Source organism: Elephas maximus, chromosome X (assembly GCF_024166365.1).
Source record: "Elephas maximus indicus isolate mEleMax1 chromosome X, mEleMax1 primary haplotype, whole genome shotgun sequence".
Taxonomy (NCBI): domain Eukaryota; kingdom Metazoa; phylum Chordata; class Mammalia; order Proboscidea; family Elephantidae; genus Elephas; species Elephas maximus.
Genome location: NC_064846.1, coordinates 93,451,271 through 93,523,359, shown reverse-complemented (window position 1 = coordinate 93,523,359; position 72,089 = coordinate 93,451,271). Strand labels below are relative to the sequence as shown.

General features: G+C 38.8%; 1 protein-coding gene across 2 annotated transcripts; it reads right to left on the bottom strand.

Annotated features, from left to right (window-relative positions):
• Positions 1 to 41,769: 41,769 nt before the first annotated feature.
• RLIM (ring finger protein, LIM domain interacting) lies at positions 41,770 to 68,237 on the bottom strand. Of its 2 annotated transcripts, XM_049873301.1 has the most exons (5): positions 68,035 to 68,237; positions 66,150 to 66,213; positions 51,580 to 51,771; positions 50,581 to 50,664; positions 41,770 to 48,968 (listed from the first exon to the last, which is right to left on the bottom strand). In XM_049873301.1, the coding sequence occupies exons 3-5, from the start codon at positions 51,746 to 51,748 to the stop codon at positions 47,392 to 47,394; spliced, it is 1,830 nt and encodes a 609-aa protein (XP_049729258.1). In that variant the 5' UTR covers positions 51,749 to 51,771; positions 66,150 to 66,213; positions 68,035 to 68,237; the 3' UTR covers positions 41,770 to 47,391. The 2 variants fall into 2 exon arrangements, with proteins under 2 accessions (XP_049729258.1, XP_049729257.1); XM_049873300.1 differs by lacking the exon at positions 66,150 to 66,213.
• Positions 68,238 to 72,089: the final 3,852 nt, after the last annotated feature.

Sequence of the window (72,089 nt, the reverse complement as noted above, 5' to 3'; positions counted from 1 at the left end):
CAGCAAAAGTGAAGTGGGGAGCCTAGACTTCCACCTTCGTTATCCTGTAACAAAGTGCCTTGCACCGCCCCCCGCTTTACCAGGATGATGTCATAGAAAGTCATGTAAGGAGCCAGGACCTTTATCCCACCTAGGTGAAAACATCTGCGGAACAGCAAAAAAGCACTTCTGCTCCTCCCAGTCAGGGTGTTATCAGTGGAGACCTAATAGGACTTCCAGCCTCACCAACCAGTAATGAGGGGCTCCCTTGTCACTATAGTGTCAACGTAGGCTGAGTGGGGTATCTTGGCTTCCACCTACACATGGCCCCAACAAGGCAGTATAACTCTTCCCCTGCTGGCAAGGTATCAGAGGGGGTCTGCTAAAATATAAGTTTTAAATAAGATCCAGAATTCCATAACATACTACTTAAAATGTTAAGGTTTCAATCAAAAATTACTTATCATACCAAGAATTATAAAAATATCAACTTGAATGAAAAAAGACAATCAATTGATGCCAGCGCCAAAATGATACAGATGTTAGAATTTTCTGACAAGGATTTTAAAGAAGCCATCATAAAATTAATTCAATTAGTATTTACAAGCATGTTTGAAACAACTGAAGAGTTAGAAAGTCTCATCAAATAAATAGAAGATATAAAGAGAAGCCAAATAGAAATGTTAGAACTGAAAATTACAATAACTGAAATAACATAATAATAAAACTCAGTGGAGAGGCTTCATAGCAGAATGGAGAGGATAGAGAAAGAACCAGAGAACTTGACGATAGAAAAATAGAAATTATCCAATCAAAACAACAGAGAGAAAGTAGTCTGGAAAAAAAATGGATAGAGTTCCAGAGAACTGTGAGACTGTGACAAAAGATTTAATATTTGTGTCATCAGAGTCCCAGAAGGAGAAGAGAAAGAAGGCAAGGCTAAAAATTATTCAAAGAAATAATGGCTGAAATTGTTCCAAATTGAGCAAAAGACAAACCTACAAATTCAAGCAGCTGAGTGAACCTTCAACAGGATGAACTCAGAGAAATATATGCCAAGAAATATGATAGTCAAACTTCTGAAAACTAAACACACATAAAAAAAAAATCTTAAAATCAGTGACAGTGAAATGATGCCTTAACTAGAGAGGAATTTTTTTTTTAATTTTTATTGTGCTTTAAGTGAAAGTTTAAAAACCAAATCAGTCTCTCATACAAAAACTTATATACACCTTGCTGTATACTCCTAGATACTCTCCCTCTAATGAGACAGCACATTCCTTCCCTCCACTCTCTATATTTGTGTCCATTCGGCCAGCTTCTGTCCCCCTCAGCCCTCTCATCTCCTCTCCAGACAGGAACTGCCCACATAGTCTCATGTCTCTACTTGATTCAAGAAGCTCACTCTTCACCAGTATCATTTTCTATCCCATAGTCCAGTCCAATCCCTGTCTGAAGAGTTGGCTTTGGGAACGGTTCCAGTCTTGGGCTAACAGAAGGTCTGGGGACCATGACCTCCAGGGTACTTTAGTCTCAGTGAGACCGTTGAGTCTGGTCTTTTTACAAGAATTTGAGGTCTGCATCCAACTGCTCTCCTACTCCATCAGGGGCTCTCTGTTGTGTTCCCTGTCAGTGCAGTCGTCGGTTGTAGCTGGGCACCATCTAGTTCTTCTGGTCTCAGGCTGCTGTAGTCTCTGGTTTATGTGGCCCTTTCTGTCTCTTAGGCTCATAATTACCTTGTGTCTTTAGTGTTCTTCATTCTCCTTTGCTCCTGGTGGGCTGAAACCAATTGATGCATCTTAGATGGCCACTTGCTAGCATTTAAGACTAGGGGAAAATTTTTCGAACAACAGCAGATTTCTCATCAGAAACCGTGGAGGCCAGAAGGAAGAAATAGCATAACATTTTTCAAGTGCTGAAAGAAAAGATCTGTCAACCCAGAATTGTATATAACCAGCAAAGCTGTTCTTCAGGAATGAAGGGGAAATCAAGACACTGCCAAATGAAGGAAAACTAAGATAATTTGTTTCCAGCAGATCTGGCCTAATAAACGGCTAAAAGAAGTTCTCTTAACAGAAAGGAAATGACAAAAGAAAGAACATTAGGGAAGAAGACACTGCAATGAAAAAAGTAAAAATTTGTGTAAATACATGAGATTTTCCTTATCATCTTGAGTTTTCTAAATTATGTTGTAACAGTTGAAGCAAAAATTATAACACTGATGTAGTTTTAATGTATGTAGAAGAATTATTTAAGACAAATTGAGGGCATATGGAGAAAAAAAAAGGCAGGTAAGTTTTCTACACTTAAACTAGTAAAAATCAACACCAGTAGACTCAATTAAGTTATGTGCATATAACGTAACTCTTAGATCAACCACTAAAACACAATGCAAAGAGATACACTCAGAAATGCTATGGATTTTTAAGAAAATATAATTCTAAAAAGGTAAAAATAACTCCCAGAAAGGCAGGAAAAGAAAAACACAGAAATGAAGAACAGAGGGAACACACAGAAAACAAGCAATAAAATGAAAGACTTAAGTCTTAATATATCAATAATTACATTAAATGTAAATGGCTTAAATACATCAATTACAAATATTGGCAGAGAGGATTTAAAAAAGAAAATGACCCAACTATATGTTGTCTCCAGGAAATTTACTTCAAATATATCACAATAGGTAGGTTAAAACTAATAAGATGGGAAAAAATATACCATACATATGTTGTTGTTGTTGTTAGGTGGTGTCGAGTCAGTTCCGACTCATAGCAATCCAATGCACAAAAAAACAAAACACTGCCTGGTCCTGCGCCATCCTTACAATCCTTGTCATGCTTGAGCTCATTACTGCAGCCACTGTGTCAGTCCACCTCGCTGAGGGTCTTCCTCTTTTCTGCTGACCCTGTACTTTGCCAAGCGTGATATCCTTCTCCAGGGACTGATCCCTCCTGACAACATGTCCAAAGTATGTAAGACGCAGTCTCGCCATTCTTGCTTCTAAGGAGGATTCTGGTTGTACTTCTTCTAAGACCCGCACGTGTCTGTCAGTTTGTCATACTGTGGGGGCTTGCATGTTGCTGTGATTCTGGAAGCTATGACACTGGTATTCAGATACCAGCAGGGTCACCCATGGAGGAAAGGTTTCAGCTGAGCTTCCAGACAAAGACAGACTAGGAAGAAGGACCCAGCAGGCTACTTCTGAAAAGCATTAGCAAGTGAAAACCTTATGAATAGCAGCAGAACCAGACATATACATGAAGAAAAAGAAAGCAAAAGTGGCTAAATTAATATCAAATAGAGTTCAGAGTAAAGAAAACTACCAAAAAGAAAGGAACATTGCACAATGATAAAAGCGTCAATCTTTCAGGAAGATGCAACAATCCTAAATTTGCTTCAAAAATAGTTTAAGTGAGAGTTGGGGCAAAGATGTGCAGTGGTCAGACTCTTCCAGTGAACCATCTTACAATAAAGTCCTGAAAAAACAAGTGAAACAATTGTACATATCACAAGCCCTGAACATCAAAGGCAAAGTTAGAAAACAGACTGAACAGCACTGGGAGGGAGAGACGGTTCAGAAGCGGAGAGGAATTGCTGGACCTGAATCACCGGGAACCCTCAGGCACCATTCCCAGGAGCAATTGCGGTGGGCTGGTGGTAGAGTTCAGCCACAGTTTCCTTGGGGAGAAACAGCCAGCTGCACAGCCTACTAACACCTCCGTAACTAGAAAAGAACGGTGCTGCTGGCAAAAGCTAAATACTTACGTATATTTTACCATGTCCCCAGCCGCCAAGCTGGCTTCAGTGGCTGTCGATATCCCTGGGCCTGAGAGAGGTCCTACTTCGTGCTCTGAGCCATTCTCCCAGCCTTGGAGATGGAACAAATTCACAGTTAGGGAAAAGAAAATCTGCCAGCTCCACTAAGCTAGGAAGCTCAGGACAGAAGCAGCTCCTGTCCAGGCATAAACGGTCCATGGGCTTTGAATACCTTTCCCCTCTGCATGTACCTGTGTGGGCCTATATCAGGAGAATAGGCCATTCATTGTTGGTAGACTGCAACTATTTCAGCTGTGCAGAGGAGAGGTGGGTGTTTGATGTTTGACACCATTTTGCCTATTAAACAGGGCCCTCGCCTACCCACATCAGGGGCCTAAGGACTGGTGGCTCCACTCAGGCCACCCAGCCACCTGAGACAGGGGTCCAAGAATAACTGGTACCTCCCAGTCTTTAAAACCAAAAGCATTGGATGCCCATGGTCTGTCTGCAGAACCCACCCACCTGTGCACTCCAGGGAACAGGGGTGCAATTTCCTCACAGACACTTGGGGGACGGTTGTCAACCCCTTATCTTGTTCAGAGCATGACCCCTGCTGCAACCAGATACCAGTACCTACACCAATCACCCCTGCCCCTGTAACAATGTAGGACAGAACCTTTACTGCACACTTGATGACCACCTACCTGGACACCTGAACTGAATCCATACAAGAAAAGTGAATGGACTCCTAGGCTTATATACCTGATAACTCCTCTAGCCATCTGGTGACAGGACGTTAGAGCTTCACAGGTGAAAATAATCAAGCTAGCTCATTCATGCAACCTATGCAGGCAGGTCAAAACAAAAGAAAGCAAGAAGCTAGGAGACAGTAAGCAGACATAAAATAAACTAACACAATAACTTATAGACGCCTCGGAGACAACAGTCAATATCAAATCACTTAAAGAAGCAGACCATTATCCCTTCAACAAGCTCTCAAAACAACGAATCAAGGGATCTTCTGGACGAAGGTGCATTCCTGGAACTACCAGATGCAGAATATAAAAGATTAATATACAGAACTCTTCAAGACATCAGGAACAAGATCAGGAAGGAGATCAGGCAATATGCAGTACAACCCAAGGAACACACCCATAAAGCAGTTGAAGAAATTAAAAAGGTTATTCAAGAAAATAATGGAAAATTTAATAAGCTGCAAGAATCCATAGAGAGCAATTAGAAATTCAAAAGATTAACAATAAAATTACAGAATTAGAAAACTCAATAGAAAGTCAGAGGAGCAGAATTGAACAAGTGGAAGGCAGAATGGGTGAGATTGAATTTAAAGCACTTGGAGTCAATATATTTGAAGAAAAATCAGATAAAAGAATTTTTAAAAATGAAGAAACCCTAAGAATCATGTGGGACTCTTTCAAGAGAAATAAACTACAAGTGATTAGAGTACCAGAACAGGGAGGGATAACAGAAAATACAAAGAGAATTGTTGAAGATTTGTTAGCAGAAAACTTCCCTGATATCGTGAAAGATGAGAAAATATCTATTCAAGATGCTCATCAAACTTTGCATAAGGTAAATCTTAAAAGAAAGTCACCAAGACATATTATAATCAAGCATGCCAAAACCAAAGATAAAGAGAGAATTATAAGAGCAGCTAAGGAAAGTTTTTTTTCTTTTAAGGATAAACCAAAAGTCACCTACAAAGGAGAGTCAACAAAAATAAGCTCAGACTTTTTTTTTACTCGGCAGAAACCATGCAGGAAAGAAGGCAATGGGATGACTTATATAAAGCATTCAAGGAAAAAAATTACCAGCCAAGAATCACATATTCAGCAAAATTGTCTCTCAAATATGAAGAGAAAATGAGGACATTTCCAGATAAGCAGAAGTTTAGGGAATTTTTAAAAACCAAACCAAAAGTACAAGAAATACTAAAGAGAGTTTTCTTGTTAGAAAATCAATATTATCAGATATCAACCCAGGACTAGAACACTGGACAGAGCAATCAGATATCAACCCAAATAGGGAAATCACAAAAATAAATCAAGATTAAAAAAGTGCTCAAAATACAGAAACAGTGATGCCATTACATAAAAGAAGACAACATTAAAAAAAAATAAACAGGGACCAAGAAATGTAGTCATAGAACTTTCATATGGAGAGGAAGACAAGGCGATATAAAAAAATAAAAGTTAGGTTTAAACATAGAAAAATAGGGGTAATATTAAGGTAACAACAAAGGAGATTAACAAACCTACACATCAAAAAAATTTTTTTTTTACACACATCAAAATAAAATACAAGAAAAAATACAGACTCAGCAGAAACAAAACCAACAACGAAGAAGAGGAAAAGACAATACATAAAGATAAACTACTCAGCACAAAAAATTAAGTGGAAAAAAGAAACTGTCAACAACACAAAGAAAAAGACATCAAAATGACAGCACTAAACTCATAAAAACTCATACCTACCCATAATTACACTGAATGTAAATGGACTAAATGAACCAATAAAGAGACAGAGTGGCAGAATGGATAAAAAAACACGATCTGTCTATATGCTGCCTACAAGAGACATGCTTTAGACTTAGAGACACAAACTAAAACTGAAAGGATGGAAAAAAAATATATCAAGCAAACAACAATCAAAAAAGAGCAGGAGTGGCAATATTAATTTCTGAAAAAATAGACATTAAACTTAAATCCACCACAAAGGATAAGGAAAGACACTATATAATGATTAAAGGGACAATATACAAGGAGGAGACAACAATATAAAATATTTATGCACCCAAGGACAGCGTTGTGAGATACATAAACTAACAGCATTGAAAAGTCAGATAGCTCCACAATTAGAGTGAAAGACTTCAACAAACCACTTTCAGTGAAGGACAGAACATCCAGAAGGAAGCTCAATAAAGACACGGAAGATCTAAATGCCACAATCAACCAACTTGACCTCATAGATATATACAGAACACTCCACCCAACAGCAGCCAAGCATACTTTCTTTTCCAACACACATGGAACATTCTCTGTAATAGATCACATATTAGGTCATAAAGCAAGCCTTAGCAGAACCCAAAACATCGAAATATTACAAAGCATCTTCTCTAACCATAAGGCCACAAAAGTAGAAATCAGTAACAGAAAAAGCAGGGAAAAGAAATCAAACACTTGGGAATGGAACAATACCCTCCTCAAAGATGACTGGGTTATAGAAGATATCAAGAATGGGATAGAGAAATTCATAGAATCCAAAGAGAATGAAAACACTACTAATCAGAACCTTTGGGACACAGCTAAAGCAGTGCTCAGAGGTAAATTTATATCAATAAGTGCACACATCTAAAAAGAAGAAAGGGCCAAAATCAAAGTATTATCCCTACAACTTGAACAATTAGAAAGAGAGCAACAAAAGAAACCCTCAGGCACCAGAAGAAAACAAATAATAAAAATTAGGCCAGAACTAAATGAAACAGAGACTAGAAAAAAAATTGGAAGAGTTAACAAGACCGGAAGCTGGTTCTTTGAAAAAATTAACAAAATTGATAAACCACTGGCCAAACTGACAAGAGAAAGCCAGGAGAGAAAGCAAACAACCTGAATAAGAAATGAGATGGGCGATATTACAACAGACCCAACTGAAATTAAAAGAATCATATCAGATTACTATGAAAAATTGTACTGTAACAAATTTGAAACCTAGAAAAATGGATGAATTTCTAGAAACACACTACCTAAACTAACACAAATAGAGGTAGAACAACTAAATAAACCCATAAAAAAAAAAAGAGATTGAAAAGGCAATCAAAAAACTCCCAACAAAAAAAGCCCTGGCGTGGACAGCTTCACTGCAGGGTTCTACCAAACTTTCAGAGAAGAGTTGGCATCACTATTAGTAAAGGTATTTCAGAGCATAGAAAAGGAAGGAATACTGTCTAAACCATTCTATGAAGCCAGCATAACCCTGGTACCAAAACCAGGTAAAATCACCACAAAAAAGAAAATTCTAGACCTATATCCCTCATGAACTTAGATGCAAAAATCCTCAACAAAATTCTAGCCAATAGAATTCAACAAGTGGGATTCATACCAGGTACGTGGGGATGGTTCAACATTAGAAAAACAATTAATGTAATCCACCATATGAATACAACAAACGGCAAAAACCACATGATCTTATCAATTGATGCAGAAAAGGCATTTGACAAAGTTCAGCTCCAATTCATGATAAAAACTCTCAGCAAAATAGGAACAGAAGGAAAATTCCTCAACATAATAAAAGGCATTTATACAAAGTCAATAGCCAACATCATCCTAAATGGAGAGAGCCTGAAAGCATTCCCCTTGAGAATGGGAACCAAACAAGGATGCCCTTTACCACCACTCTTATTCAACATTGTATTGGAGGTCCTAGCCATAGAGGGCATCCAAATTGGTAAGGAAGAATAAAAGTGTCTCTATTTGCAGATGACACGATCTTATAAACAGAAAACCCTAAAGAATCCTCACGAAAACTACTGAAACTAATAGAAGAGTTCATCACAGTGTCAGGATACAAGATAAACATGCAAAAATCAGTTGGATTCCTCTACAACAACAAAAATAACATCGAAAAGGAAATCACCAAATCAATACCGTTTACAGTAGCCCCCAAGAAGATAAAATACTTAGGATTAAATCTTACCAGAGATATAAAAGACCTATACAAAGAAAACTACAAGACGCTACTGCAAGAAACCAAAAGAGATGTACATAAGTGGAAAAACATACCTTGCTCATGGATAGGAAGACTTAACCTTGTAAAAATGTCTATTCTACCAAAAGCAATCTACAGATACAATACAATTCCAATCCAAACTCCAATGACATTTTTTAATGAGATGGAGAAACAAATCACCAACTTCATATGGAAGGGAATTAGGCCCCAGGTAAGTAAAGCATTAGTGAAAAAGAACAAAGTGGGAAGCCTCACACTACCTGATTTTAGAACCTATTATACCACCACAGTAGTCAAAACAGCCTGGCACTGGTACAAGAACAGATACATAGACCAATGAAACAGAATTCAGAATCTAGACATAAATCCATCTACATATGAGCAGCTGATATTTGACAAAGGCCCAAAGTCAGTTAAACGAGAAAAAGACAACCTCTTTAACAAATGGTGCTGGCATAACTGGATATCCATCTGCAAAACAATGAAACAAGACTCATACCTTACACCGTGCACAAAAATGAACTCAAAATGGACCAAAGACCTAAATATAAAATCTAAAACGATAAAGATCATGGAAGAAAAAATAGGGACAATGCTAGGAGCCCTAATACATGGCATAAACAGTATACAAAGCATTACTAACAATGCAGAAGAGAAACTAGATAACTGGGAGCTCCTAAAAATCAAACATCTATGCTCATCCAAAGACTTCATCAAAAGATTAAAAAGATCACCTACAAACTGGGAAAAAGTTTTTAGCTATGACATTTCTGATCGGTGCCTGATCTCTAAAATCTACATGATACTGCAAAAACTCAACTACGAAAAGACAAATAACCCAATTAAAAAATGGGCAAAGAATATGAGCAGACACTTCACTAAAGAGGACATTTGGGTAGCTAACAGATACACGAGGAAATGCTCACTATCATTAGCCATTAGAGAAATACAAATCAAAACTACAATGAGATTCCATTTCACTCCAACAAGTCTGACATTAATCCAAAAAACAGAAAATAATAAATGTTGGAGAGGTTGTGGAGAGACCAGAACACTTTTACATTGCTGGTGGGAATGTGAAATGGTACAACCACTTTGGAAATCGATTTGGCGCTTCCTTAAAAAGCTAGAAATGGAACTACCATATGATCCAGCAATCCCACTCCTTGAAATATATTCTAGAGAAATAAGAGCCTTTACACAAACAGATATATGCATACCCATGTTCCTTGCAGCACTGTTTACAATCCAAAAAGATGGAAGCAACCAAGGTGCCCAACAATGGATGAATGGATAAATAAATTATGGTATATTCACACAATGGAATGCTACGCATAGATAAAGAACAATGATGAACCCGTGGAACATTTCATAGCACGGAAGAATCTGGAAGGCATAATGTTAAGTGAAATTAGTTGCAAAAGTACAAATATTGTGTGAGACCACTTTTATAAGAACTCAAAAAACAGTTTAAACAAAGAAGAAATTATCCTTTGATGGTTATGAAAGTGGGCAAGGAGGGCGAGAGAGGGGTTTTCACTAATTAGTAGGTAAGGACTATTTTAGGTGAAGGGAAAGGCAACACACAATACAGCAGAGGTCAGCACAACTGGACTGAACCAAAAGCAAAGAAGTTTCCCGAATAAAGTGAATGCTTCAAAGGACAGTGTGGTAGGGGTGGGGGTTTGCGGAGTGTGGTTTCAGGGGACATCTAAGTCGATTGACATAATAAAATCTATTAAGAAAACATTCTGCATTCCACTTTGGAGAGTGGTGTCTGGAGTCTTAAAAACTAGCAAGGGGCCATCTAAGATGCATCAATTAGTCTCAACCCACCTGGAGCAAAGGAGAATGAAGAACACCAAGGGCAAAAGATAATTTTGAGCCCAAGAGACCAAAAGGGCCACATAAACCAGAGAGTAAATCAGCTTGAGACCAGAAGAACTAGATGGTGCCTGGCTACAACCAATGATTGCCCTGACAGGGAACACAACAGAGAACCTCTGATGGAGCAGTAGAGAAGTTGGATGCAGACCTCAAATTCTTGTAAAAAGACCAGACTTAATGGTCTGAGACTAGAGGGTCCCTGGGGGTCATGGTCCCCAGACCTTCTATTAGCCCAAGACTGGAACCATTCCTAAAGCCAACTCTTCAGACAGGGAGTATAGGAGAGAAAATTATACTGAAGAGTGAGCTTCTTGGATCAAGTAGACACATAAGACTATGTGGGCAGCTTTTGTCTGGAGAGGAGATAAGAGGGCCAAGGGGGTTAGAACCTGGCCAAATGGACACAGAAATAGAGAGTGGAGGGAAGTAGTGTTCTGTCTCATTAGGGGGAGAGCAACTAGGAGTATATAGCAAGGTGTATATAAATTTTTGTATGAGAGACTGATTTGATTTGTAAACCTTTACTGAAAGGACAATACAAATTTTTTAAAAATAGGGGGCCGAGGTGGCTGACTAGGTAGATGCTACCTCGGATCCCTCTTGCAACAAAGACTCGGAAAAACAAGTGAATCGATCACATACATAACAATCTATGAACCCTGAACAACAAACACAGATTTAAAGAGTTGACCTGAATGACAGAGATGGAGAACAAACAAATACGGGGAAGCAGCGACTGTTTTCGGAGCCTGGAGCCAGCGTCCCAGTCAGGTAACCTTGGCACCAGGCTTAGGACTGGGCCCAGGACAGCTGAACACAAAATCTTGTGATGGCACAAACAAGGGGCGCAGCCCTACCCCCCTGAACTGACCCCGGGAGGGGGCCCAGCCAATCCGCACGGGCAGCGTGGAGATGCGGCTGGTGGGAGAAGTCCCCGGGAGGCAGTGACTAGTTTTGGAGCCGGGAGTGCAGCGTCCCAGCCGGGGAACCTTGGCGCCGGGCTTTGGATTGGGAGCAGGGGAGCTGAACACGGCATCTACTCACGGCACAAACACGGGGCACAGCCCGACTCCCTTAAACTAACCCTGGGAGGGGGCCCAGCCGTCCGCGGAGGCATCGCAGCGACGCGGCTGGCGGGAAGAGAAGTCCCCGGGAGGCAGTGACTGGTTTTGGACCCGGGAATGCATCGTCCCCGCAGGGGAACCTTGACGCTGGGCTTTGGACTGGCAGCGGAGGATCTGACCGTGGCTTTAGCGGGCCAGACCCTCGGGGGCAATCTCCACACAGCCAGCACACATAGGCGACAGATAAAATAGTCCTCTCAAGCAAGATAAGCAACTTTGGCTACATTCCAGGGTGCTACTCTCCAGTTTTTCTGAATCCCCCCCCTTCCCCGGCGGCTTCATTAACATTGGAATTTCCTGAGCCAGAGGGAGAATGGCTCCGGCTCCGCGGCGGCTTTGCTTTTCCCTTTTTTTTTGGTCTTTTCCTAACCCATTCTTCCGGCCTGAGAGAAGCAACCACAAAAAACCCAGAGACCAAAAATCCTTCCCTAATTGGACTAAAAACACAGAACCAGCTACAGCCAAGCATATATGATCCAAATCTCGGGCTTTCATCCCTACAGGGAACAAGGTGGTGGTTATAATCCAAAGGCATTTCTGATAGGGATCTGACTGCATTTTTTTTTAGCGGATTTACTGCAAAAACAAGTTTCCCAGGTCTGATATCTCTGCTTATTCAACAGAGTCCTAACTGACCCACAACAGGGAACTGAGGGCTGAAGCTCCCCCCAGACCACCTAGCCTCTTGCCTTAGGGGTCTAAGGAGGGTGATACCTACCAATCAGTAGAGGTACTTACATTGGAGGCCTAAGGTACAGCTGCAGTGCCCTCCCACCAAGGTGCTATAGGAATAGAGACACGCCTACCTCACTGACGCATGGGGGCAGCCTGTCAGCATCCTGCCCCCCAGAGAGTGAACCCCAGCTGCTAATAGAATCTGGGGCACACAACTATCACCACTACTTCTCGAGGTGGATAGGTGTTAGGGTGCAGCACACACTTGATGACTCAAAATCAGATTCTACTCAAGAATAGTGAATAGACTCAGGCATATATATCTGGCAACAGCCCAAATCTGGCAACAGCCCAAACAAGCTGGTAATAGGTCATAAGTAAGTCAAGGGCTACAACAAACAAGACTGCACAATCTAGTAGCCCATCCACGTATATTGAAAGAAAACGAAACAAGGATAAGACTCAGTGAGCAATTATAGAATAAATCACTACTAGTTCTTTTTTTTATATCGTAGTGATGGCTCGGAGACAGCAGTCGATATCAAACCACATAAAGCAGCAGACCATGACAGCTTCTACAACCCCCCAAACAAAAGAATCAAAATCCTTCCCAAATGAAGATACAATCCTGGAATTATCAGATACAGAATATAAAAAACTAATTTACAGAATGCTTCAAGACATCAGGGATGACCTCAGAAATGAAATAAGGCAAACCGCAGAAAAAGCCAAGGAACACACTGATAAAACTGTTGAAGAACTCAAAAAGATTATTCAAGAACATAGTGGAAAAATTAATAAGTTGCAAGAATCCATAGACAGACAGCATGCAGAAATCCAAAAGATGAACAATAAATTACAGAATTAGACAACGCAAGAGGAAGTCAGAGGAGCAGATTCGAGCAATTAGAATGCAGAGTGGAAAATCTGGAGGACCAGGGAATTAACACAAACATAGATGAAAAAATATCAGATAAAAGAATTTAAAAAAAATGAAGAAACCCTAAGAATCGTGTGGGACTCTATCAAGAAGTATAACTTCCGTGTGATTGGAGTCCCAGAACAGGGAGGGGGGACAGAAAACACAGAGAAAATAGTTGAAGAACTCCTGACACAAAACTTCCCTGACATCATGAAAGACGAAAGGATATCTATCCAAGATGCTCATCGAACCCCATTTAAGATTGATCCAAAAAGAAAAACACCAAGACATATTATCATCGAACTTGCCAAAACCAAAGATAAAGAGAAAATTTTAAAAGCAGCCAGGGAGAAAAGAAAGGTATCCTTCAAGGGAGAATCAATAAGAATAAGTTCAGACTACTCAGCAGAAACCATGCAGGCAAGAAGGCAATGGGATGACATATACAGAGCACTGAAGGAGAAAAACTGCCAGCCAAGGATCATATATCCAGCAAAACTCTCTCTGAAATATGAAGGTGAAATTAAGACATTTACAGATAAACACAAGCTTAGAGAATTTGCAAAAACCAAACCGAAGCTACAAGAAATACTAAAGGAAATTGTTTGGTCAGAAAATAAATAACATCAGATAATGACACAACACAAGGTCACAGAACAGAGCATCCTGATATCAACTCAAATAGGGAAATCACAAAAACAAATTAAGATTAATTAAAAAAAAAAAGCTCAAAACAGGGAATCATTGAAGTCAATATGTAAAAGATCACAATAATCAAAAAGAGGGACTAAATACAGGTGGCATAGAACTGCCATATGGAGAGGGATACAAGGCGATATAGGACAATACAAGTTAGGTTTTTACTTAGAAAAATAGGGGTAAATATTAAGGTAACCACAAAGAGGTATAACAACTCCATAACTCAAAATAAAAGCCAAGAAAAACGTAACGACTCAACAAACATAAACTCAAATAGTATGAAAATGAGGATCTCACAATTTACAAAGAAAAACGTCTCAGCACAAAAAAGTAAGTGGAAAAATGAAATTTGTCAACAACACACATAAAAAGGCATCAAAATGACAACATTAAACACTTATTTATCTATAATTACGCTGAATGTAAATGGACTAAATGCACCAATAAAGAGACAGAGAGTCTCGGACTGGATAAAGAAACACGATCCGTCTATATGCTGCCTACAAGAGACACACCTTAGACTTAGAGACACAAACAAACTAAAACTCAAAGAATGGAAAAAAATATATCAAGCAAACAATAAGCAAAAAAGAAGAGGAGTAGCAATATTAATTTATGACAAAATAGACCTTAAACTTAAATCCACCACAAAGGATAAAGAAGGACACTACATAATGATAAAAGGGACAATTGATCAGGAAGATATAACCATATTAAATATTTACGCACCCAATGACAGGGCTGCAAGATACATAAATCAAATTTTAACAGAATTGAAAAGTGAGATAGACACCTCCACAATTATAGTAGGAGATTTCAACACACCACTTTCGGAGAAGGACATGACATCCAGTAAGAAGCTCAATAGAGACACGGAAGACCTAATTGCAACAATCAACCAACTTGACCTCATTGACTTATACAGAACTCTCCACCCAACTGCTGCAAAATATACTTTTTTTTCTAGTGCACATGGAACATTCTCTAGAATAGACCACATATTAGGTCATAAAACAAACCTTTGCAGAATCCAAAACATCGAAATATTACAAACCATCTTCTCAGACCACAAGGCAATAAAACTAGAAATTAATAACAGAAAAACTAGGGAAAAGAAATCAAATACTTGAAACTAAACAATAGCCTCCGGAAAAAAGACTGGGTTATAGAAGACATCAAGGAGGGAATAAGGAAATTCATAGAATGCAACGAGAATGAAAATACTTCCTATCAAAACCTCTGGGACGGGGGCCAAGATGGCGGACTAGGTGGACACTGCCGCGGATCCCTCTTGCAACAAAGACTCAGAAAAACAAGGGAATCGATCACATACACAACAATCTACGAACTCTGAACAACAAGCACAGACTTAGAGACGGAAAACGAACAAATACGGGCAGACAGCGACCATTTTCAGAACTAGGAGCCAGTGTACCAGGCAGGTGACCTTCGGAGCCCGATCTGGGGCAGAGCCCAGGGGGGCAGACGGCACAGACGGGGGGCCCAGACCTTCCCCCCCGTACCCATCCCGGGAGGAAGTCTAGCTGGTTGGCGCAGGTGGCTTAGTGGCGCAGCCGGAGGGAGAAGCACCCGGGAGGTAGTGACTGATATTGGAGCGGGGAGAACAGCGTCCCAGCTGGGGACCCGTCCCGCCGGGAGTTTGGCAGGAAGCGGGCGGGGCGCGAGCGGGGGTAAGGTCAGCTATATTTCCCTAAAGCGACCCCGGGGCGGGGCCCACAAGTTCATGTGGGAGGACGCCCACCCAGTGCGCGAGTGCGGCGCGGCGAACCGGAGAGAGAAATCCCCGGAAGTGACTGGTCTCAGAGCGGGGAAAACAGCATCCCAGACGGGGAGCCATTCCGCTGGGATTTGGGCGCGCGCGGGGGCGGGGCGTAAGCAGGGGGTCCAATTATATTCCCCTGAACTGACCCAGGGGGCGGGCCCACCTGGTCGTGGGGGTGACGCCCACCCAGATAGCGCGTGTGGCGCGGTGCACCGGAGGGAGAAATCCCCGGAAGTGACTGGTCTCCGACCAGGGAAAGCAGCGTCCCAGCCGGGGAGCCGTCCGGCTGGAATTTTGGCGTGCACGCGGGCGGGGCGTGAGCGCGGGGTCCAAGTATATTCTCCTGAATAGACCCTGGGGCCGGGCCCACCTGCTCGTGTGGGAGATGCCCACCCAGTACTCGCCAGCGGTGCCGTGCACCGGAGGGAGAAGTCCTCGGGAGGAAGTGACTGGTCTCCGAGCAGGGAAAGCAGTGTCCTAGCTGGGAAGCCGTCCCGCCCAGATTTTGGCGGACGGGGGCGGAGTGTGAATGCGGTGTGCAGCTCTATATTCTGTGGTGCTACACTCCCAGCTCTCTGATCCCTCCCCCACCCTCCCCAGGCGGCTCCATTAACATCTGAATACCCGGAGCCAGAGGGAGAATTCAGATAGGGATCTGAGGGCATTTTTTTTTTAGCTGATTACCTGGAAAATCTAGTTTCCCAGTGATGGCTCGGAGACAGCAGTCCATATCAAACCACATAAAGAAACAGACCATGACAGCTTCTCCAACCCCCCAAACAAAAGAATCAAAATCCTTCCCAAATGAAGATACAATCCTGGAATTACCAGATACAGAATATAAAAAACTAATTTACAGAATGCTTAAAGATATCACAAATGAAATTAGGCTAACTGCAGAAAAAGCCAAGGAACACACCGATAAAACTGTTGAAGAACTCAAAAAGATTATTCAAGAACATAGTGGAAAAATTAATAAGTTGCAAGAATCCATAGAGAGACAGCATGTAGAAATCCAAAAGATGAACAATAAAATTACAGAATTTGACAACGCAATAGAAAGTCAGAGGAGCAGACTCGAGCAATTAGAATGTAGACTGGGACATCCGGAGGACCAGGGAATCAACACCAACATAGCTGAAAAAAAATCAGATAAAAGAATTTAAAAAAATGAAGAAACCCTAAGAATCATGTGGGACTCTATCAAGAAGGATAACTTGCGAGTGATTGGAGTCCCAGAACAGGGAGGGGGGACAGAAAACACAGAGAAAATAGTTGAAGAACTCCTGACACAAAACTTCCCTGACATCATGAAAGACGAAAGGATATCTATCCAAGATGCTCATCGAACCCCATTTAAGATTGATCCAAAAAGAAAAACACCAAGACATATTATCATCAAACTTGCCAAAACCAAAGACAAACAGAAAATTTTAAAAGCAGCCAGGGAGAAAAGAAAGGTATCCTTCAAGGGAGAATCAATAAGAATAAGTTCAGACTACTCAGCAGAAACCATGCAGGCAAGAAGGGAATGGGACGACATATACAGAGCACTGAACGAGAAAAACTGCCAACCAAGGATCATATATCCAGCAAAACTCTCTCTGAAATATGAAGGAGAAATTAAGATATTTACAGATAAACACAAGTATAGAGAATTTGCAAAAACTAAACCAAGACTGCAAGAAGTGCTAAAGGAGATTGTTTGGCCTGATGACCAATAATATCAGGTACCAGCACAATACGAGGTCACAAAACAGAACGTCCTGATATCAACGCAACTCAAATAGGGAAAGCACAAAAACAAACCAATTAAGACTAATTCTAAAAAATAAATAAACAAAATAATACACATAACAGGAAATCATGGAAATCAATAGATAAACGATCACAATAATCAAAAAGAGGGACTAAATATAGGCGGCATTGAACTGCCAGATGGAGAGGGATACAAGGCGAGATAGAAGGATACAAGTTAGGTTTTTACTTAGAAAAATAGGGGTAAATAAAAAGGTAACCACAAAAAGGAATATCAATTCCTTAACTCAAGAAAAAAGCCAAGAAAAACGTAACGACTCAACAAACACAAAGTTAAACATTATGAAAACGAGGATCTCACAAGCTACTAAGAAAAACGTCTCTGCACAAAAAAGCATGTGGAAAAATGAAATGGCCAACAACACACATGAAAAGGCATCAAAATGACAGCACTAAAAACTTATTTATCTATAATTACGCTGAATGTAAATGGACTAAATGCACCAATAAAGAGACAGAGAGTCACAGACTGGATAAAGAAACACAATCCATCTATATGCTGCCTACAAGAGACACACCTTAGACTTAGAGACACACACAAACTAAAACTCAAAGGATGGAAAAAAATATATCAAGAAAACAATAAGCAAAAAAGAAGAGGAGTAGCAATATTAATTTATGACAAAATAGACTTTAGACTTAAATCCGCCACAAAAGATAAAGAAGGACACTATATAATGATAAAAGGGACAATTGATCAGGAAGACATAACCATATTAAATATTTACGCACCCAATGACAGGGCTGCAAGATACATAAATCAAATTTTAACAGAATTGAAAAGTGAGATAGACACCTCCACATTTATAGTAGGAGATTTCAACACACCACTTTCGGAGAAGGACAGGACATCCAGTAAGAAGCTCAATAGAGACACAGAAGACCTACTTACAACAATCAACCAACTTGACCTCATTGACTTATACAGAACTCTCCACCCAACTGCTGCAAAATATACTTTTTTTTCTAGTGCACATGGAACATTCTCTAGAATAGACCACATATTAGGTCATAAAACAAATCTTTGCAGAATCCAAAACATCGAAATATTACAAAGCATCTTCTCAGACCACAAGGCAATGAAGCTAGAAATCAATAACAGAAAAACTAGGGAAAAGAAATCAAATACTTGGAAAATGAACAATAGCCTCCTGAAAAAAGACTGGGTTATAGAAGACATCAAGGAGGGAATAAGGAAATTCTTAGAAAGCAATGAGAATGAAAATACTTCCTATCAAAACCTCTGGGACACAGCAAAAGCAGTGCTCAGAGGCCAATTTATATCGATAAACGCACACATACAAAAAGAAGAAAGAACCAAAATCAGAGAACTGTCCCAACAACTTGAACAAATAGAAAGTGAGCAACAAAAGAACCCATCAGGCACCAGAAGAAAACAAATAATACAAATTAGAGCTGAACTAAATGAATTAGAGAACAGAAAAACAATTGAAAGAATTAACAAAGCCAAAAGCTGGTTCTTTGAAAAAATTAAAACATTCATAAACCATTGGCTAGACTGACTAAAGAAAAACAGGAAAGGAAACAAATAACCCGAATAAGAAACGAGAAGGACCACATCACAACAGAACCAAATGAAATTAAAAGAATCATTTCAGATTACTACGTAAAATTGTACTCTAACAAATTTGAAAACCTAGAAGAAATGGATAAATTCTTGGAACAATACTACCTACCTAAACTAACACATTCAGAAGTAGAACAACTAAATAGACCCATAACAAAAAAAGAGATTGAAACGGTAATCAAAAAACTTCCAACAAAAAAAAGTCCTGGCCCAGACGGCTACACTGCAGAGTTCTACCAAACCTTCAGAGAAGACTTAACACCATTACTATTGAAGGTATTTCAAAGCATAGAAAAAGACGGAATACTACCCAACTCATTCTATGAAGCTACCATCTCCCTGATACCAAAACCAGGTAAAGACATTACAAAAAAAGAAAATTTTAGACCTATATCCCTCATGAACATAGATGCAAAAATCCTCAACAAAATTCTAGGCAATAGAATCCAACAACACATCAAAAAAATAATTCACCCTGATCAAGTGGGATTTATACCAGGTATGCAAGGCTGGTTTAATATCAGAAAAACCATTAATGTAATCCATCACATAAATAAAACAAAAGACAAAAACCACATGATCTTATCAATTGATGCAGAAAAGGCATTTGACAAAGTCCAACACCCATTTATGATAAAAACTCTTACCAAAATAGGAATTGAAGGAAAATTCCTCAACATAATAAAGGGCATCTATGCAAAGCCAACAGCCAATATCACTCTAAATGGAGAGAACTTGAAAGCATTTCCCTTGAGAACGGGAACCAGACAATGATGCCCTTTATCACCGCTCTTATTCAACATTGTACTTGAAGTCCTAGCCAGGGCAATTAGGCTAGACAAAGAAATAAAAGGTATCCACATGGGTAAGGAGAAAGTAAAGCTATCACTATTTGCAGATGACATGATCGTATACATGGAAAACCCTAAGGAATCCTCCAGAAAACTACTGAAACTAATAGAAGAGTTTGGAAGTGCCTCAGGATATAAAATAAACATACAAAAATCACTTGGATTCCTCTACATCAACAAAAAGAACACCGAAGAGGAAAAAACCAAATCAATACCATTCACAGTAGCCCCCAAGAAGATAAAATACTTAGGAATAAATCTTACCAAGGATGTAAAAGACCTATACAAAGAAAACTATAAAACTCTGCTACAAGAAATTCAAAAGGACATACTTAAGTGGAAGAACATACCCTGCTCATGGATAGGAAGACTTAACAGAGTAAAAATGTCTATTCTACCAAAAACCATCTATACATATAACGCACTTCCAATCCAAATACCAATGTCATACTTTAAGGGGATAGAGAAACAAATCACTAATTTCATATGGAAGGGAAAGAACCCCCGGAGAAGCAAAACATTACTGAAAAAGAAGAAGAAAGTGGGAGGCCTCACTCTACCTGATTTCAGAACCTATTATACAGCTACAGTAGTCAAAACAGCCTGGTACTGGTACAACAACAGGCACATAGACCAATGGAACAGAATTGAGAACCCAGATATAAATCCATCCACGTATGAGCAGCTGATATTTGACAAAGGACCAGTGTCAGTCAATTGGGGAAATCATAGCCTTTTTAACAAATGGTGCTGGCATACCTGGATATCCATTTGCAAAAGAATGAAAAGGACCCATACCTCACACCATGCACAAAAACTAACTCCAAGTGGATCAAAGACCTAAACATAAAGGCTAAAACGATAAAGATCACGGAAGAAAAAATAGGATCAACCCTAGGAGCCCTAATACAGGGCATAAACAGAATACAAAACATTACCAAAAATGATGAAGAGAAACCAGATAACTGGGAGCTCCTAAAAATCAAACACCTATGCTCATCTAAAGACTTCACCAAAAGAGTAAAAAGACCACCTACAGACTGGGAAAGAATATTCAGCTATGACATCTCAGACCAGCGCCTGATCTCTAAAATCTACATGATTCTGTCAAAACTCAACCACAAAAAGACAAACAACCCAATCAAGAAGTGGGCAAAGGAGATGAACACACATTTCACTAAAGAAGATATTCAGGCAGCCAACAGATACATGAGAAAATGCTCCCGATCATTAGCCATTAGAGAAATGCAAATTAAAACTACGATGAGATTCCATCTCACACCAACTAGACTGGCATTAATCCAAAAAACACCAAATAATAAATGTTGGAGAGGCTGCGGAGAGATTGGAACTCTCATACACTGCTGGTGGGATTGTAAAATGGTACAACCACTTTGGACATCCATCTGGCGTTATCTTAAACAGTTAGAAATAGAACTACCATACAACCCAGAAATCCCACTCCTCGGAATATACCCTAGAGATACAAGAGCCTTCACACAAACAGATATATGCACACCCATGTTTATTGTAGCACTGTTTACAATAGCAAAAGGCTGGAAGCAACCAAGATGTCCGTCAACGGATGAATGGTTAAATAAATTGTGGTATATTCACACAATGGAATACTACGCATCAATAAAGAACAGTGACGAATCTGTGAAACATTTCATAACATGGAGGAATCGGGAAGGCATTATGCTGAGCGAAATTAGTCAGAGACAAAAGGACAAATATTGTATAAGACCACTATTATAAGATCTTGAGAAATAGTATAAACTGAGAAGAACACATACTTTTGTGGTTACGAGGGGGGAGGGAGGGAGGGTGGGAGAGGTTTTTTTTACTGATTAGTTAGTAGATAAGAACTACTTTAGGTGAAGGGAAGGATAATACTCAATACACAGAAGGTCAGCTCAAATGGACTGGACCAAAAGCAAAGAAGTTTCCGGGATAAACTGAATGCTTCAAAGGTCAGCAAAGCAAGGGCGGGGGTTTGGGGACTATGGCTTAAGGGGACTTCTAAGTCAATTGGCAAAATAATACTATTATGAAAACATTCTGCATCCTAGTTTGAAATGTGGCATCTGGGGTCTTAAATGCTAACAAGGGGCCATCTAAGATGCATCAATTGGTCTCAACCCACCTGGATCAAAGGAGAATGAAGAACACCAAGGTCACACGACAACTATGAGCCCAAGAGACAGAAAGGGCCACATGAACCAGAGACTTACATCATCCTGAGACCAGAAGAACTAGATGGTGTCCGGCCACAACTGATGACTGCCCTGACAGGGAGCACAACAGAGAACCCCTGAGGGAGCAGGAGATCAGTGGGATGCAGACCCCAAATTCTCATAAAAAGACCAGACTTAATGGTCTGACTGAGACTAGAGGAATCCCAGCGGTCACGGTCCCCAAACCTTCTGTTGGCCCAGGACAGAAACCATCCCCGAAGAGAACTCATCAGACATGGAAGGGACTGGACAATGGGTTGGAGAGAGATGTTGATGAAGAGTGAGTTACTTGTATCAGGTGGACACTTGAGACTGTGTTGGCATCTCCTGTCTGGAGGGGAGATGGGAGGGTAGAGAGGGTTAGAAACCGGCAAAATTGTTACGAAAGGAGAGACCAGAAGGGCTGACTCATTAGGGGGAGAGTAATTGGGAGTATGGAGTAAGGTGTATATAAGCTTATACGTGACAGACTGACTTGATTTGTAAACGTTCACTTAAAGCTCAATAAAAATTATTAAAAAAAGAATTATCCATTGTTTCAAAAAAAATTTTTTTAAATAGTTTAAGGAAAAAACTGAGCACGAAAATAGAAAAACTATAATTATAGTTGGAGATTTCAACACTGTTTCTCAACAATTGATAGAATAACTAGACAGAAAATTCAGCAAGGACAAAGAAGAACTAAATGACAGCATGAACCAACGGCATTTAATTGGCATTTAAGGAACACTCCACCCTACAACAGCAGAATATATATTATTTTCAAGCGCCCATGGAACACGTACCAAGATATCTGGCCATAAAACCAGACTCAAGAAATTTCAAATAATGAAATTGTTGTTGTTGTTGTGTGTTGTCGAGTCAATTCTGACTCATAGAACCCCTATAGAACAGAGTAGAACTCCCAGTAGGGTTTCCCAGGCTGTAGTCTTTATTGGAGCAGATCATCAGATCTTTCCTCTGTGGAGCCGCTTGTGAGTTCAAACCACTGACCTTTTTGTTAGTTGTGGAACACTTAACCACTGTGCCACCAGGGCTCCTTATATGAAATCACACATAATGTGTTTTCAAACTGTAATGGAATCGAATTAGAAATCTGAAACAGAAAGACAAATAAAATTTCTAAACAGGTGAAAATCAAACAAAACTCTTAATAATCCATCAGGCAAAGATGAAGTCTCAGAGGAAATAAAAAAATACAGGTAACTGAACTAAAATTAAAATACAGCACATCAAAGTATGTGGGACATAGCTAAAGGAGTGCTGAAAGAAAAATTATAGTATTAAATGCTTACATTAGAAATGGGGAATGGTCTCAAATCAATAATCTAAGTTCTGGGATTCTGGGAAGATGGTGGTGTGAACAGGTCTACATTCCCAACCCTCTCTACACGTGCACAAATAAATGCAATGAGAAATTTGTGCTTGGACCTGTGGGACTTTGAATCAGTGGACAGAGGACAGCAGCAAGGAGATGCAGACAGAACCAAGTCAATGACAAATCTCATACCATAGGAAAAGCATTTCTTCCACTGTCACACCCCTCCCCTTCCCAGTATAGCTGATGGTTGCCTGCCACAGATGGCTGCAGTGGCATGCAGACTGATGGCTGCAGCAGAGCCTACTTCCCCAACCAACACATGCTTGCCTGTGCAGAGAAGAACCCTGAACTCTGGCTCTGAGACAAATATTACAGATGTCCCTTCTGGTCTGTTTGGGGAATGCCTCCCCTCTACCTCCCAGGAGAGTGAAAAGACAGCTCCCACAGTACCAGTCGACCCAAAGCTTGCCTGAGCACAGGAAAGGTCACCAATCTCCAGCTCCACGATAAGCAGGCCTTCATAGAGCAGTGGTGGGAGTGACGACCACGGGTTGAGAATTGTACCCAACAGAGGGTGGTGCATTTAGTATGGGCTTTCTGACCAGTTTGAGAGCTGTGAAAGAACTGAAAGCTTGGCCTGGACAGAGAGCCCTCACAAAGCAGGGTAAGGAGAGATAACAAAATGCTGAAGGCTATGCCCACTCTGGAGGATGAATTGATCAGTGTTTGTCTCTATTCTGTTTTTTGAGCCTAGAGAATGGAAACCATGGTCTGCACTGAAAGGGAGTTACTACAGAGAGGGAGATAAAATGGTAACAAAGTATGAAGGCTCTGCCTGCTTAAGAGTATTTTGCAGGAGGTAAAAACACCTAATACTTAGGAAAATTGAAAAACACTTTGTAAAACCATAATGCCTCAGTTAACAACAACAAAAAAACAAAGTAAACAACAACGACAAAAAACCTTGCAAATGGTGTCCAATCCAAGTGAATGTGAGGAAGGTAGAGAATCATATTTATGAAGACCTAAATAATAATATTATTATTAATAATATTATTAATAATAAACAGACTGGGAGACTATAGTACAAAAATATTAAACAAGTTCAAGGAACTAAAAGAAAACACAGGCAAAGAAATAAAGGAAATCAGGAAAATGATGCACGAACAAAACAAGAATTTAAGTAAAGAGATAGACACTATAAAAAGAAACCAAACAAAACTATTGAAACTGAAAGTGGCAATAACTTAAATGAGAAACATGTTGGAAGGATTTAGCAACAGATTTGACTAGGCAGAAGAGAGAACCAGTGAATCAGAAGATAAGGCAATTGAAATTATGAAGTCTGAAGAGCAACAAAAGAGAAGACTAATGAAATTATGGGACAACATCAAGCAAACCAAAATATACATCATGAGAATTCCAGAAGGCGCAAGAGAGAGAAAGATACGGAAAGAGTATATGAAGAAACAATAGCAAAAAATTTTCAAATTCTGAGAAAGAACATGAATCTACAAATCCAAGAAGCTCAATGAACTTCAAGTAGGCTAAATCCAAAGAGATGCACATCAAGACACACTATAATCCAAAAATAAATAAATAAATAAATAAAAACGAAGAGAGAATCCTGAAAGCAGCAAGAGAAAAGCAAATAGTCACAAAGGATCCCCAATAAGATTAAATGCTAATTTATCCTTAGAAATCTTGGAGGCCAGAATGCAATGGAATGACATTTAAAGTGCTGAAAGGGAAGAACTGTCAAACAAGAATACTATATTCAGCAAAACTGTCCTTTAAGAATGAAGGCAAGATTAAAACATTCCCAGATAAACAAAAGCTGCGGGAGTCCGTAATCACTAGACCTGCCTTACAAGAAATGCAAAGGGAGTGCTGAGGATGGGAAAGAAAGGACAATACGCAATAATTTGAAGCCATATATATATTTAAAAAAAGATCGCCATTAAAAATTGCAGGGGCAAGTATAAGAGCAAGTTTTAAGGTATTTAAGGTATTTTTCTGATTTGTAATTCTAGTGGTTATGTCCTTCAAGCTTTACAATGACAAATGCATAAAAGCTAAGTATAAATGTATGTTACTAGGAACAGGATGTATAAAGATGTAATTGGCGATAACAACAACATAAAGAGGGAGGAAGAGGAACAGTATAGTTAGAGTTTTTGTATGTTACTGAAATTAAGTTGGTATCACTTTAATCCAGGTTGTTATAAATGTAAGATGTTAACTGTAATAATCATTGTGACCAGAAAGAAATTATCTAAAAAATATGTACAGAAGGAAATCAAAACGGTTCACTAGAAATTTAAAAAAATCACACACAGAAAAGTTGACAGTATTAGAAGCATTAAGGGACAAAGAAGCTATAAGACACACACAAAAGAAAACAACACAATGGAAGAAGTCCTTCCTTATCAGTAATTACTGGGAATGTAAATGGACCAAATGCTCCAATCAAAAGGCAAGAGTGGCAGGATGTATAGAAAAGCATGACCCAACTATATGTTGCCTACAAGAGATACATCTTTGTATCTTTCTTTCTGTGAAAGCATTGAAACAAAAGTGGTTCAAAGAAACAAATTGATTAAAAGTTAAAGAATGGAAAAATGTATTCCATGCCAATAATAACCAAAAGAGAGCTTGTTGTTAGGTGCTGTTAATTTGGTTCTGACTCGTAGTGGCCCACGTGACAGAGTAGAATCACCCCATAGAATTTTCTAGGCTGTAATCTTTATGAGAACAGATTGCCAGGTCTTTCTACCACACAGCCACTGGGTGGGATTGAACTGCCAGCCTTTGGTTAGCAGCTGAGTTCTTAATAACTGCACCACCAGGGCTCCTTAAAATAGAGCTAGAGTGGTGATTTTAATGTCAGACAAAATAGACTTTAAGTAAAAACATGTTATAAGAAACAAAGACAAACATTACATAATGATGAAAGGGTGAATTCATGAAGAAGATATAACAATTATAAATATATATACACCCAACAAGGAGCCCTGGTGGTGCAGTGGTTAATCATTTGACTGCTAACCGAAAGGCCTGCAGTTTGAACCCACCACCTGCTCCAGGAGAGAAAAGACCTAGCAACCTGCTTCCATAAAGTTTACAACTTAGGAAACCCTATGAGGCAGTTCTACTCTGTCCTACAGGGTTGCTATGAGTCAGGATTGACTCGACGGCAATGGCTTGGGTTTGGGGTTTATACACCTAACACCAGAGCTCGAAAATATATAAAGCAAACGTTGACGGAATTGAAGAGAGAAATAGACAACTCTACAATAATGGTTGGAGACTTCAATACACCACCTTCAATAATGGACAGAACACCTAGGAAGAAGATCAGTAAGAAAATAGAGGACCTGCATGACACTATAAAACAACTAGACTTAACAGGCATATCCAGAACATGCCACCCAACAACAGAACAATATACTTTCTTCTCCATTCGTGTGGCTTATTCTCCAGAGTATGCGACATGTTAGGTCACAAAGCAAGTCTCAACAAATTTAAAAAGATTGAAGTCATACAAAATATCCACTTTGACTACAATGGAGTGAAATTAGAAATTAATAATAGGGAGAAAACTGGAAAATACACAAATATATGGAAATTAAACAGCACACAGTTAAATAACCAATGAGTCAAGGAAGAAATCAAGAGGAAAAAAGCGAACAAACCAAAAAAAAAAAAAAAAAAAAAGAACTTCAACCTAAGCTTCATACCTTACACAAAAATAAATTCAAAATGGATCAGAGACTTAAATGTAAAATGCAAAACTATAAAAATTTTAGAAGAAAATCTTCAGAACTAGGGCTTGAAGAGGAGTTCTTAGACATGATACCAGAAACACAATCCATAAAGGAAAAAAAAATGATAGATTGGACTTCAAAAAAAGCAAAATATTTTTCTCTTCAAAAGACTCTGTAGGGAGGTGGGGCCAAGATGGCAGAGTAGTCAGATGATTCCAGTGGTTCCTATTACAACAGAGACCCGAAAAAAAAAAAGTGAATTGGTTATATATGACAATCTAAGAGCCCTGATGTTCAAAGGCAAAGTTGAGGAGTTGGTCTGAGGGGTAAGGGGAGGGGAGAGACAGTTCAGAGTTCAGAAGGAGCGAGGAGTTGCCAGACCTGACCCAGTGGGAAATGGCACCCTGCAGGTCATATTGGCTGACGAGTGCCGTGAGGCAAGCAGTGGCATCTGGGATGTGTTTTCCAAATCGGGAGAGACCGAGTGGCGGAGAGCCTGCTCAACCCTCCAGAACCAGTGAGAAGTGGCCCTCAATTGGCGAAAGATAAGTACATGTGTCTAACCTGCCACGTGGATCAAAAACACCCTGTTTCGGAAGAGCCTCTCTCCCTGCTCCCTCCCTGCTCTGCACCGAGTCCTGGGCTGGCTTCAGCGATTGCTGATTGCTGTTTCTCCTGGGCCAGAAGTAGGGCGCACCATGTGCCCTGAGCCATTCTCCCATCCTGGGAGAGGGAACAAATTAACAAACAGGAAAAAATAATATGCCAGCTCCCCTAAGCTGGGAACTCAGGGCAAGTACAGCTCCTTTGCCTAGGCACAGACATAAGGGGTCCACAGGCTTTGAATGCCTTTTATCCCTGCATAGACCTGTGTGGGCCCATTTCAGCAGCATAGGCCCGCATTAGCGCAGCACAACAGGGTATATACCTGAAGCCTAACTTCACTGTATATGTATATGGTGGAGTGGCAGGTTTGTGACATTTGACACTGCTCTGCCCATTAAGCAGGGTCCTCACCTACCCACATCAGGGGCCTGAGGACTGGTGGCTCCACCCATGCCAATTAGCCACCTGCAACAGGTGTCCAAGAATAAGTGATGTCTCCCAGTCCTTACAGCCAACAGTATTGGGCGCCCACAGTCCAGCTGCAAAACCCACCCACCTACGCATGCTAGGGAACAAGGACACACTTTTCTCCCACTCAGGGGCAGCCGTCAGTCCCCTGCCTTGCTCAGCACGTGATCCCCCCTACTGTAGCCAGATACCTGTGCCTATTCCAATCATCCCCACCTGTCTAGGACTGTACATAAGAGCCTGCACCACACTCTTGGTGACTGACTATCTGTACACCTGATCTGAATCCATACAAGAAAAGTAAATGGACTCTTGGGCTCACATACCTAGTAGAAAATATAACCACCTGGTGACAGGACATTAGAGCTTCAAAGGCACCAATAATCAAGCTATCACTTATGAGCAGCCTATTTGGGCATATCAAAACAAAACAAGAAGCTAGGACACAGTAAGCAAACATAAAATAAATAAATATAACTTATTGATGGCTCAGACACAACAGTCAATATCAAATCACATAAAGAGGCAGACCATGATGGCTTCAGCAAGCTCCCAAACAAAGAATCAAGAAATCTTCCAGAGATAGAGAACTTCCTGGAATTACTGGAGGTAGAATACAAAAGATGAATATACAGAAACTTCAAGAGATCAGGAAGGAGATCAGGCAAAATGCAGAACAAGCCAAGGAACACACTGACAAAGCATTAGAGGGACTTAAGAAGATTATAGAAGAGCACCATGACAAATTTAACAGGCTGCAAGAATCCATAGAGAGACAGCAAACAGAAATCCAGAAGATTAACAACAAAATTTCAGAATTAGACAACTGAATAGAAAATCATAGGAGCAGAATTGAGGCAATGGAAGACAGAATTAGTGAGATTGAAGATAAAGCACTTGATACCTACTTATTTGAGGAAAAATCAGATAAAAAATATTAAAAAAAATGAAGAAACCCTAAGAACTATGTGGGACTCTATGAAAAGGAATAACCTACAGGTGATTGGAGCACCAGAATTGGTGGGGGAGGGGATAACAGAAAATACAGAGAGAATTGTTGAAGATTTTTTTGGCAGAAAATTTCCCTGATATCATGAAAGATAAGATATTTCTCCAAGATGCTCATCGAACCCCACACATGGTAGATCCCAAAAGAAAGTCACCAAGACATATTATAATCAAACTTGCCAAAACCAAAGATAAAGAGAGAATTTTAAGAGTGGCTAGGGATAAACGAAAAGTCATCTACAAAGGACAGTCTGTAAGACTAAGCTCAGGCTACTCAGCAGAAACCATGCAGGCAAGAAGACAATGGGATGACATATATAAAGCCTGGAAGAAAAAAAAAAAAAAGCTGCCAACCAAGAATTATATATCCAGCAAAACTGTCTCTTAAATATGATGGCAAAATTAGGAAATTTCCAGATAAACAGAAGTTTAGAGAATTTGTAAAAACCAAACTAAAATTATAAGAAATACTAAAGGGAGTCCTTCGGTTAGAAAATCAATAACATCAGATAAAAACCCAAGACTAGAACACAGGACACAGCAACCAGATATCAACCCAGATAGGGAAATCACAAAAATAAATCAAAGCTAAAACACTGAAAATAGGGAAACAGGGATGTCAATATGTAAAAGATGACAACATTAAAACAAAAAAGAGGGACTATAAAATGTAGACATAGATCTCTCATATGGAGAGAAAGTCAAGATGATATAAAGAAATGTAAGATTGATTTAAACTTAGAAAAATAGGGGTAAATATTCAGGTAACCACAAATGAAACTAACAATCCTACACATCAAAATAATAAAGAAACAAAACATAAAGACTCAGCAAATACAAAATCAACAACAATGAAAAAGATGAAAAGAAATACATAAAGAAAAACAACTCAGCGCAGAAAATTAAGTGGAACAAAGAAACTGTCAACAACACACACAAAAAAGACATCAAAATGACAGCACTAAATCCATACCTATCAATAATTACACTGAATGTAAATGGACTAAATGCACCAATAAAGAGACAGAGAGTGGCAGAACGGATAAAAAAGAATCTGTAAAGAGAATGAAAAGACAAGTCACACATTGGGATAAAAGATTTGCAAACTACTGTATTTTTATGCAAATAAAGAACATCTGCATTTGCCAACCGTGCCCTCCTCTCAAGAGGTATTTTTGTGAGCTTGCTATGCTAATTTTTTTAACAGCAAGCAGCATGTAAAAAAAATGGCATAGTAGAGCTTATTTGAAAATACCTCTTGAGGGGAGGCTGTGGTTGGCAAATGAACATAGAAGGCATGTGTTATTTATGTAAAAATATGGTATATCTCTAACAAAGGACTTTATCCAGTATATATAGAAAAAATACATGAAGAGATATTTTATCAAAGAGGATATACGTATGGCAAATAAGCACATGAAAAGACGTTCAGCATCACTTGCATTGGGAAAAATGCAAACTAAGGCCATGATAAGATATCAGTACACATTTTTTGTAACAGCTAAAATAACGAATGTTGACAATAGCAAATTCTGATAAGAATGTGGTGAAACTAGATCTTTTATACATTGCTGTGGGACTGTATAATGTTACAGCCACTCTAGAAAATAGTTTGACAGTTTCATAAAAAGCAGTAAGTGGCTTTTTGGTATGAGTAAATCCCAAATGTTTCATGAGCTCTGCTTGTACTGGAGAATTGTTTGTTGTTTGTCTGGGGTTTGTGTTTAACTGGACATCCTGTGTTTTTATTTGCTTAATCTGGCAAACCCTAGTCATGGGTGAGGCAGGTATGGTGTAATGGAAACATGTGCCTAGGTCAGACAGTCTCAAGTTCAAATTTCAGCTTTCCCACTTACTGACTGCAGAGGATCACTTAATTTTTCTGGGACCATGTTTATTTATCAATGAAAATAAGTTCCATTTCTTGAAAAATAGAATAAAAAAGAGAGGGAACAATGAAAAAGGGTTTCTACTGGAAAAAGAAATGGGATGAAAGGTACAAATGTGCTGGGTTTTTTTTTTTTAAATAAGAATTCCAGAATGATTTAACACTTTAAACTACGTGAATGTATAACTTCATTTAAAAGGAAACATTAACGAATGAGCAGCTTTAAAAAAAAATTAAAAAGCAAGTTAATCATACATTTACCACATGACCCAGCAATTGCACTCCTGGGCATTTATTCCTGAGAAATGAAAACTATGTCCACATAAGACCTCTACACAATTGTTAATAGCATTATTATTTGTAATAGCCAAAATCTGGGAGCACCCAAAATGCCCTACAATAGATGAATGATTAAATAAACTGTAGTACATCCATACCATGAAACACTACTCAGCAATAAAAAGCGATGAACTACTGATACATGCAGCAACTTGGATGGATCCCAAGGGCATTAGTCTGGGTGAAAAACAGCCAATCTCAAAAGGTCACATATTGTATGTGTCTTAGTCATCTAGTACTGCCATAACAGAAATACCACAAGTGGATGGCTTTAACAAAGAGAAGTTTATTTCCTCACAATAAAGTAGGCTAAAAGTCCACATTAAGGCATCAGCTCCAAGGGAAAGCTCTTTCTATGGGCCTTCTCATCAATCTTCCCCCCCCCAACTAGGAGCTTCTCCATGCATGGACCCCGCGTCCAAAGGACGCTCTCTGCTCCCAGCACTGCTTTTCTTGGTGGTATGAGGTTCTCCTGTCTCTCTGCTAGCTTCTCTCTTTTATATCTCAAAAGAGATTGACTCAAGACAAAATCCAATCTTGTAGATTGAGTTCTACCTCACTGACACAACTGCCGCCCATCTCCTCTCATTAACATCATAGAGGCAGGATTTATAACACATAGGAAAATCACATCAGATGACAAAATGATGGACAATCGCAGAATACTGGGAATCATGGCCCAGCCAATTGATACTCGCATTTTTGGGGGGACATAATTTAATCCATGACAGTATGATTCCATTTATATAACATTCTTGGAATGACAAAATTATAGAGATGAGAACAGATTACTGATTGCCAGGGACTATGGATGGTGGGCGGGGAGAGCAGGTATGGGTGTAAATATAAAGGGGTAGCATGAGACAGATCTTTGAGTGATGGACTAGTTCTGTATCTTGATACCTGTGGTGGCTATATGAATCTACACATGTGATAAAATGGCACACACACACATTGCATTGTACCAATCAATATAAATTTCCTGGATTTGATATTATACTATAGTTATATAAGCCATTGAGGGAAACTGGGTGAACAGTATATGATAACTTTCTGTACTATCTTTCCAATGTCCTGTGAATTTATAATTATTTCAAAATAAAAGTTAAAAAATTATGACGAACACCAAGGTCACACGATAACTAAGAGCCCAAGAGACAGAAAGAGCCACATGAACCAGAGACCTACATCATCCTGAGACCAGAAGAACTAGTTGGTGCCCGGCCACAACCGATGACTGCCCTGACAGGGAGCACAACAGAGAACCCCTGAGGGAGCAGGAGATCAGTGGGATGCAGACCCCAAATTCTCACAAAAAGACCATACTTAATGGTCTGACTGAGACTAGAGGAATCCCAGCGGTCATGGTCCCCAAACCTTCAGTTGGCCCAGGACAGGAACCATTCCCAAAGACAACTCATCAGACATGAAAGGGACTGGACAGTGGGTAGGAGAGAGATGCTGATGCAAAGAGTGAGCTATTTGTATCAGGTGGACCCTTGAGACTGTGTGGGCATCTCCTGTCTGGAGGGGGGATGGGAGGATAGAGAGAGTTGGAAGCTGGCAAAATTGTCACGAGAGACTGGAAGGGCTGACTCATTAGGGGGAGAGCAAGTGGGAGTACGGAGTAAGGTGTATATAAACTTATATGTGACAGTTTGACTTGATTTGTAAACGTTCACTTGAAGCTCAATAAAAGTTAATAAATAAATAAATAAAAGTTAAAAAATGAATTAACTGGAAAAAAATTAGTCCAAGTCTCTTATTTTAGGATAGGAAAACTGAGACACAAAAAGGGCAAGTGACTGGCAACCTTTATTACTAGCATAAGATCTAAGCTTCTTCTTTGGGGTTCTCAAAACTCAGTCACTTTCACCAGTGTACTTTCCAGGGTCACTTGCCCACACTTGCTTCAGATTCTCCTGCACAAAACTTTTTCTAATTCTTCTTGCCGGTCAGATTTTCCTTGAGATTCCCTCCTCCCTACTGGCTTTCCCCCCACCTCTAGATGTCTCAACCTTTTCAGTACCCATATACTTGAATATATATGGTTAGGTAGATTTTCTAACCTCCACTCCTAACTCTTTACATTTAGCCTTAAAGTTTTCCTCAGTCGTGTTCAAGATTTCATAGAAGCTTCTTGACTATTTCATGATCTTCTCTGTTGAGAAATGGCTGACTCATTAGGTAGGCCCAGTAGTTTAAACCCCCTGCTGATCACTACATGGTGCCACCTACTGAGAAAGGAGGAGGATATTCCATGAGTCTAAAGTGCCTGTGGAATACTCAGGTTGAGATGTACAGCAAATGACCTGGGGATGGGGGGACAGGAAAAAGTGTCTAAAGCTCCAGCGAAAGTTCAGGTCTAGATATATAGATTTATGAGTCATTGGAGTATGGGAAATAGTTTAAACCATGGGGAAATTTCTTCTGTAACTGGAAGACAAACATAAAGGAAAAATACCATGGGGGTGGGTGAAGTTGCCCAGGGAAATAGTGTTAGCTACAGAAAGAAGAATGAAAGATCCAAAAGTGCTTTTTTTTTTTATCTGAGCTAATGACTCTGATGGCTGAAGGCTTGGATCATTTCAAGCATGTTGAGGAAAGTAACAGGGCTTTGTGTAGTGGATGGGGTAACCTGCGGAGGGTTTCCCTCTGGATGAATTGCCTCAGTGGTTTTATTGTAGGTTGTCTCTGACCTAGAAGTAACTTCACTCCTTTTAGAAGAATAAAGAAAAATCTCGGTTCAAATCAGACCTGAAAATGCTAATTACGGACAGGTTGCTAGATACTGTGTCTAAATCGTTGCTAAAGGATACATGAGGGCTTCTTGTTTCTAGTGAAGAGGATTTCCGAATTACAGGAGGGGAAACAGGAGAAATTCTAGGTAAGACTCTCAGAGTCCCTGGCTTCTGACAAGAGCTTTTCCTGGGCCTAAGATCTAGACTTTTCACCTTCTGGCTATAGGGCCTGTTTCCAACTGAATCAAAGATTTCTTTTTTTAGCATCAGTCAGCATGTGTGGAATCTTTGTTGAGACACATATAAGATTTAAAAGAACTGTCTTAACAGGCTTCTTTTGCCAATTGCCCTACTTCACCAGTAGATTGTGTGTGTTTGCACTTGGTATATCTATTTTCCTATCCAGCTCCTGTTGTAGCCTCTAAATTGTAGCTAGGTGCTGAGCAAAAATGGTTGCCATAGTAACACATCTTCAGCCATTGATTTGTTCCACAGGCAATTAGATGTAATTGTAGTTTATAACTCTGCCTGGCAAAGCAGGGACCTGTTATATGGGCTTATTTTTGTTTTTTTCTCAGTCACACAATGACAGGTCCCATCTTATTTCAGAGCAGCTGTGTCTATCTTCCTGTATGTCTTCCCCCCACCAACCTAGTAGGCTTCCTTGGGCATCCAAAGAACACTGGTCATCACATTCATCTTTATTGAAACTGGTATCCCAGACCAAACACTCTGTCTTTTAAAAATGTCTCAAGGTCAGATATACAAATTTTACAGCCACTGGAGTTTGGCCCAGCCACCTCCTCCCACATTGGGCAGTACTGCTTTTTACCTTATTAATGCTCAATAGAATGTCTCTCACACTGAAGTGCTAGGGAATTTATATATATGACCTCTAAGTCTCCCATCAAAGTAGGCATCATTATCCTCACTTTCCAGAAAGGATAACTGAGACTCTAGAGAGGATAAATGTCTTATCTAAGACCACATGGCTGGTAAAAAGCATATTAATCTAAGCGTGACTGGCTCTTAAACCTGTGTTTTTTCACTGCCATTTTTAAACATCTCACCTCTCCACAGACCATTTGTTGCATAGGCTCATTGCTGCTTATTACTTTAAAGGTCCTAGACCCATCTATCACCTCTTAAAGTTCCTGGGGCCATGTGTTTTTATCCAGACACAATTCTAATACTTCAGTTGGATCACTAGGTGAATAGATTGTTTTGAAGGAGCACAGATAGAGGAAGTTTGAGGGATAAAAACAACACCAGGAGCACTTTGTTATAGGATCTCAGGGGTAAGGCTAGAACCAGTAGCTCTTTCCACATCCATTGAACGAGGGCCTCTTCCAGAAACCTGCTGTTTAGCCTGAGAAGACATCTCTGCAGATGAGTCAGGCTCCATACGCACTCACCTGAAGCCCTGAAAATTCCTGAACTTTGCTAGGATGGAGGGAATGTGGGTATGAAGTCATCATGAGATCAACATCATCAAGTTAGTGGTGGCATGGCAGACAGGTGAGGTAGGACTGCAACACAGACCTACCTACCTAGACTTGAGAAGCAATTTATGCCACCATAACGAGCAGAAAAGGAGCCAATTTCCATGTAGCTTGGTCTGATTCCTATGCTGTAGCCTGCAATTGCCTTTCCTTTAGCCCCGTAGCTTCCCCTGTACCTTTGCTCCTATATCTGAAACCCAGAAGATGAACTAGGAACCTGGACTCTGAGGTTAGGGCCCCTATATCCTACATAACTCGAAACATTCAATCTAGTGTCTCCCATTTTTAGGCTGCCAATTTTCTCTCAGAATGGTTTGAGTACAGACTTACCTGGATGCAGGCAGGTGAACTGGGTTGTTGCCAATCCTAAAATGCCAGGGCATATTAGCTATCTAAAAGTGTATGTTAAACTTACTAGATTCATCTGAGTTTGTTGAATTTAGTTTACTCACCAGTAAAATCACTTACAAGGAAAGAAATAATCAAGAGGCATCCAATTTGGAGGATTTGTGTAACGAGCTCTTTAAATAATTAAAAATTCAGCCATCCCTTTGGTTCATTATGTGGGCAACCCTGCCCCCTACAGGCATTATCGAAGAAAAACAGAGCAACGCTGGTCCAGTTATCAGTTGAGGAAATTGTTCCATTTTGTTTGTGGCATTTGGTCCCATTACCTGAGGATTTTCTCAGTGATGGCAGAAAGAGATCATTCAAATCAAATTAGACCAAAATGGCACAAAGAGATGCACTGCTGTTTATATGAACCTCACAAATCGAGTTTCTTAAAACCTAAGGAAACCTGGAAAGAGAAATCAAAAGACTTAGAGTACTGCAGAGCAATCTCCAGGGTACTTGCACTCCCACTTTGAGAAGGAAAGGAAAGAGGGAAGGTAAGGGGGTGTTCTCTGCTGTGGTGCCATGTAACATGCAATGGCCCAAGTCGGATCTGCGTCCTAGCTGATTCTGCCACTTAGTAGTTATTTAAGTCAGCACACTTCACTCCCATGATTAAGACTCCAACAGCTTATCTCAGAATAAAATCCCACCTCCCTTCCATAGGCTATGAAGTTTCATGAACTAGCTTCTGCCTCATCTTTTACTGCTTTTCCCTTTCAATGTTCCCTCCCCCTTTTCCTCCCTCAAATAATAAACTGAGCTATTCCCTGGGGCTGGAAAGCTCTGCCTCCTTCTACTCATTCAGGTCTCAGCTTGTGTCACCTCCTCAGAAAGGTCTTCTCCAATCACCCTACTCCATTTCAGTCACAATCACGTCACCATTTTGTATTCTTCCCAGCATTTAATCACTGTCTGATTTTGTATTTACAAGTGTATTATCTGCCTCTCCCTACCAGAATATAAACTCCATGAAAGCAGTGCCCGTTTTCTTGTTCTCCACAGTATCCCCTGAACCTAGAACGGTGCCTAGGACGTCAATTCCAATAAATGTTTTGAAAGATCAATACTGGCAGTGGGACCTGAAGTATGTCAATCCCTGATTCTATTTCATTAATAAAATGAAAATATCCAACCACACCTGAGTGATTATGAGTCTCGATAAGAGGACAAATGTGAAGAAGCCTGGCCTGGTGGCTAATAACAAGTACTCAACACATTTTTGGATATGATCTATTCATCAATCCATAAGCATCTCTCCACTTACTCCTCTCCCTTTCAGCCCATACTGGCAGTTCATGTTAACCTTTCCATGGAACAAAAGTGTGTGTGGAGTGGTGGTGACTGGAGGGGATGAGTGCTGTAAATCACAACATGCTTTATAATGGGTCCCACAGTACCTCTTTGGAACAGTTGTGGGTAGATATTTCAGTCATCCACAAAGATGTCAGGCAGTCAGGAATCTAGCCCGCTTGAGTTTCTAGGCTCGGGTTTATAAATTGGCATGTTTGAACAGGAAATAAGGCTTAAGCCAGGCCGTTAATATATGCTGGACAGTTAACTTATAAAGTGCTCGAAATCAAATGTACCAATAGTGTGTGTGGAATGAAAGAACATCTTGGGATGAGATAGAGGGAAAGAACAAGAACGCCCTTCCCATCTTCATTCCCTTCCCCCCGGCCCCCCGGTGGTTTTGACCTCAGTCTTAAAAAAATGAAAGTTCTCAAGAAAGGGTCCAGTCAGTGCCTGTGTCTGTACAAGGGCTGCTAAATAACATCTATAGTAAAACAGGGGCCCTGGTGGTGCAGTGGTTAAGCATTTGGCTGCTAACCATAAGGTCAGCAGTTTGAATCCACCAGCCACTTCTTGGAAACCATATGGGGCAGTTCTACTCTGTCCTCTAGGGTCCCTATGAGTTGGAATTGACTTGATGGCAATGGGTTTTATTTTTTTGTTTTTTAATAGTAAAATGAAGCTTGCAATGTATTTGTTCATCAGATTAGGCTGAGTGATTTTCCTATTTAAATATGTAGGTGCTATCCACCCCAATGTGGAGAAATGGATTAACCCAGACGCTAGAGAAGATACCTTAATCAATGGGGAAAAGAGTTGCTTTTTCGTCAAAGCAATAGAGCAAAGTTTGGACCTACTGCTGAGTGAATCTCTCATTCTTAGGAACAAACCTGTACCTTTGTGTTAACAGAGCCTCAGACCCTGTTCCATTCCTTTCCTTCTCCCAGGAAAGGGCAGAGTCAAGGCAAAAAGAAATGACTTTTCCTTAATTTTTACCTTTAATCCATAGGATTAAACCCAAAATTCTGTTTTAAAAAAAAGCTGGATTATGTGGTCCTTTAGCTTCTTTCAAGCAGTCTGATTCATGTGCTAGAGATAGGTTTCAGTCACACAGTCCAGAAACCAGTATCTATCTTCTATTAAATCAGTTCTCAGATTCTTGTAAATAAAAAGCCCATAGAAAATGTTGTTATATTCACACAGAAAATACAAGTAAAGCCAAGCGAAATGAATGAGCTTTTTCCAAAACCTCAACTCCAAAAGCTCTTTCTTCACAGGGCTATTAACATTTCACTCCATGTTGCCAAACAAAACAAGAACATAATCACCCACTTTCAGCAATGGCACCAGAGATTTGGGAGTTAGGAAATACTTGCTTTCACTGGGGCCTCTGTTCTCAGGTTGTCAACTTCCCCCTTCACCCCAAGAACCTCATTTAAATATACGTATTATCACTTACCATCTAACTACAAAAAAAAGTCTGTAAGTCTAGGTGAGCTGTTTCTAATACATGCCAGGAATATTTAAATATGGCTATTTCAGATGATAAACTGCTTGGAAATTATACGTATTATTTTAACATCTACTAGGAATCAAAACTATGATTCCATGTGAAATCGTGGGTGCTCATTCTTGCAATAACAAATGTGATGATTGGTTTCTATTGGCTGCTATGTAACGCTGCAGTTGTGATGCGCTTCTCTTTTAATCACGGGATCCTCAACCATTACCAGGTCTTTTGCTAATTTTTAATAGCTAGATTTCAAGCTTTGCTAAGGAGTGTATTCTTTTAACCTCAAAAGAAGGGGAGGAGAGTTTTGTGAGGTTGGATAGACACATTTTTGTCTACAGATAGACACACCGTTTTGACACATAATTAAAAGAATGATGCTTACTTAGTTCTGGGGTAGGGTAGGTGAGCAGATACGGTGTGCCTATCCACATCAACAGGTGAACTTTTTAAACTCATTGCCACTTGCATCCTATCCACCTTAATCATTCTCTCCCATATTGTTCTAGAACTGCACTGTCCAACATGGTAGCCATTAGCCACCTGTGGCTATTGAGCAAGTCTGAATTGAGATGTACTGTATAAGCACAAAGCACATACCAGGTTTTGCAGAAAATATGAGAAAGAAAAATTATTAATAATTTTTATAAAGATTACATGTTGAAATAATAATTTGTATTTGGTTAAATAAATTAACTTCACCTGTATCTTTTTACCTTTTGTAATGTGCTGCTAGAAAACTTAAAAAGTACATGTAGCTTGCATTATATTTCTTTCTATTGATGGCACTATTCTAGAACATTTGGTGCACACATGGGATGGATTGTGACTTTAAAAATTAAGTAGATACCGCAGTCACCTACACTGTTCACTGAGAAACACAGCAACATTTCAGAGGCTCAGGTCCCCATCCTGCCAAAACCAAAAGGAAAACCCCAGACCAGCACAATGCCTAGAACGTAGTAGGAACACAATACACATCAGCTGAGGAAAAAATCAGATGAGTCTTTGTGTTCACCCCATTCTTTCACTGCTCCCCTCAAATAGTGCACTAACTCTGGTACAATTATGACATATTTGAGTGGGGTTGGGTATAGTATGCACATCTCTTTAGATTTTTGTAATATTTTACCTATTTACATGTCTCTTCACTGAAATGCCTGCTCTTCGTGGGTGGGGATATCCCTGTGCTTTAAATGTTGAATGAGGCATGATAATCTTTTCAAAGCACTCACCTGGGCAGCTGTTTACAAATTCTACACATTATTATTTCAAATGCCTTGTCTGCGATTGCCTTCAGAATGCATGGTACATTCTTCTGAATATGCTTAAGGATGGCAAATCTCCATCCATTGGGGGAAAAAAAAATTCTTGGAAACAGCGAAGATTCACTTCAAGGGTGACAAGGGGAGCACACTGAATAAAGCTATTTCTCTGAAAACAATTTTAAACAAGTTCCAAATATATTTTGTGGAATTTTTTTAAAAAGTCAGCTGCAGTGACCAGTCATTTCATATTTCAAATCAAATCGTAACTTAGGCCAACAGCAATATATGTAATAAGGAGCTGAGATGGCCATTAACATTGTTGTTAGGTGCCGTCGAGGAGTCTTCGACTCATAGTGACCTCATGTGAGAGTAGAACTGCCCCATAGAGTTTTTTAGATTGTAATCTTTACAGGAGCAGATTGACAGGTCTTTCTCCTGTGGAGCCACTGGGTGGGTTCGAGCTGCCAACTTTTTGGTTTTGCACCACCAGGGATCTGTCCATCATTAAAACCATCCCCAAGCTTATTCCAGCCTACTTCCAGAAACATCTTTGTACCTTCTGCCCTAGGGCTAATTACAAGATACACTTAATCTGCTAAGATTGAGATTCACATTATTCAGAGCACTAAGGCACTAAGGTGTATTTGGCAATGCTCTAAGAGATTTACTGAATTTACGATAATCTTTATTCCTGAGAAATTATTGGTCTTCTTTTTCCTTGGCAAGGCAGCCAAAACCAATGTGCTTATTCAGAGCACAACAAAAATAAGCTCTGGAAATACACTGCCACTTACTATGTGACCCTGGGCAAATCACCAAACACCTGTTTCGGCATCATCTGTAAAACGGTGGTAATAATGCTTACCCCTCAGTCACTGAGGATTATATAGAATGCTTAGTACAATGTCTGACAGCAATGAGTACATTTTAGCTATTTTTAATATAGCTAGTAATCCATTTGCAAGTTGCTAAGACTTAAATCAAATCTTGCATGAATTCAAAGACCTCAAGATAACCGGGCCCAAGCTTAGCTTTCATTTCATATTTTTTAATGACCATTTAAGAGTTGTTTATAATCCACCTTGATTTATTAGAGCCTCTGTTCTAGGTTTGAGTCCTTTGCACTGCTTTCCTCCCAACACACACACACCTGTGTGTTGGCTTACTTTGTCTAGAATGTAAACTTTTCAGTGGTGTTGAGGTTCAAAGAAGAGAATCATGAAAAAACACTAAAATTAAAACCCTGGGAAGATCATGAGTTGACCACATCAAAAATATTGTGAGGAACTGAGTTCTGATGCCAATGATAGAGCTACATAGGCACCAGGGGAAATGAAGCTATAACAAAATTCGCCACCTGCTTAAATAAACCCCAATACCATGGGGAAGTTTCATCTAGGTATCAAAATGTGATGGTCCACTCAGAAACAAGGACATCTGGCTTAGGGAACATGTGTATGAGGTTGGAGGTAGAGATGGAAGACAGAAGTTTCATGAGTATACATGCGTACCTGGGTTTCCATATACAGGTCAAGCAAAGGAGTGGTCAGGGCAATGGTGAGAATGCAAGAAACAGCAAAGATACACTTATTTAAAATGCATTTACATAAATCTTTTCAGAGTTCTTGTATTGGAATATGTTTTTTTTATTTTACCACTCAAAGATAAAGCCATTAAACTACACATCACAGATAAAACAGATGTCATATCACATAAGCCAGTACCTGCCCAATCTTAGTAGTGAGGGGAATCAAAGTCAAGGTTGCACCATAATTCCACTTGATTCTAAAAATCAAATCTATTTGACATTGGTTTGAAGCAACAGAACCTTTATGAGATTCCCCCTTTAAAAGAAAAGCCCAAGGAGAGATAATCAAGCACAAATGATCACTTCATGCATTTTATTGATAGTCTATATTTTAAATCTGCAGTATGACATCTTACAGAGGGAAAAAGCTTCTTCCTAAAAGATAACTATTAATAATCAAACCAGCTTTAATATGACTGACCTTTCAAGGTCTTGTTTTTGCATTAAACAAATTTTAGCAGTTATAAAGCACTGTACAAAAAAGGAAAACTGGGTACATTCTCAAAATTTAATACAGGGCTTCCCAACCGGGAGTCTGCTGGATAGATACTGGAGAAGGGTGTTATGTTCAGGTTTAAATGGAAAGAAACTGAGAAACCAGATAAAGTAAGCCAACCAAATTCATGTCACTTTGTGCTCCTTTCCGCTTTTTTGGAAGTCTCTCCCAGAGGTCAGGAAGCCCTGGTATAACAATCACTTCAGTCTTTACAGAACATACATTTATGTGCTTCATGTTCAAAGATATAAAGGCAGCCTTTGTTACTGTTCTCCCTCCAAATCACTTCAGGTTCTTATAGGCTTCAGAAAGCTTTCCAAGATTGCTGCCTAGTTATTTAGATGAATCCAAGTAAACATTTATACCAAAGTAGCTGTTCCTGGGAGAAGATAAAACAGGCACATACATACATAACCAGGCCAACCTCGTACCTACTCAACTTGATACCTGATCACATGGCCCTGCATCTTTAAAAGCAGCACCAGGGACAAATGAAGCTATCAAGAAGTAAAATCCAAACACTGGACAGTTAAAACACATACAAATCAATTGTTAAAAGAGTATTAGTAAAGGGGCACTAAATAGAGTTAAGGCTGGGCAACTGGTTCAACCATACCTTGGAACTGAAATAATCTTCAAGATGAGAAACTGATAAACCTTGACATAATTAGGCACGGTGGTATGATGGGGTTAATTTTCACTGCATGTCTTTAAGATATCACTCAACCCAAGAGACAATAAAGCAGCTGTGGGTCTTTATTAAACAAATCATAATCAAACCAAATATCTCACTGTAAAGTGCTGGAGGGTATGCCTTTTTCCTTCAGAATTGATTCACAACACCTATATAGACATGATAAGAATCATAAAACTGATACAAACTGTCCTGTTATTATCCTGAGGGTTCTAACGCCTCAGTAACAGCTCTAGTACACGCTGTAGACTTTCAGATTCAAAGTTACTTAAATCAAGTGAGATCAATCACTTTTGGGGAAGATTAGATAGTGTTTTAGAAATATTCCAGTTAAGAAAAAGAATTTTTAAAGGGCAGGCACCAAACCCACAGCTTTTTAGTTGCTTATAAAAAATCTGACTGAAAAAATAAATGAAACACTAGTTCCTTGGACCTTGCGCTTTAACTTTTCAAATGAAGCATGTTATATTGATTTACATTTTCTAATGAGTTTTTCAAAAGCACATAATTTACTAGTTAACTCAATGAATTACAACAATGTAATTGAATATTAAACATACTGAAGAATTATACTGTACTTAAAAAAAAAAGCCTGACACTTTAACATGTGCCTTATCAATTTCATTACTAAGGTATAGAATACTTCAGAAAGTAGCAATCAGCATAGTCTTATAAGACAAGAATAAAAGTGCCCTGCAAACGTGGCTTCTATGTACTTAATATTGGTAATACACTTGACAGGGAAGCCAGTAAGGTAAAACTTAAAAAAAATAATAAAATAAGGCAGATTATGAATTTTTTTCGTTCACAAAAGAACAAAGGAGAAAAAGAGGGTGGGGGGATACATCCTCCGTCTTTAAAAGTATCAACGACAACCACAAGGCGCCACCGTATTCTAGCGAGCTGTTTAAAACGGCCCTTTAAGAGGCATTTTGCAACATTCACCTCCCTATCACATGGGTATTTTGGGAAATGACTGAAAGTCATGGCTAATGCTTGACCCACTTCATGTCATGGACATTTGGGAAGCAGGTGGTTAAGTACAAAGCATGTTAAGTGATAACCCTTCATAAATATAATTTCAGACACTGACACTATAGGAGAGAATACTTGGCATTAAAAGGACGTGTTTTCCCAGGGGGAATAAAAATCAATTACTTGAGGTAACACTAATAGCTAATGAGTTTCCTAATCTTTAAGTCTGGATGAACTCCAATAATGTTTTAAAAGAAATATATATGCATATGTATATATACATACATATATATACATATATATACACACACACACATATATACATACACACATGCTAAACGTGTTTGTTAACTGTACAATTATTACCCTACACTCCAACACTAATATGAACACTTTTCTCAATCCCCACATCCAATAACACCAATGAGGTATAACTAATGTGTTCTTTTTAGAGTAAATATTCCCAAATTAACAACATGGCTCATTTTGTCGTTCCGCTACACATAAGTCTGCAGACTTTGAACCTAACTTGTTCAATTGTTTCTAGTGCTAATAAATTTCAATCTTGTCAACTGCTTGGAGTTAAACAACAAAACACTTCGAATATTTCAGACTAGTGAGTGAATTTCTAAAAATATCGGAAATATTCAAGGAAATTCAGTTTTTAGTACTTTTCCCTATGCTTTACAATGTAATTTCCTAACATTGTTTTTCTTTATTATTAAGTACTACATGAAGTTCAAACTAAGTCTGAAAGACAGAACCTTTCTATAATGAAGAAAAAGTGCAAAGGTACAAAATGAAATGTAAAGTCTTTTCCAAGAAAATGTTCCCTCAACAGGTGTTTGGACGTTGGTGGGAAAAAAGATTTCTGTTCTCCATTGTACATCTGTCACCTATAAATGGCCTTGTCTTCAATGTCCACAACCCTAGTAAGTATATATTAGCCATGGACATTGCAAAATTAAAAAAAAATTAAGTAGCAAACTCCACTAAAGTACTTGTAAGCATTCTACACAATCCAATGGAAATTAATGAGTGCTAGAGAAAAAGGTGTCCACATGCACATGTCAAATATGTGCATTCTACTGAAAGCTATAAACTTAAAATCCTATTTCCAGTGTTTATGAATAACTTCAATATGTACATTCATAACCAACATTCTGCATGAGTTACCTCTTACTTTAATACTTCACAAATGATTAATACATCTTGGGAGGTTAGGGAGGTACCTGTGGTCAATAACTTCCTTTTAGGCTTAGAATGTGCTGCAGTTGTTTATAAATTATTTAAAATGAACACCTCTTTAAAAATGGAACATTTTTTATCAAGAGGAAAATGGATTTGATTTTAGCCAATCAAGACTACCCTGCAGATCTGAGAACTGTAGATTACACCCCTAGGAAAGGAGACAAGGAGGCTCACAAATATAAAGGAACCCTGACTTTTACATGGACGATTTTTTAAAAAGATAAAATGTATTACATAAGCGCCATAAACAGTGAAATCTGCTTAATATTAAAAAAAATAAGTAAAGCTTTGTTTGGACATTATTTCCTTACAAGAGCAGTACATATCATTAGTAAACAACTACTGTATTTACAAGTTCATTTCCTTGATGCTTAGGTAGGACCAAAAGCCAGAGGAAAGAATAAGCTTTGAAAAAAATCTTTGCTGCTAAGTGATTAACATTTAAGGTAGCCAGATAACTTCTAAAGCACACTTGTTTATTTTGTAGAGTAACTGACTATCTCTGGTTAGTTAGCTCACTTTCTTAAAGGTCAAGGACGTGTTCAATCCCTCTTTGGGCCTCTTAGTTCTTTCCCAGAAAAACAAACATCTGCTCCACAGTCAGACTAATTCTAATCCCAACCAGCCTCAAAAGAGCTAAATTAGGCAAGAGTACTGAGGTTTTTCACAAATCTATTCTTACTACTAAGAAAACATTATAAAGTGCATGTCCCATGGAGAGTGAGCAGCATTCTTATCATATATGGGCAGCACAATTAAAATCTGAATTTCAAACAAACCAATCTCACTCACCTTCAACAAAGAGTGATAAAAATCCCTTCATTCTTCATCTGGTCTTTAAATATCAAGTATGCATTGGTACCTTAAATGATAAACCTCAAAAACTGCAAATTCGAAGATATACCTGTTAGCACACACATCTGTACTAACTTCAATTCTTATGCTAAAAGTGGTTTATAGTCCATTTCCTCCACTTTTTATTCCATTTTGGGGGGGGGGACAGACTTGTAAAAATATCAATTTAATTTGCACTATGTGTTACTGGTTTTTCTTAAACCAAAGCTCTGTCAAATCTGATCTTCTACTTCACCTACTTAAGTAGAATACTTTGTCAAATGACTGCTGATCTCACCTCATGAAAATTGTTCATGTATTTATTACTGTCTTCATGAAAAGTCTGAATTTTTCAGAGCAGAGTTCTTCACTCTCTCCATCTTTCATTTCCTGCCTAAATCCAAGTTAAAATACACTATTCCCATTGGTCTTTAATGCAGTTCAATCCTGCACTGTCCTTTCCTTTGCATGTCACAGTTAACTGTTCACATACATTAAATATTATTAGATATGTTCCGCTCTTGACATCTACACACTCACAAAAGCAGCTTTGTACTTTGTTTGGTGTGTTTTACTATGCTGGCTCACAAAAAGCAGTTTTCTCATTTCTAAGCATGATACTTTACAATTTTTAACGCATTAATACAACAGTGCATTGGAAAAAGTACTGAGCCTCTACAAAATAGCTTTACATTTTTAAACAAATGAATGTGATTTTTTTCACTTACACAAGCATAGGCTTTTTAATATTTCCATATGATAAATATCTCAGTTAAACTAAAAGCTCACTCTACAGTGTGCCACAAGTGATGGGCTTAGGAGACAGTTATACACTTAGAAGATCTTAACCTTAGTGTTATTTACACTGACATGTCCAATATCACCTAGAATGAAAGGTGAGCAAATGATATTCATGATATAGCTGGATTTGCATCAAACTGATAACTGGAAACAGTACAGCTTTAAGTAATTACTTATGAAATATGACTGTAACTTAGTCTAAACTGGGAATTTCCTTCGCCCCTCTCTCCTATGGCATGGGAAACTTTAAAGATCAACATGAAACAGATACGAGCCACTGCGAAGGCAGATCTTTTAACAGAACAAGGGAGAAACAAGTTTATATGATAAATTATCAGTAATAGAGATGGTACTGATTCAACTGGTACTGAAATCAGATTTGTGGGCCCTAATACATTGCTTTTTAAACATTTCCTTTTATTCTGGAACAGAAATTGGAGAAAGGACAGTAATTCACTCCGAAAGCAATGACTCAATTCAGGTTGTTAATTTACATTTAAGCACCACTCAAAAAGTGGACATAAAGCAAGTGATTCCTGTTTGCCCATCACTATACCAGCTACATAGCTGAGAGTTCGGATCTTAATTAAACAACACTTTCTCTGTTACCAGAAGCTAAGACTGCTCTGCGACATATAGGACAGGTAGAATTCTCAGATAACCAGCGATCGATGCAGTGGACATGGTATTCATGGGAACAAGGCAGTTTACGAAGTTTGTTGCCTTCTGTATATTCTGTAATGCAAACACTACATGTTTTTAATGCATCGTTTTCACCAAAACTTCTCATTGCCAAGTTGTCAATTTGTTCTTTGGTGAGTCCTCTAGGCTGGTCATCATCCTCCTCATTTAAGAGGAAGAACTGAGCCAGACTAAGGAAGGGCAATGAGCCACTTTCATCAAATGTTACCGGGGCCCTATGTCGACCCTCTCGCCTGGCGCCTGAGGAGGAGCTTCCTTCATTACTGCCTTCAAACACCTCTGAGCTAGTTTCTGAACTTTCACCACTAGAACTGGAACTAGGACTAGAACTGGAACTAGGACTAGAACCAGAACTATTACCACCAGAACCCCCTCTTCCATCCCGTGACTCTGCCCTTTCCATGTTTCGACTTGGGACTGAGCCACCAGGCTCTGAATCAGTATCACTGTACATAAAGTAGCTTAACTCACCAAAACCTGTCATTATCTGCCTTAACATGGTCTGAATGGCAACAGATGTCGTTTCACTTAAGCCAGTATTTAAAATTCTACGAATGGGAATTCTGATGGTACTGACATAGGTTCTCACACCTGCCCGCTCGGAACGTGAAAACGTACGCCTAAAACCTCCTCGTTCACTTTCATAGGTGACAGTGTTGTTTGGTGTCTGAGACCTTGACCGAGTCCTGCTAGCTATGCTATCTCTCTGCCGATATTCTCCAGGACGAACTCTTCTCACTTGAAGATCAAGGACTATGGTTGGAGGTCTCTGTCCTGATCCTGTAGATTCACTATTGCCAGTTGTATCTGAAGAACCTGCTCCTTGAGAGGCATTTCTTGTTCCAGAAGCTGCAAAAAGACCCCTGCTCAGCAACTCAGGTCCAGTTATTTGCTGTCTCAATGTCACATGGTGCCGGGTTCTAGAACTTCCCTCAGTCTCATTTACCAAAGGATGTTCAAAAGTCTGAGATGAGATATTATGATGAGATCTCCTTGAAATTTCACTCATTGGATGCAAAGGTGACCTACTTCTTTCAGCTCTCGCTCTGGTTCTCCGATGGTCTGGACTTCTGCTTCTTGCCCTTCTCTGACCTCTGGTAGGTGGGACTTCTCCTGTTAATGCTTCACTTGAATTTCGTTCTAATCTAGATGGCCTCGCAGATGTTGATTCAGATCGCAGATTTTCTACTTGCCCTTGGCTGTTGTTTTCCATATTTTCTCCACCAGACCGTCTTGCAGATGGCTCATTTTCATTCTCTGGATTTTGGTTCCCATTATTACGGTTAACATTTATCTCTAAACTGAATCTGAAATCACCACTGTTTGGATTAGTCCGGCTCACTGCTCTCCAAGATTGGTTTCCTCTCTGCCCACTTCTTGTTGTATTTCCAGTTTGTCTGACAGAGTTAAGCCAGTCTATTATAGAGTCACCATTAGATACATCATCGGAGGAGTCTCCACCTGTTTAAAAAAAGGAGGGAGAGAGGAAAAAGGAACTACCAAAATTAGGACAATCATAAAATAGTGCTGTGAAACTTCGTATTAAAAGAAAAAAAAAAAAGAAAGTATCTGAACAGATTTCATGTTTACGGATTTTTGGTAAACTACACTCCATAGATCTGCGGGTAAAGACAAGAAAGTTTCGGTTGCATTTGAAGAGCTATCAAATCCTATAGAAAATTAGAGAATCATTTTTAAAAAGGGAATATAGTGGAAGTCTATTTTCAGTATTTTATCATATAGAGAGCCTTGAATATCACTTTGGGACTGTCAGAAGACAGTATTTTTTAGTCCACTAGCAAAATACTAATGCAATCAAACAAGGTAAATGGTACTTAAGGTATACCCATTGCGGTTGAGTTCGTTCTGACCCACAGTGACCCTATAAGACAGAGTAGAACCGCACCGTAGGATTTCCAAGGAGCGGCTGGTGGATCTGACCCGCTGGCCTTTCGGTTAGCAGTTGAGCTCTTAACCACTGCGCCACCAGGGTTCACTTAAGGTATCCCGTTGCTATCAAGTCGATTCCGATTCGTAGTGACCCTACAGGACAGAGTAGAACTGCCCCACAGAGGTTCCAAGGAGTGCCTGGTGCATTCGAACTGCCAACCTTTTGATTAGCTGCCACAGCACTTAACCACTACACCACCAAGGTTTCCTCACTTAAGGTACAGTGCTAGTATTTTAGTTCAAATCACATTTTTGGTCAAATTTTGTTAGTTTACATTACTTCTTCTAGGCTTTTAAGTGTCTTTGATAATACATAAGGTTGTTTCAGCCACTGTAAAATATAAACAAGGTTTATAGGTTTAAAAGTATTTGAATACTTCTTAATGCTACCAAGACTTTAAATTGACATGAAATTGAAGATCAGACCAAATAAAGAGTCTGAACCCAGCATAGTACATATAATGGCATGTTTAGGAACCAAACTGTTATCAATCATAACCTCTTAGGTTATACAGTCAAATTCCCTAGTTCTCACTGGGAGAGAAATACCAGACCTGAGGCTGAGCAGGATTTCTCAACAGCAGGGCTCTTGTCATTTTGAGCCAGTTAATTCTTTGTTGTGAGGACTATGCTGTGCATTATAGGATGTTTAGCAGCATCCCTGGCCTCTTACCCACTAGATGCCAACAGTACCCCTCCAGTTATGTCAACCAAAAATGTCTCCAGACACTGCCAAATGTCCCCTGGGGGATAAAGTTGTAACCTGTTGATAACCACTGGGTTAGAGTATGCAGCGTTTCTTTTTGCTGCTGAGGAAGTCACATGTATACATTGAAGGAATAGTTCAGTAAGTAGGAAATTTAAGTGGGGTGGAAAACCACAAACAACAGCAACAACAAAAAAATCACATTTAAATGGGCCATTTCTCACTACGTCTCAATACAAACAACCCAAAGGTGAAGTGAAACAAAAACATATTGACATTCTCACCAAATATCAAGTAAACTGCTTTTCATGAAAAGTTACTTAATTTGCACCATATCTGAATAAATCTTTGGTGGACATTTACTACTATAAAGTTCCTTATCCATCCCATCCTCTACCCCCCAAAATGAAACTATACCTCTATTTTCGTCTGAGTTTTGTGGTGGTGGTCCCTCTTTAATTTGTTGTAGTCTTCTCAGCAACTCTTCCTCAGTACTTTCACCTGAAAGAAGTTTAAAAATGTTTGCCAAATTACGAATGAAAACCAGCAACTCTTAACCCTCTCATATAAAAACCAAGGAGTAGCAACTTGGGTAGAACTCACTTCTTTGGGAACATGATATTACAACTTATACAAGTTTCTTTTCAGTTCACAAAGTGCTTTTGCATACAATATCTAATTTTAAAAAGATGTAATTCTGGGTAGACATTGTTAACTGCATTTCAAAGTGAGGAAAATGAGACTGACTTCTCAGAAGCCACACCTGAATAAGCAGCAGAGCCAGACCTCCTCCAACTCAGGCATTCTGATTCAACTCTGGTACTGTTGGCTCAAAATGCACTCCCTCTCATAAGAGTCATGCTAAAACCTTACCTTTTAAAATTCAAGCAATCACCCAAAGGTTAGCAGAATTAAATAGAAATGAGGAGGAAAAAAAGACAGTGAGTTTTAACTGGATCAGATGGGACCTAAAGGGGTAAAAGAGAATACGAAGCACAAAGTTCTGTATAGTTGACAATTTCATCCTGGAGAATCATAATTGGGACATATTCAGGGAATCAGGAATGACATAAAATAGGGTAAGTCTGTCTAGGAAGTAAAGTTTCCGTTAGCTATTCCGCACCTGGACCCATGTCTAATAAGTAAAACAAACAACAAAATGTTCAGCTCTATTCTTTTCAATTTAATTCAATGAAAATTCATAATATAATTCATAATTTAAAAATCTCTCCAATATAGGGTAATTTGAAATATAAGTGAACAGAATTATGTAGTAAGTATAGCAGTAAATACCCTTTCATATCCCTTGTATTAAAATTGTATTTCATAATGGCTAAAGATTTTTAAAACGGCTTCAAGTATTTTTAGAAAGTCAGTAACTTGCATACATAAATCCTTAAATTACAAGAAGCATACCTGGGGTGCCTAGCAAATTGTTATCCCTCATAAGCCTATAATCTTCTTCACTCAGGTTATTTACAAATTGATAGAAAGCTTCTTCCCGATCCAATCGGTCCATCTGACTTCTGCGCTGTGCTGCAGACTGATCACCACTTCCTTTATCATTGGAATCTGAGTTTTCCATCTTATGAACAAGTGGAAAATTATCTAAAAGGAGAAAGGAGACCACCAATCTTGAAAAGAGAATAGTCAGTATGCATCGTACATAACAGTTTTAATTATGTGAAAACCCAGAATGCAGGTCAAGATATGGATTTTAAGACCACAAATGAATGAAATTTCATGACAGAAAAACTCGAAAAAGCACTGTTATACTAGGAAAAGACTAAACCACTGGTAGGCAAACTATAGCTCAGACCAAATCCAGCCCTACTTTTATTCTCTTCCAATCTAAGAATGTTTTTTCACACTTTTAAAGGGTTAAAAAAAGAGTATTTTGTGACATGTGAAAATTTTATGAAACTCAAATTTCAGCGTCCATAGTTTTATTTCAATGCAGCCACACATTTATTTACATATCATCTATGGCTACTTTTGTGCTACAATGGCAGAGTTGAGTTGTTGCAAAAGAGACTGTACGTGGCACTCTCATTGCTTTGCACTGCTGCAGTGATGTAGTTATAATTTGACAGCGCTGAGTGCCATAAGTATCACCATACTGTGACATTTATTTTATCACCAATACATACTCATCATGTCAAAAGGAAAGTGGACTTTGAATATCATACTTAAAGGTACAGTGTTATTTTGACACCACCACATGGCAAAGAATTGTGTTTATTATGCAATGACACTGCAACTGTGCTAAAGTAGTAAATATACATTGACATCACCAGACTAAGCACTCATTACAATATTCTCAACTCATAGGGCAGCTACGGTCTGAAAAATCAGGAAATTTAAATGAAATAGCTCTTTACAAAGTATTTTTTTCTAAAAATATTGACAATAAGGCTTCAACCAAATTAAATTTCTAAGCAACTTTTGTTAGCTAAGCAAGGAAAGCCATTTATCAATGGTAAGTTAAACTTTGATTGCAGGAGCTGAAAAAATGTGTCCAGAAAAAATACATTTAAGATTAGCTTTTCAGTGAGTATAGCTGCTCAAAAAGTTGAGGATGTTGGGAGCAACATCAATAACCAACTGAAAAACAAGGCAAATTATTTTGAATGGTTTTTCTTGGTTTTTGACGAGTCAATAAATGCTACCAATACTGTTTTTTTAATTCAAGGAGTTTGAAGTGACTAAGTTAGCAGTCCCCATGGAACAACTTTATGTGAGAACATTTTCAAAGAAGCTGAGAGAACACCAATTCAGTACAATCTGAAGTGGAATCTGTAAAGATGTGTTACAACTGAGATGGTGGTAAAAATGTACAGAGTGGAAAAAGACAAGTTTATAAAGACTGTGAAAATGTAAGGTGTCTGAAGCCTACGGTCATTCATTATTATATTCATCAGCAAGTACTCTGCAGAAAATATTTAATCTATCATGTTCCTGAACCAGTAACCACTCACTCTGGAGACTTAACCATCATCAGTTTTGTAAATAGCCGTCAAAATATAATCTGAATATCCTGATTTGCCCTACCACACAGCAGTTTCATGACTTATCAGTGGTAGTTTTATAGTGATTTTTTTGGTGCTCAGGGCCAAGACTGAATTTTTTTTTCCAAAAAGAACTGTCCTCAATTACTATTATTAAACACTCAATGGCTTGGGAAATTAGCTTTTGCTGCAGACTTGATGTTTCTTAATGTATTCAACCTAAAATTACAAGGCAAAATAGTGCTTATATATGCTAAACTTAGACCGCATTAAGGTAATTTCAACAATAATGTTTTAATCATAAGTAATGTCAAGCTGCTTTGTACATTTCCTGTGCTGTCAAAGAAATAAGATCTCCATTCTCACACAAATGTGCAGCAGAAACGTTTTCTGAGCTCAAGCTACAGTTACAGCAGTATTTTTTGAAACTCTATGCAGTGCAAAGGAAATTTCCATGCCTCAAAATTAATTTAACTGTGCAACTGCTGAAAGCGACAACTCTGCAATGTAATGATATGCTAAAAGGCAAATATCAAGAGAACAACCTAACAGAATTCTATAAATGCCTTCTAAGGAATGAATATGTTTGATTAAAAGCATATGCTTGTGGACTGATATTAGTCTCTGGCAACACCTATATATGTGCTAAGGTATTTTCAAAGATGAAATATGTAAAACTTCAAGTCAGCATTAATATATGAACACCGGCAAATGATTCTGATGATAAGGAACACTAACTTGGGACTCCAATTAAGTGAAATATTATCCCTCTCAAAAAAGAATGCCATTCTTCTCACTAGTTGATCTGTATTAAAAAGCAAAGTACTCAATTAATATTACAGTTTGAATTTTGTTAATAAAAACTTGGTGAAATTTGATTTCTCTCTTTTTATAGAACACTCTCAATTTTTGCCTTTCGGCTCAGAAAAAAAGCCTAAAATACTTACTATCTGGCCTTTTACGGAAAGTTTGCCAACCTTGCTTTAGGTAATACATAAAATCAGCCCAAAATTCTTAATTATCATTCACTATTTGTATGGCTTTAAGGAAATTACAATACTGGCAGGTTTCCATATATTTGCATTTAATTACACAAATAAAAAGCAATGGTAAAGAATCTAAAATAAGACTCAAAAAAATTTCATTCACTAATCCTTTCCTTTCCCACTGATTCACCTTATTTAAGTTCACATCAACATAATATAAACTTAATTCTATGGACATAAGAAAATGTGATTTATGGAAAAGAGGTAGTCTTGATTGGTGCTAGGATTTAACTCCCCACACATGCCCACACACAACACACGAAGTACCAGAATGCTCATAAGACAATACTAAAGAGAAAATAAAAACCCTCTTTCAGATACAAAAAACGAATGTGCCAAACTCCGCCTCCCTGCTAAGCCTAAACAAATTTTAGTGTAGACATGGGCACACCTAGATCCCTAGTCTATTCTCTTTACATCATCATTCTTAGAACTATTCTATCATTGTTTAAACTAATAAGATGACTATGTCAAGAAAAAGGAAGGGAGGAGACTAACATATTTGGACAAAGTTTCCTACTCTCATTAAAAAAAGGAAAGAAACCAGTTGCTGCTGAGTCAGTTCTGACTCATGGTGACCCCATGGGTGTCAGAGTAAAACTGTACTCCACAGGGTTTTCAACAACTGATTTTTCTGAAGTAGATTGCTAGGCCTTTCTTCCAAGGTACCTCTCTCTGGGTGGACATATTCCCGGCAAAACCAATCCACTTACTTTGCCCCACTCTGCCCTACAATGTACCTTGTGCTTTACTACCCTCATACTTCTGCTCATGCTGTTCCCTCAGCCCCTTCTTAGTCCCTCTCTAAAGACTCTTTAAAGTTTTAAAAAGCAAAGATGTCTTTTGTTTACCAAGCCATGGCCTTTTAATTGCCTCATATGCATTCAAAAGTTGGAAAATGAAAAAGGAAGATAGAAGAACTGATGTGTTCAAACTGTGGTGTTAGCAAAGAATATTGAATATACCATGGACTGCCAGAAAAATGAACAAATCAGTCTTAGAAGAAATACAACCAGTGTTTCTTAGAAGAGAGGATGGTAAAACCTTTGCTTCATTACTCTGAACACATCATCAGGAAAGGCCAATTGCTACAAAAGGACCTCATGTTTGGTAGACAGCCAACAAAAATGAGGGAAACTCTCAATGAAATGGATTAACACAATAGCTGCAACAATGGACTCAAACATAGCAAGGATCATGAAGATGGTGCAGGATGGGGCAAGGTTTTGTTCTGTTATACATAAGGTCACCATGAGTTGGAGCTAACTTGGCAACAACTAGCAACGTTTAACTCAACCTTCAAGGTTCAATGAAATCTCACAGCTTAAGAAGCTATTACTATCCAGATAGCACATTTTCCATCCATTTCTGCATACCGCATTTGTTTGTGGCACTATTAGTGGCACTTCTTGCCTTACATGCTCTTCTATATTTTTGAAGTGCATGTGTCTTTTCTTCCCAAGTAGCTCTCCTTAGGGAAAGACCCAGAATTATAGTCTTTTAAACTCCCTTGCACGTTATGTTTAAATGACAACCAAAATTCACTGAATGAATGAGAATATTGAGTTTATTTCCCTTAATAACCTGTCTAAAGCAGCACTGTCCAATAGAAATAAAATGCAAACTACATATGTAATTTTAATTTTTAAATAGCAACGTTAAGTTTGAAAAAAGGGTGAAGTTAATTCTAAGAATATTTTATTTACCCAACACAATCAAAATATTACCATTTTGACCTGCTACCAGTATAAATTATCAAGATGCCTTATATTCGTTTTTAATACTGTCTTCAAAATCTGATGTGTATTTTATACTTACAGCACAACTCAACTCAGATGCTACATTTTCAACCATTAATGTGAAATGAACTCCTACCAAAACAATTGTGTTTAATGGAAAAATATTTTACACTGCTTCAGTGTTCTATTAAAATTTGATAAAATCAAAAACTCAGTTCCACTAGCCACATTTCAAGTGTCCAATAGCCACACGTGGCTAGTGGCTACCATATTGGACAGAAGAGCTTTAAAGCATTTGTTTGTAAGGTAGAGAAGTCCCACACACGGAGTTCTGAAGTGTTCCCAATATACTGTTTTTGTTCTATAAACCTATTAATTATACGTTCAATTTATGTTCTTAGAAAATAAAGTAATAACGTTGGATACTCTATAAATACACACAGGACAGATAATTCTTCCCTGTGCTCACCAAGGAAGACCCACTCTTGACTTTTTGGAATTTCTGTAATTTCCTACACGTGAACTAGAGACAAAGCATTATATACTTCTATTGAAAACTCTGCCAACACTGTCATTTTAGAGATTTTTTTAATCCTGAACAGCTTCTGCCTGATGAGCTTGGAGGAAGCTCCAAAATTCCATGCAAGAGTAATTTTTATTTTGGTTTAGTTTTTTTAATTCAGAATTTTAACAATAAGACATACTCACAAAGCAACATGTGAACAAATTCAAATTACTATTACTTCCATAATATGCTCCTCTCCTTTCTCTCTACCCTCCTTTTCTATACAGCAAAGAAAATATTTTCCCTACATGATATCCCTACAACACACTTATTTGTTACTTCTAAATTGCAACTGAACTGGCAAGGCTTCATTTAGTAGAACATATGTTGTTTTTGCTAAGGTAGAGGTTTCCATTAAGGAAGTAGTTTGTTCTTGTAGTTGGTTAGGAGACAGGGAGAGAAAAATCCAATTTCCTTCCCTACTTTTGCCCCAAGGCTCCATGCTGTCTGCTGTATTCTACACAGTCCCTGGGTGGCACAATTAGAGGGTTGACTACTAACTGAAAGGTTGGTGGTTGGAATCCACCCAGAAGTACCCTGGAAGAAAGACTAGTGATCTGCTTCTGAAAGGTCACAACTTTAAAAATCCTGTGGAGCACAATTCTACTCCGTACACGTGGGGTCGCCATGATTTGTAATCAACTCAATGGCAACTATTTTTTCTTTTTTTTTTTTGGCGCGGGGAGCGGAGGTCAAGAGATTTTAGCACTGGCAAGGCACCTCCAAACTATAGGGACATTTAAGGAATGAGTTAACCAAAGAGGTCCCCTGAACTTGTGGTAATTCTATTTTGAAAACAAATAATGAATGCAAGCAACATCTTTAAAATGCCTTGTAAAATAATCTTACTCTCACAGACCTAATGAATCTAGTCTCATTTTATGCAGCCCTTCACTATCTAGGAAACCCTGGTGGCGTAGTGGTTAAGTGCTATGGCTGCTAACCAAGAGATCGGCAGTTCAAATCCTGCAGGCGCTCCTTGGAAACTCTATGGGGCAGTTCTACTCTGTCCTATAGGGTCGCTATGAGTCCCAATCGACTCAATGGCAGTGGGTTTGGCAGTGGGTTCACTATCTAAGTGGTATAAATGAAGAAATGTAATAAATCTAAACCACGAGTTCTTCTCCTGGTAGATGTAATGCTAGTATTGTAAGATAAGTGAAAATGAGTATTTTAAAGGTTAAAGCATACCAGATACCAAGGGATCACAGTCCAAATAACCTCTTTTGGTATGAAAATATTAAGGACAAAATGTTAATATTATGTATAAAATATTAGGGTCTCCAGATTCTACGCTATGATGAATAACACTGCGGTAGATTTCCAGTTTAACTATTACAAGGAAAAAAAAGACTCCCCACACACCTCTGACCTCCTTCAATGTCATTATGAAAGAAAAAAATCTTAAATCTACTTAGTTATTTTACTCTCAATTATAATATTCATGTAGCATAAGTCAGAAGTTTTGGATTATGATTAACATCAGCCACTTTTAAACTTAAATGTTTCTAAGAAAAGCCTATCAATAAAAAACAATCTAAGAGAACATATAATTGCTCTTAAATAACTCAGGCCTCTCCCTAGTTATATGCAATACTCACCATCCTATATTTATACAGACCTTTCACCTATATTTAAGCCTCACAACAATCCTATTAAGTAGGAATCCCCACCTCTACTTTACAGATGAGAAACAAGCAAAGAGAGGAAGTGATTTACCAAGTCCATGTGGCTCATAAGAGGAAAAAGCCAGTAATTAAATACAGGTCTCCTGATTCCAAATCTAGTGAACTAGCCACTAAACTACAATTGCCTCCTAATATAATATAACCCAAGACTATATACTTTAAAATACATTCCTTCAACACCAATAGGCACGTCTGAACTATTCAACCTCACTATGAGCTTTTTGGAGCCCTGGTGGCACAGTGGTTAAGAGTTCAGGCTGCTAACCAAAAGGCTGGCACTTCAAATTCACCAGCTGCTCCTTCTAAACCCTCTGGGGCAGCTCTACTTTGTCCCATAAGGTCACGATCGGTCAGAATCGACGCGACAGCAACGATTTTAACGGGTATGAGCTTTTTGTATCATGCTCACTCCTTTTACGAAAACTTCCAAAATGGCACAAACACCTTTTATAAGCAGGATGAATCCATGAGGACTTATTTTTAAATGTCAACTCAATATAAAAAAAAAATACAGTCACCCCTTGAAGAAACAATGTATTGTATTAGCCTCATTTCTCTGAGTACTACGTGCCAGTATATCCAAATCCATTCCTGAAAGCAAGCAGCCAAATTAGAAATTCTGCCCAGTTGTTTCTGGGGAAGAAAAACCAGTAAAAACACTTGAGATTTAATTATAATTAGGTAATTTAAAACACAGATTTTAATCACCTTGAGAATTTAAAAGCATTGTTAGTGATCTTCATTTCTTACAGTCACTATCATGTTAATATAAATTATGCACACTGCAAATGTTTTGACCACTGCTAAAAGCAGTATTACATTTAATTCTCCTGATCCATGTATGGAAACCCCGGTGGCATAGTGGTTAAGTGCTACAGCTGCTAACCAAAGGCTTGGCAGTTCGAATCCACCAGGCGCTCCTTGGAAACTCTATGGGGCAGTTCTACCCTGTTCTATAGGGTCACTATGAGTCAGAATCGAATGGATGGCACTGGGTTGGGTTTGGTGTTTGGTTTAATCCATGTATGTCAATCTTTTAAAAATGTAATTTTGTTATGGGATTATAGCAAGTCACTTAAAATACTATTGCTCAATATTAATGGTTCAGGCCACCTGGTGCTAAGTATAAGCATGCATATTAATTATATTTGATGGACACACTGCATCATAGACCCAATTAGGGAGGCATAAAGCATCAGCATAGACTGTTAATAAAACCGACTTTATAAAACTGAATTCTAAAACATCATATCAAATGCTTGTGTGTATCTATTTAAAAAATAAGCAAAAACTCTACTACAAAAAGACAACCCAATTAAAAAATGGGCAAAGGATATGAACAGACACTTCACTAAAGAAGACATTCAGGTAGCTAACAGGTACAGGAGGAAATGCTCACAATCATTAGCCATTGGAAAAATGCAAGTGAAAACTACAATGAGATTCCATCTTATTCCAACAAGGCTGGCATTAACCCAAAAAAAACAAAATAATAAATATTGGAGAGATTGTGGAGAGACTGGAACACTTATACACTGCTGGTGGGAATGTAAAATGGTATAACCACTTTGGAAATTGCTTTGGCGCTTCCTTAAAAAACTAGAAATACCATACGATCCAGCAATCCCACTCCTTGGAATATATCCCAGAGAAATAAGAGCCTTTATATGAACAGATATATGCACACCCATGTTCACTGCAGCACTGTTTACAACAGCAAAAAGATGGAAGCAACCAAGGTGCCCATCAACGGATGAATGGATAAATTATGGTATATTCAACACAATGGAATACTACGCATCGATAAAGAACAGTGATGAATCTGTGAAACATTTCATACTACGGAGGAATCTGGAACGCATTACGCTGAGTGAAATTAGTCAGTTGCAAAAGGATAAATAGTGTATGAGACCACTATAAGAACTCGAGAAATAGTTTAAACACAGAAGAATACATTCTTTGATGGTTACAAGAGTGGGGAGGGAGGGAAAGGGGTTTTCACTGATTAGATAGTAGATAAGAACTACTTTTTTTTTTTTTTTGCAAGTGAAGGGAAAGACCACACACAACACAGGAGAGGTCAGCACAACTGGACTAAACCAAAAGTAAAGAAGTTTCCTGAATAAACTGAACACTTTGAAGGCCAGCATGGCAGGGGTGGGGGTTTGGGGACCATGGTTTCAGGGGAACCCTAGGTCAATTGGCATAATAAAATCTAGTAAGAAAACATTCTGCATCCCACTTTGGAGAGTGGCGTCTAGCTAGCAAGCGGCCATCTAAGATGCATCAATTGGTTTCAACCCACTTTTGGCAAAGGAGAATAAAGAACATCAAAGACAATGTAATTATGAGCCCAAGAGACAGAAAGGGCCACATAAACCAGAGACTACATCGGCCTGAGACCAGAAGAACTAGATGGTGCCCGGCTACAACCGATGACTGCCCTGAGAGGGAACACAACAGAGAACCCCTAAGGGAGCAGGTGAGCAGTAGGATGCAGACCTCAAATGCTCGTAAAAAGACCAGACTTAATGGCTGCACTGAGACTAGACGGACCCCAGGGGGTCATGGTCCCCAGACCTTCTGTTAGCCCAAGACTGGAACTATTCCCAAAGCCAACTCTTCAGACAGGTATTCGACTGGACTATGGGATAGAAAATGATACCGGTGAAGAGTGAGCTTCTTGGATCAAGCAGACACATGAGACTATGTGGGAAGCTCCTGTCTGGAGGGGAGATGAGAGGGCAGAGGGGGTTAGAAGCTCTTAGAATGGACACAAAAATAGAGAGTGGAGGGAAGGAGTGTGCTGTCTCATTAGAGTGAGAGCAACTAGGAGTATACAGCAAGGTGTACATAAATTTTTATACGAGAGACTGACTTGATTTATAAACTTTCACTTAAAGCACAATAAACATTAAAAAAAGTCACATGTATTAAATACGGAAGAAATAACCTCTTTAGGCAAAAAAAAAGGGAGAAGGAGTAAAGAATCAAGGTAACATCAACCAACCACTCAAGCATCCTGTCCATTTTCAACTTTCACATATGTTCATCCAAGCTTCAAACTCAATGTTCTAAAGCAGAACATGTCAATTAAAAAAAAAAATCATAGATTCAATATAAAAATGTTACACTAAAAAGAGGACAAACACCTGTTTACAATAGAGCTTCTTTAAGAACCTCCTAAAGGAGATAAGAATTAATGTCATTCGATCCTTGTCAATAAAGCAAAGAAAACTGTTAGCTCAACAATATCGTCATCAAAATAAAAAGTACTTAATACAGTTTAAAAAAGTTAAATCACAAAGAACTGCTGAATTTGAGGTCAGCATATAAAATACTATCATATATGTAGACACCAGAAGTGTTGGATTCTTCAAATATGGAATGTTTAAAATTTTTGGCATTTGTTGCATAAAGACAAAAGTTTATTAGTGGTTACCAGGGGCTGAGGGGAAGAGAAATATAGAGTTATCACTTAAGGCGGTACTGAGTTTTTCTCTAGGGGGATGAAAAACATTTGACCATGGATAGTGGTGATGGTAGCACAATATGGTTAATGTAATTAATGTCACTTAAAAATGGATATCTTGTTATATATAATTTACCACAATAAAAAAATGACTGATGAACAACATGCATGAACTCTGAGATCATGCTAAGCGAAACAAATCAATCAGAAGAGACCACATATTTTACGATTCCATTTAAATAAAATGTCCAGAATAGGCAAATCTATGGAAAGTAGATTAGTGGTTGTTTAGGTTTGGTGTGCTGGAGGAAGCAGGAGGTGGCTGCTAAAGGGTTCAGGTTTTCTTTTGGGGATGATGAAAGTGTTCTAAAGTTGATTGTGGTGATGGTTGCACAACTCTATAAATATGCTAAAAACCACTGAATGATACAGCTTAATGGGTAAACTGTAATTACATCTCAATCTAGTTGTTACCAAAAAAAAAGATGGCATTTTCAACAAATAAAAGTTTGATAACAACCAGATAGCTTTTTAACTCCATACATGGGTTAAAAAAAAAAAAAAAAAACCACTGCCGTCGAATCGTGGAATTCAGCTCTGTGAAAAAGAAAAAACAGGAAGTATTGGGTTCTACTCTTGGCCATAACATTAAACAGCTATGTCAATTTGGGCAATTCACTCAACAACCCCTTATGCCTTAGGAGCTCCATCAATATTAGAGGATAGGATTAAATCATCTACAAGGTATCTTCCAGTTCTATTGAATCTGTGACTGTGAATAAGATATAATCCAGGTCACATTACAGTATTACATATGAAAAATAAAGTTTAAGAAACAAAATGAAAAAATAGGATGTAAACTTAGAAGATGTGATTTTCTTTTCTCACTGCCATTTCTTTCATTATGTACTATATCTCCTTTTTCCTGCCTATCTTATCTTTTTTAGAAGAAAAATATACAACATTCTTCTTTAAAAAAAAAAAAAACAGGGCAGGGTTGCTGTTACACTGCCTTTCCTTACTGTATAAGATATCTCTCACCAATCACACAGGATGCTACCAAAGCATCCACCACTGCTGATGCTATTTTAACAATAAGAGATTAGCCTCGCTTATAATTCTTCTATCTTTACCACTTAGAAGGGGACAAAAAAAAAAGGCTCAGAAATAGTCCTCAGGGGTGTAATCTCTTGGCAGGAGATCTACTTACTTACAGCTAAAAAATACTACAACCTCCAAAACAGTTAAAAACAAAGGCGTATTAAGGATGTCAACAAATGAAAAGACAGAAAACCATGCATGCCAAATGCTGCCAATTAATAGAATCAAGTTAGTATAAAAAAGGAAACCATTATGATGACATTTCATCTCACTCATGTACTTTAATTTTGACTGTGGATTTAATCTTCAATTACTCACTTCATATTCTTTTATTATTGAGCTACATCACTAAATTAGAATTATCCACTAACTCAATTTTGACTTACTTCTCTCATCATTCCCAAGAAGTACAAAAAGACTCAAAAATCCGAAAGGTTCATGTGTTTATAAAAGCAAAATACCAAACCAAACTCGCTGCCGTCGAGTTGATTCCAACTCATAGAGACCCTCTGGTACAGAGCAGAATTGCTACGTAGGGTTTTCAAGGAGTGGCTGGTGGATTTGAACTGCGGGCCTTTTGGTTAGCAGCCATAGCTTTTAACCACTGCACCACCAGGGCTCCAAAAGCAAAATGGTTAATGTAAAATCACTAATTACTAGCAATGTTAGTGTTCACCAATTACTAAACTACACTATTTTAAGGAGTAAGAGTTTTCCATAAAAAAATAGCTTCTGTAAAAAGAGTGAAGCCAATTTTAAAAAATAAAACCACTTGACCAGAAATTACTAGCAATGTGTTCACCAATTACCAAACTACACTATTTTAAGGACATAAGAGTTTCCCATCAAAAAATAACTTTCGTTAAGAGTGAAGCCAATTTGAAAAAGTAAAACCACTTGACCAAAAACACGTATCTTTGACAATGTTGTATCATTTGAGGAAAACAGTTTTGTATTTAAGTTCAACCATACTGACAGTTCTTCTTGAACCAGTGTTCCTATAAAGAAGTGTTATCATAAGTGGTCATACATCCCTGGTTTGTGCAGAACAGTAATGGTTTATACCTGTTACCCTGGAGTAATTATTAATATGACCCCCTTTCACACTCAAAAATGTCCATACGGATAATTTATAAGGTCACCTTAGTTACAAGTAACACCGAAGGGAACTTTGATCAATAAAAAATGAAAACCGTAGAAATGTGAACTACTTTCCTTCTATAGTCAAATGGAGATCAAGAGGAAAGGGACATTCTTCATTCCAGAAAAAATTTAAAATACTGTAACACAATTATTTCCTTCCCCCCACGGAAAAGTATCATGCTAACCACCAAGTACCGTTACAATGTAAAAAGTTAAGCCCAATTTTTAGTTGCAAAATTGTTGCAAGAGGTCCAAGAATCTATATAGACACCAAATGCTGTCTACACTTTACTCACACATGCATACGTAGGTACTATTATGACACAGTCACTGCAACATGGGGCTCTAACATAGCAACAATTGTAAGGGTGGCACAGGACTGGGACAGTGATTCGTTATGTCGTACACAGGGCTGCTATGAGTTGGAACTGACTCGACAGCACCTAACAACATTATGACTAATGAAATTAAAACTTGGGTCGGAGCACTAAAATATGAGAAAATATATAGCAAAAACATCAGCTACGTATCTCAGGAGGAAAACCACACATTCAAAAGTGTATTCTCAAACTGTTCAAAATTGCCAAGTCTTTTATATTAAATACCTCAACTGATGAAAGGAAAAATAAACTGCTTGTTTACCTGGGAAACTTCCACATTCAAAGAAACAATGAGGGAAAAAATGGACACAGAAGTATTATACTGCTTTCTCACACTGGTTATCAAAACTTCAAGGGATTATGTAAACTGGATAATTTTTTAAATCGATGGGTCATAAGGGTCTGGATCTTTGTGTTACACAGAAATGTTAAGGAACTGGACTTACAAAAGAAAAACATGTCCCCATCTTAGGCAATGGCTCAAAATTCTAGTACCTCATTGGTCTGGGTTTGACAGAAGACTTTTCACTTTCTAATTGTTAACCACTCTATGGTCAATCAAGGGACCAAAAGGCTAGTCAGTGATTTGCACTAATTTTCCAAACCACAAGTGCTAAGGAAAATGTAATGTACATATTATAATTCTATAAATGCAGATGTCCCATTTGACCTACTGTATTTTAAGGCCTCCCATGTTCACTAATCTGAGAGAATATCCATCCATCCAGCCTACCAAATCTAGATACCATTTGATTATTAAGCCATTTCTTAAAACCAGTTCTGATTTTAAATTAAGTTTATCAAATTATATCAAGAGTACTAATGGCTGAAAGAGGAACTGTAAAAGACAAAAAAAGGGTGGAGGGATAATTGCTAGATCGGTCTCACTTGTTTCATAAAGATTTTAAGTGTTAACAAAAGTTTTTGATGCAACATAACCTACAGATTTATTACAATCTTTGTAATTTCATTTCTATTGTATTCCCTATCTAATAAGAGAACAACCAAATCTAGAGGCATTAAAGTTTAGGGACTTCAGCATCAGACAGACCTGAGTTAAAATGTGGGGCCACCATTTACTTATTAGCTATTTAACTGAGGACAAATTACTTAACCTTTTCTGAGTCTGTTTTCTCTACAGAACCGTTAATATACTCATGTGGCTTTAAGGATTATATAATAATACATGCAAAGCACAGGGCCTAGAACATAACCATCCAATAAAAGCTAGATATGAACGCAGGCTTGGAACAATCCAGGTTTCCACCTGTTGTCCAGGCATAATTATTAATAATGTCCCTTTTGCTCTTTAAAGTGTCCTGGTTAGGGCAATAAACTATGTGGTTACCTTAACCATGATGATGATGATGAAAATAATTAGTACTAATTAGATTATACATTATGACTTTTTGTATCTTGAAGAGAAAAAAAATCAAGCACCACACAAAAATAAGATTATATTCCTGTAAGATAGTCTACTGATAATTCATTTATTCAATGAACACTTAAAACACTATTTTATTTATTCATACCCATCTCATTTCAGCAATGACTTAGGCAGCAATTTTCCTTTTGGTCTTTCTGTACTATACAAACTTCAGACATTATTTAAAAAAGGGAAAAAAAATCACAGATAAAGCAATGGTGATTTCCAGCTACACAGAACATTACCCTTTGAATTCCCAGTGAAAAGTACCCCTTCTCATCATGAAGAATGCCCAACACCAACTAACATATATCAATGAGCCCATCCAATTACAGGGCCTACAAAACATAACAATAAATATTTTTAAACATGCATTCTACACATAAATCATCAGGAGACGCAACAAAAAATAAATTACCTGACTGTTATGACATAGTATTGAAATACAATAAACTGGATTTTAGTTTTCTTCACTCTCTGCTCTAGAAAAAAAAAGAATCCATTATTCTTCCTCTTTTATAAGATACACATTTTCTTTGTAATAGACACATCCTAAAAAAAATACACATACCTATGCATTTTAGTTACAAATACACCATAACCCAACCTAATTCAATATTAGTATTGGGATATCTGGGTAGACTCAGAAGGTCAGAGGGAACCAGGAGTTAGACTTAAGATTGCCCTTAAAGGCTGAGAGTCCATATACCTTTTAACACAAGCTTGCTTAAAATATGCCTTTCCTTATCAGACCAGTAATTATTTGCAGATTCAGATAGTCACTTTCAAGGACTTACTCAGGACATTACACTAGCCTAAGGTAGGAACTAAAGTATTAAAAATAATACTTTATTTTCAGGACATCTTAGGCTAAAGAATGTTTGAAAACGTTTTCTCAATCACTGAAGAGTGTCCTAAAACCATATTTTTAAAAAGGTTTAGACTGGTCTTCCTGGGTATTTAATCTATTTTTACAATTTAGAAAACTGTCTTTTGGCGGGGGGGGGGGCTATAATTATGCTTGCCTGCTCTCAAGTCATCCAGGACAGAGGGATAATATGAGTTATTTTGTCTTTAATCATGAAGCGTCAAAGAAAGATTTGTGTAGTTCGTTTAGTATTTCTCCCTCACTTCAATCATCCAAAACCACAGCGGTTAACTCTAATTCAGGAAATGTGGGCTTCTTATTTCCAGAAAAAAAAAAAAGATATATATTATATATATATACACATACAGTGGGGCCTTGCAAACGGTGGATGACATTCTGATGTAATAACAAGCAAGGCCCTGCTAGGCCTCAGATTCCCGGGCTAACCTGTGGAATAAGTACGGTGAAACTGTCTAGGGAAGGAACGTGGCTGTCTCCTCCATCTTGAAATTAATCAGCATAAGGGAAAAAGGGACTGAGTATTCAGGAAGCAGAAGCCCAACCGGTTAATACTAGTTAGTAAGCTATGGCGTACGTGGCAGGTACCGCCCGCAGAAGACGAGACCCTTTGGCCTTTTTTTTTTTTTAATGGGGAGGGGTTGGGTTGTTGGCGGACTGAACGGAAATTAACTTAAAATAATTTGTCCCAATTCCTACCCCAACCTAGGGAAAAACAACAAACACGCAACGGCTTTTCCCTCCCTTTTGGGGGATCCTTCCAGTGATTTCAGGCAAAGGACACGCCAGGGTTTTCAATTCGAACAAGGAAGTAAGCTACATTTGCCCCAGATCCTAAGGGAAGATGTCATCGTGACCCCAGGGGGCGCTTAATGGGCAGTGTCCTACAGGAAAGCTCAACATGGGGTTTTGAAAAATGTAAATCCTGGGAAATCTAAAGATCCAAGAGTTCCCAGTATCTGAGAGCGGCCTGATTTTTTTTTTCCTTTTCCCATACCCAAGCCGGCCATGTAGAGGGCGGAGAGGTGAGGGGAAGCCTCTAGAGAAGAGAAAGGAGAAAAACCTGGGATGATAAAAGATTCTCACGCCTGAGGTCAACACTCGGAAACTGCCGGCCCCAAATTCCTAAGACTTTGGAGGGTCCCGGCTGCGGCACGCGCGGCCACCAAGAGGAAGTACTACCCACCTCCTTCCCCTTCTTCAAAGCACCCATCGACTATACCACTCAACTAAAATGGCAGCGGCGACTACGCCACGAAGCCCCCCGCAGGAACGGGCCCTGGGGTTCGGAGGCGGCACTGAGCTTCTATCACGACGCACCACTCAGGCCATTTTGAGAAAACGCGGCAGCAGTAGCTCCGCGGTCTTCCTCTTGCTCTACATCCATTTCTCACGGGATTCCCAAGTCTTCACTTACTCGGTTTTAGTGTCAGGATCCGACTCGGTCGGTTCGGCCTCCGCCGCCTAGGCTCCTTGCACCTCCCCTACCGCCGCTCTCAATCCCGCCTCCGATGAGTCGCTGGTTGAGACCCGCCTCTAGCCCAGCGCCTGCTCGGAGACGTTGCTCAGGCAGCCATTATCTTCCCCATTGTTACCAAGCAGCGACAGGAAACGACTGCCCACAACAGGAAGTGATGATGAAGCGTCCTACTCTGAGCCCCACTCCCAGCCTGTTAGCCAATCCCGGTCGATTCCTCGAAAATGCTTGGCGGGAGGAGGAGGGGGACCGCGGACGACGCGGCAAGGCAGGCCAAGGTTTGGAAAAGGAAAGCTGCTGTGACGCCCACATTGTGACAGGCCCCACCCTCCTCCGCCATTTTGAATTGTGGCTAGAAATTCGAGTCTGAGAATTGTGGGAACCTTCGCTTTCCCATTTTGGAAACTGAAGAACGTCACAATAAAGCCTTTCTGAGAGAATGAAACGTGATACTAGTCTAACCTAACATCAATTCATACAAATAGTCCAGACCAGTTCATACAGTATCTCACCTTTTATTATACATACTTATTGAGTGCCAGCTGTATGCCAAGCACTGTTGTAGGTGCTGAGGATACAGCAGAAATTAAAACCGACCAAAACCCCAGTTCTCATGGATCTTAATATTCTACTGGGGGGCAATAATAATAATAAATAACTAGATAAATAAATACAATGTTAAAAAACCAAACCCGTTGTGATCCGGTCAATTCCAACTCATAGCGACCCTACAGACAGAGAACTGGCTCAAGTGTGTCCAAGGAGCAGCTGGTGGATTCAAACTGCCTACCTTTTAGTTAGCAGCCAAGCTCCAGGGAGGAAAGAAAAAAAAAAGTGGGCAAGGGGGATAGGAGAGTGCCTGGTAGGGGCAAATAGGGGTTACAATTTAAAGAATGGTGAAGAAGTGGCCACTCCCAGAAGGTAACTCTGAAATATTCGAAAGAGGGCGGTGTTTGGAAATGGATGGGAAAATCTGATAAAGTTGGAATTTGTAAAACGACGGTTAGGGAAAGCCTTTCAGAGATAGCAATGCCTCAAGCCAGTTAGGGAACTAGCCACACAACATTCAATTACCATTTTCACAGTTCAAGGAAATCAACTTTACCCAAATTTTTAGGGTGGTGCTGCGTTTCTTTTTTCACCTTTTCCTCTTTTCCGTGTTTTCAGGTAACATTCCAGCTACACTGGCTTTTTTTACTAGACTTCCAACAAACTAAACTTGTTCACACCTCATCAATTTTACATGGGCTGGAATATTTTCCCTTCTTAACTTTGCTCCCATCATCCAGGCCTCTTGTTACCTCCCCAGAGATGCCTTCTCTAACTTCCCTATTTAAAATACTTTCCCCCATCCCCTTACCTACTACATTTTCTCTAAAGCACTTAATTTGAAAGTATATTATTTATTTGTTTACCCCTCCTTTTTGAAAGCAACAAACTTGTTTGTTATGTTCACTGTTGTATCCCCAGCAAGCTCATACTAGGCTCTTAAACATTTTTTGAGAGAATACCCACCCACTCCTCAACATGCTGGCCATTTCATCGACATGGAATTTAAATAGAGTATTTCACTGCAAGCAATTAAAACGAGATCCCTCATACCTGCTCAACTTCCCAGCAGGCTTGGTATTTTAATGTTCGACAGTATGTGTATGTGATTTAGGTGCTGTGTCTCTACTCAGTTTTTGTCTGATTTTACATAATCATGTGCTAGAATGTACATGTACTACTAGAACCTTTACCTAAAACATGTAAAATGAATTAATTCTTCAGTGGCCTGCAACTGCTATTAAGTGCGATATTGAGATTATGGCAATAACAGATAAAACACAGTTTTAAAAATATTCACTCATTCAATAAGTATTTATCAAGCACCATATTTCTTCCAGTCATTGTGTTACACACACTGTGGCTGCAACAATGGGTTCAAACATAGCAAAGATTGTGAGGATGGCCGTGTTTCATTTTGTTCTTGGAACTGACTCCAGGGCACCTAACAATGCAGTATAGCATTCCAGAGAGTGCGGGGTGAGGGAGGAGGAGCAGAGAGCTAGACAATGAACAAGTAAACAAATGAGCAAGAATAATTATAGGTAGCTTTATAGGGTCACTCTGAGTCAGAATGGACTGGACAGCAGGGGATTAGGAACCTTAGGGGGCAGTGAGTTTATGTTAATGGAGGAGGAACAATTAAAAAAAGGAGAGTGAGGATGGTTGCACAACTCCAAGAATGTAGTCAATGTCACTGAGTCTTACATGTAGAAACACTTGAATTGGTGTACATTTTGCTGTGTATACTCTCAACAATAGCAAAATAAAACTTAAAAGAAAAAAAATAATAATTACAGGTTGTAATAAGTGCTATGAAGGAAATAAAACAGGGTGATCTGAGAGAATAACTGGGGGAGACCATTTAATGTGTATGTATATAATTTTCTGAGGAAAGAAATAGTTTCAAAACAACTGTTTTGTGCCATATTTTAAGGTAATGCCCATTAGCCACTCCTTGACATATTCTTGAGGCAAATGTGGCTCTATGTCAAATATAAAATCATAGAAGAAGTAGAAGAAAACATAGTTGACTATTTCTATAATCTTGGGTTGCAGAAGGACTTTCTAAACATGGCACAAAATCCATAAAGATAAAAACTGATAAATATGACTTCATATTTATAAAAGAAAAACTTCTGGATGTCAAAACACAAGTTCAGTAAAGTTAAAAGTTAAGTGACAAACCGAGAAAAATAATTTCAACAGGACATATAACAAAGGATTAATATCCTTAGTTTATAATAAAATTAAAAGGCAAATGACAAACTCAAAAATAATTGCAACATATATGATAAGCATGATAAACACATATGGCTAATATCACTAGTCTATAAAGAATTGTAAATTGATATTTTTTAATTAATTAATTTATTTTGCTTTAAGTGAAAGTTTACCAATCAAGTCAGTCTCTCATACAAAAAGTTATACACACCTTGCTATGTACTCCTAGCTGCTCCCCCCGCAATGAGATAGCACATTCCTCCTCTTCACGCCATATTCCAGGTGTTCATTCAACCAGCTCCTGTCCCCCTCTTCCTTCTCATCTCACCTCCAGACAGGAGTTGCCCACAGAGTCTCATGTGTCTACCTGAGCCAAGAAGCTCACTCCTCACCAGTATCATTATCTATCTTATAGTCCAGTCCAATACCTATCTGAAGAGTTGCCTTCAGGAATGGTTCCAATCCCGGGCTAACAAAGGATCTGGAGACCATGACCTCCAGGGTCCCTCTAGTCTCAGTCAGACCATTAAGCCTGGTCTTTTTACGAGAATTTGGGGTCTGCATCCCACTGTTCTCCTGCTCCCTCAGGGATTCTCTGTTGTGTTCGCTGTTAGGGCAGTGATCGGTGGTAGCCAGGCACCATGTAGCTCTTCCGGTCTCAGGCTGATGTAGTCTCTGGTTTATGTGGCCCTTTCTGTTTACCATATGTCTTTGGTGTTCATCATTCTCCTTTGCTCCAGGTTGGTTGATACCAACTGATGGCTCTTAGATGGCCACTTGCTAGTGTTTAAGACCCCAGATGCCTCTCTCCAAAGTGGGATGCAGAACATTTTCTTAATATATTTTGGTATGCCAATAAATTGATTTTTTTAAGAAGATAAATGCTCCAATTTAAAAATGAGCAAAGGACATGAATGGGCAACTCAAAAAGGGAGGAAACACTTGGCTGGCAAGCATATGCAAATATGTTCAACCTCACTAGCAATCAAAAATAAAAATAAAAACATTGATTTTTTTGCATATTAGAACATCCAAGATTAAAAAGATTGATAATCCTAGGTGTTGATGAAATCCTATGAAATGGGCATACTTGTACACTAGTGGTAGAAGTACAAATTGACAAAACTTTTTCTTAGGCAATTTGGCAATGTTTATCAAGAGCCTCACTATATGCATACTGTTTGACCAGCAAGTCCACATACAGGAATTTCATTTAAGGAAAG

Coding starts and splice junctions, on each gene's coding strand:
- RLIM (XM_049873301.1), bottom strand. CDS start 51,748: ATGGAAAACTCAGATTCCAATGATAAAGGAAGTGGTGATCAGTCTGCA. Junction 50,665..51,579: donor CAATTTGCTAGGCACCCCAG/GTATGCTTCTTG, acceptor AACTTCTTTCAG/GTGAAAGTACTGAGGAAGAG. Junction 48,969..50,580: donor AAACTCAGACGAAAATAGAG/GTATAGTTTCAT, acceptor TTTTTTAAACAG/GTGGAGACTCCTCCGATGAT.